The sequence below is a fragment of the Maylandia zebra genome, linkage group LG11 (genome assembly GCF_041146795.1).
Source record: "Maylandia zebra isolate NMK-2024a linkage group LG11, Mzebra_GT3a, whole genome shotgun sequence".
Taxonomy (NCBI): Eukaryota; Metazoa; Chordata; class Actinopteri; order Cichliformes; family Cichlidae; genus Maylandia; species Maylandia zebra.
In genome coordinates, this window is record NC_135177.1 from 33,877,980 (window position 1) to 33,947,964 (window position 69,985).

The 69,985-nt window shown below is 39.9% G+C and overlaps 4 protein-coding genes across 5 annotated transcripts in view; 2 read left to right on the forward strand and 2 right to left on the reverse strand.

Moving 5' to 3' along the window:
• znf385d (zinc finger protein 385D) overlaps positions 1 to 1,612 on the forward strand; it is a 107,626-nt gene extending 106,014 nt beyond the window's left edge. Inside the window, exon 8 of the mRNA XM_004568524.4 lies at positions 501 to 1,612. Within this exon, the coding sequence (XP_004568581.1) occupies positions 501 to 752 (252 nt within the window). The 3' untranslated portion in view covers positions 753 to 1,612. The remainder of the gene's footprint in view (positions 1 to 500) is intronic.
• Positions 1,613 to 28,868: 27,256 nt separating this feature from the next.
• rab5ab (RAB5A, member RAS oncogene family, b) lies at positions 28,869 to 38,322 on the reverse strand. Its single transcript, XM_004568526.4, has 6 exons — positions 38,115 to 38,322; positions 36,073 to 36,289; positions 35,091 to 35,242; positions 33,065 to 33,187; positions 32,727 to 32,820; positions 28,869 to 30,803 (listed from the first exon to the last, which is right to left on the reverse strand). Exons 2-6 carry the CDS (start codon positions 36,236 to 36,238, stop codon positions 30,688 to 30,690), a joined length of 651 nt encoding a protein of 216 aa, XP_004568583.1. The 5' UTR covers positions 36,239 to 36,289; positions 38,115 to 38,322; the 3' UTR covers positions 28,869 to 30,687.
• A 302-nt stretch (positions 38,323 to 38,624) lies between these two features.
• Positions 38,625 to 49,672, forward strand: efhb (EF-hand domain family, member B). Its single transcript, XM_004568525.4, has 13 exons — positions 38,625 to 38,834; positions 38,956 to 39,015; positions 39,264 to 39,407; positions 41,610 to 41,787; positions 42,293 to 42,403; positions 42,520 to 42,649; positions 42,777 to 42,854; positions 42,964 to 43,031; positions 43,136 to 43,290; positions 43,617 to 43,824; positions 43,973 to 44,185; positions 44,505 to 44,686; positions 47,900 to 49,672. Exons 1-13 carry the CDS (start codon positions 38,772 to 38,774, stop codon positions 48,044 to 48,046), a joined length of 1,737 nt encoding a protein of 578 aa, XP_004568582.3. The 5' UTR covers positions 38,625 to 38,771; the 3' UTR covers positions 48,047 to 49,672.
• A 1,899-nt stretch (positions 49,673 to 51,571) lies between these two features.
• Positions 51,572 to 56,524, reverse strand: si:dkey-82o10.4 (m-AAA protease-interacting protein 1, mitochondrial). 2 transcript variants are annotated; one of them, XM_004568527.5, is made up of 5 exons: positions 56,038 to 56,524; positions 55,238 to 55,309; positions 54,913 to 55,039; positions 54,684 to 54,828; positions 51,572 to 52,143 (listed from the first exon to the last, which is right to left on the reverse strand). In XM_004568527.5, the coding sequence occupies exons 1-5, from the start codon at positions 56,416 to 56,418 to the stop codon at positions 52,059 to 52,061; spliced, it is 810 nt and encodes a 269-aa protein (XP_004568584.1). In that variant the 5' UTR covers positions 56,419 to 56,524; the 3' UTR covers positions 51,572 to 52,058. The 2 variants fall into 2 exon arrangements, with proteins under 2 accessions (XP_004568584.1, XP_076746340.1); XM_076890225.1 differs by lacking the exon at positions 51,572 to 52,143 and having other exon boundaries at positions 54,699 to 54,828; positions 54,918 to 55,039.
• Positions 56,525 to 69,985: the final 13,461 nt, after the last annotated feature.

Consider the following 69,985-nt stretch of genomic DNA (forward strand, 5'->3'; position numbering starts at 1 on the left):
CTGTAAACAAAAACAGAAACTTAAGCAGGAAAAAGTAAATTTAATATGTTCAGTGAGCAAATACAAAGAGTTTCTGATGTGGTATGCAGGACCTATTTTAATTATCCAGCAGTTGAATAAAATGTTTGAACGTTGTAAAATGTGGGTCCAAGCAGACCGAGCAGGATTGGTAGTTTGTCTAATTTACAAACAGCAAAACTTGTCTTGATTTTAGCAGTTTAATTTAGATTTATGCTCCTGTCCTGGAAACTATTTGCTCTAACTTTAGATCACATTCAATAACCAAAAGCCATCTTGTTTTTTTAAAATGAAAGAATATTACATTCTTGTATCGCTGTGAAAACGTAACATACTAGGAATTGTATCCTGCCTGGTTTAGAGTATACGTTTACTTTGTGTGACAGCTTTGCAGAGATGTCTTGATTGTACCGTTCCCTTGCTCTCTCTATCCTGTGCACATATAAGGCTGTATTAACTGTTTTTTCCCCTGTCTCCACCAGATAAAATTGATTTTGGGGAAGGAGCGCCAGTGTCACCCTCTGACCACACAGATCATACCCGCTCACCTGGCGGCAGTGGCAGCAGCTGCCGCAGCCATCGGCAACTCTTTCACGCACCGCACAAACAGCGCCACTAATCACACCCCGACCCCTGCGCTCTTTCAGACACAAACCCTGCCTGCTGCACTGCTCCGCCCAGCCCCCGGGCCTGTCAGGACCTCCCATCCACAAGTCCTATTTGCCCCTTATTGACCCGTTCGACCCAGCTGGAGCTACTCTGCCTCTGCTCAAGGAGCTGACCATACGGGTCACCCAGACCAGACCAGGAGTGCTTTCGGCAAACGTACTCCTTCTATGCATCCAGAATACTGAACATCATCGTGTCATTATCGGACCTGTACTGTTTCTCACCTCTCCTCATGTGGATTAACCTCCATTCAGAGCATCGGGTGCTTTCTCATGCTGGATTTATTTCTCTAATCTCACTGGACTTTACATGCTTTCTGTGCCATCCTGCTGCCCATGGCTCATGCCTAGACCCCGGACTTGAACCTACATTGTACCGCAATAATATATAAGACTAACCCCGTGAACTATGCAGTGTCATTATTTCATGAAGCGAGGCGCCGTTTGAGCTAAAATATGGTGGGGATATGCTTTCTGTAAAGATGCAGCGTGGCACTTAGATCACTGCTTTGGTGGAGGATTACTGTCACTCATAATTTAAAAGGTTGTTACAAATTGTAGGAGTGAGCAAAGCCCTCCTCTGTTCCTGTATGCACTTTAAGCCCCTCCTCCGTTGATGTCTACATTAGATGGTTAGACTATGTTAGATGGTTAGTATATGTTGTACTGTGTTTTTTGTATCCGTTCTTGCATAAGTGTGTGTGTGTGTGTGTGTGCGCGCGCGCGCACGCACGTGTGTGTGTGTGAGAGAGAGAGAGAGAGAGAGAGAGAAAGCTTTCCATCCACCATAAGCCATCCCAGTCGATATTCAGCACACATTGTCACTGACCATGTCTCGGGCCAGAGGGACCACAAAGGCTTGTCTGTGTTAACTGTCAATGTGTAAAAGGTGAACAGTTTAAAATAAAAGAGCCCTAATTTGTTAATGCTGGTGGCCATGACCAATTCATTGGATAAAATCACAGTTACAGTCATAGTATTCATATGAGCTTACAACATTGAGTTACATCAGCAAGTTCTGAATAATTCTTAACAATATTTGATCAACCAGTGTACAGCTGTGTAATTTCAATAATATTCATCCAGTTTTCAAACATTTCTAAAGAACACCACTAAAGTGAAAAGAAGATTATTTCCATGTGCAATAATTTATATGTGCTGCTATGGCTCTGTTCTGAGACCTTCCAGGCCTTCCACACGCATACGAGCATAATGGGATTCTCACATGGAAAGTGTCACGAGCATTTAATTCATTTTTAATAAAAAGCAGGCGGGTGAGATGGGTGGTGCTAGAGCCAGCGGGCGTGGTCCTGAAAGAGACTTGCTGTGTCGAGAACACGCCCACCCACGTTGAAGATCAAGAATATTGGATATTCGAGTTGGAGATCATGCTAAACTTCAAGGTGACAAAATGGGGAAAATGTCATTCTGGCTCTGGCAGAACAGCCACTGCCGTATAGTGCACATATTAAAATTTACAGGGACATAAAGAGGTTATTTATGATGGTGTTGGAGAAACCTGAAAAACAGCGAACAGTTTTCAAGGAACAAAGTAGGAAATGCAACTATTTCATGTTGTCAAACTCAACAGCGATGCTAAGTTGGTTCCATCTTGCAGCTGACTGATGCTTGCGAGATAAATGGTGTCAAGCAGTCTGGCTGCAGTGGAATTCTATGTGAAAAGTGTGCGAGGCTTGGAGAGCATAGAAGATCCAAACACATCATGAAGAAGATGAGCAGAATTGCAAAGTGACTTTCAGATGCCGCAGCAACTGTAGGCCCGGTAAAACAGCTTAAATAGTATGCTTTGAATTAAATTTACCAACAAAAAATATTCTACCTGAGCCTTGAGCTGATGTGGGTTGGAAATAAATGTCATCACCTATCTGTTGGGATTTTGGGCTAAGCTTCACTTTGTGGCTTTTTTAAACTAATTCTACGCTTTATTTTAATCTATTCTGAGCAAAAGTCAAGTTCAGAACACACGATCTAGAGACAGCAAAAATGAGTAAATGGAAATCCCAAATCACTGTACCTAAAAAACAAACACCACATATATACTCTGGTGCAATGAAGGATATTCACTCTATTATTGTTTAGTTTTTGCAAGGTTTGGATACACAGAGCGACAGTAGTGCACATGCATACACAGTCAGAATACAAAAATCAAACTGAAAACATAGAATTGAAATTCATCGCAGAGCACCATCCCCACAAAAAACAAATATGTTTCTGAAGAATGTTTGCTCAACTTATTTGTAGCATAGAGTGTTACTGCAGACACATATCTATAATCCTGAGGGTAAATATGCTACCAGCACATTTGCATTCTGCTGAAATATCAGAAATATAATGTTGCTTTTTTCCAGGGTTAGCGAGCACAGTTGATTTATTTTTAAGTGACATGAAACTTATTAATTCAGTGCAAAAATTTGCCCAAACAGGCTGCTATGGTGTGACTGACAGATGATTAATTGGACTAGTAATACAGCAAAGCTCATGATCTTGATAATTAGCTGAATGTAGTTATGTAAAGTCCAGCCAGTCAGGCACAGAGTCATTTCTTGTCATTTAAAATGGAAAACTTTAAAACTTTGAAACTGTAGTCCAGATAAAATGCTAATGAAACATTGGTGAGTTTAGGACGTGTTAAGCAAAGTATCCACAATGCAATTTCTTGGTTAGTCCAGAGGTGCCCAAGGATCTTGGTGATGCTGTTGGCTGCGATCATACTGTGAATGAGGGTAAAAATGATCACTGTCTGGAGTTAAAGGGAGCAATTAATGAAGTAATAACAAATAAATCAAATCAGGCAGTTTAATACATAACGATACAAACTGAGTTCCTTTTGTATGTGCTTCTACCCACACGTCCTTCTAAGTGATCTCATAGAGCTCAGAAAGTAAATTCATCTCATGGTCCCACCTGCAAGCTATACACACATCTGGTTTTTTCCTCTCATGCCTGATCTGTGTCCATTCAGTTGTCAATAAAGTTGTGCTCACTTCAGCATCTAGGTAGAGCACAGGAGCAAAAGCACAAAGTAATTTAACACGCAACTTTTCTCTCCGTAAGTATCGCCAAGCATATATTGCACAGCTCTGCATATGTTTTGCTAAAATGATCTGGTTATTTCACACATACACAGCAAACTGAATGATAATAATTTCATGCTATGTGAGAATAAGCCGTGTTCAGACACATATGTATGTGTTCTATGCACTGTGAAAAATCACACTCAGGGATCAAACCACAAACCGTCCAATTAGCACACAACCTGCTCGACCGTCAGAGCCATCACAGCCTGGTGTCGCTCATACCGGGTTAGTTCAAGGGCGGCAGACGTCAGTTTGAATTTAAACTGATGATGCTCACAAGAAGTACTTGCCAATCGGAAAGTAGCCACGATAGCTCATGCAACATCTGCTTATATATCGTGAAATGTATTTGGCTAAATCCACAAAGAGAACTAAACCTCAGAGCCATCAGCCAATCTATGGGATCAGCACAGGTCAGCTGACTACAGCCTGTTCAGAGTCTGGGTGAATTGGAGCTCACAAGTTTGGTAGTTTTGAGATGACTCATTTTTTTCCTCACTGAAAACTGAACCGCTACCAGGATCTTATGGTTCCTCCACCTGCCAGGATCTTATGGTTCCTCCACCTGCCAGGATCTTATGGTTCCTCCACCTGCCAGAGCCCATTTTGAGCCCATGTCATTTGTAATGGTCTTGAGAACAAACAGCCCAAAACAACACCAAACAGACTGGATGTTTAAAAAAAAAAAAAAAAAAAAGTTGAGTTGTAGCAGCAGGAGCTATGTTCGTATGATGTCATCGTAGTCTAGCATTCAGTAGAAATGATCATTGTACAGCCTACATGTACAAGTTTATTAGACCTATGCCACACAGAGCTCACAGTAAACTAAACAAAATTCTGAAGTCTTACTGTGTGTAGACACCTTAAGGGACTATTGTCAGCCATGAATAATTAGACATTTGGTACTCTCTAACCATTAGTGGCAGCAGGGCAGCAAATGTGGGAATGAGTCAAAATAAACTCGAGTGTGCGTGCTTATGGTAATGAAGGAATATGTCAGCCAGTGCAATGCTGTGGCTTACTGAGCTAAATCTCTCCGTTTGGACAAGACTTTTCCATCTTTATTCTCTAAGACGTTCTTAAAAGCCACAGTAACTGGCCATTAACATTTTTCTGCCAACATTAATCCGGTTCTGTCAAAATAAACAAGACAAATACATTTTACAGCGTGATAAAAACGAATGCATCCTTTAATAAAAACTCATATACGTGGCAGACAAGCATTAACAAGTGAGCGTGCAGAATTCACAGACAGCGTGGCATGCATGCACACACACCATAAATACACCAATGAGGTCTGACATCTCAAAGCCCCGATGGCTTTCTTCCATCCAAGAAACAAAATCACTGGCCAAAGCAGGGCTGAGAGCTTTAACATTTTGGAGAGACTGCAACTCACAACAACACCATAACTCTTGCACTAGGTATTAAAGTCAGTTGTTCAGTGTGTGAACTTTTCCATAGAACCATAAGCTCATTCGTTCACCCCTCGTTTGTAGCACATCTAGCCCCAAACTCCCTGACGCATGAAAACTGGCTCTCTACCCAGACGAGGGAGCTTCTTTTCACCAAAGCTCTGCTCGCCCTCCAAAACCAATACAGCAGGCCGCCCGAGGACCAGGCCGCTGCTCTGTGAGTTGAATCTCTGGCCACCGTCTCGCTTGCATTTAATCTCACTGGAGCGATGATCACAAACATCTGTAAGTGGGATGCTCAGCTTTTCTATCTGCTGTTCAAGAGAGCTATCAGCAGAAAACAGCGCCTGGCTCCTTCTCTGTCAGCAGGGAAAATGCTGCGAACAGCTGGACGTCCAACCAAGCGAGCACTGGAATGTAGATTAGGTCTGAGTGCGACTCAGAAAAGAGAAAATCTGCTCTAGCTGATGACCAGATTGAAACCAAGTGAACCTTATCTAAGGCTTGTTTCAAGACAATGAATTCAATAATGAGCAACAAACAGTGACATGAAATGAATTTTTAATAATTCACTGCACACTCTATAATTAGCATGAAAATGGTAAAACAACATCCTCGGTATTTGTTTTTATCTAAGCTCTCGGCATCTATTTATTTTCATTTCTCATCAGGCTGAGGAAGTGAACCCAGCAACGGGATTGTTTTTATTTGTTGTTCAATGTCAGAAAAGAAAATGAGGACTAAGTAATCAACCAGTTTCTCCAGTTTTCTTACCTTTAAACTTTCTATAAAATATTATCTTTAATAAAACAATACATTACCAATAATTCCATTTTTACCAAACATTACATTTAATGTATCCCAAATGATCTTTTCTACACTAATTATTGCAGGAGACGTGTTTTATTTACTTTTGCACTTAATTTAAACAGACCAAATTATTGAAAATAAAAGAAGCCACAAGATCAATAACCACTTTGTTGGGTACACCTTAGGTACATGCCTTCAGAACTGCCTCAATTCTTCATGGTGTTTTTCAGCAACGAGGTGCTGGAGACATTCCTCAGAGATTTAAATCCATGTTCAAGAAACCCGTTTGATCTGAGCTCTGTGACATGGTGCATTATCCTGCTGAAAGCAACCATCAGAAGATGGGTGCACTGTGGTCATAAAGGGATCTGCATGGTTACCAAGCCATCATGGCATTAAACAACGCTCAGCTAGAAATAAGGAGCCCAAAGTGTGCCATTCTTGGGATGGGTCCATACTTTAATGGTATTTGTCCAAACTCTGAATGTTTCAGTGGAAAAGGTCAAAGTCTTACATTGTCCAACTTTGATGAATCTGTGTGAACTGTAGCATCAGTTTGCTGTTCTTAGCTGACAGGAGCAGCACCTGGTGTGGTCTTTTGTAGCTCATCTGCCTCAAGATTCACCGTGTTGTGCATTCAGAGATGCTGTTCTGCATACCTTGACTATAAAAAGTGGTTCCTTGAGTTTCTATTGCCTTCCTATCAGCTCGACACAGTCTGGCCATTCTCCTCTGACCTCTGGCATCAATAAGGCATTTTTACCCAGAGAACTGCTGCTCACTGGATATTTTCTCCATTTCGGACCTTTCTCTGCAAACCCCAGTAATGGCTGTGTGGGAAAATCCCAGCAGTTCAGCACTTTCTGAAATGCTCAGACCAGCCCATCTGGCACCATCAGTCATGCCACGTTCTAAGTCACTTAAATCACTTTTCTTCCCCATTCTGATTCTCAGTTTGAATTTCATCCTGCATGTTTACATGCACTGCGTTACTAGATTAACAGATATTTAAGTAAATAAGCAGATGAACAAATGTACCTAATAAAGTGGCAGGTGACCCAACTTGTATTTTGAGCCTAAAGCCAGTTTTGAATGTCACAAAGTCTCTCTATTAACCTAGTCTAATCATCAGTGTAACCCATGCTGTACACCTAACCTGCTGTTTGAGTTTAAAATCAGCACCAGCGTTTCATTAATACTCGTCCTGTTAATATGCTTTAAGAGTGGCCCCTATATAGAGTGGGATAGATTGTTAGCAGCTGCACTAACTTATGAGAAAACCAGCTGAGCCACAGATAACACACTGGTTCTAGTCCTGGCCAACATTCAGGAGAACACCTGACTTTAAGGGGAAACAGTTGCCTTGATACTGGAAAGCAGAACAGTTCACGTCACTGTCCCACTTCCAAAAAGAACAAAACGCACAGTCCAAGGCAAGGATCAGCTATGTTCTATAACACGCTGACACCTGCAACAGGGAACAGCAGTTGTTTTCCCAGACCCCATTCGGAGTAGGCCGCCAATCCCACCTTTAGGCGGCAGCATGGGCCCTGGCCTGTGCAGAAAGACAGGGAAATGTAGCAGCAGTGTTTGAAGTGTGAAATATAAGTAGAGTAAAGTATAAGTACAATTAAATGCACGTGCCTTCAATTAATTGCCCCTTTGGGATAAATAAAGTCTTTCTGATTCTGATTCAACCCAACCAATCACAGCCATATTAGTGCCAATGTCCCACAGCAAACACATGGGAGTCAACTGCAGGTGATACCAGTCTGCCATATTACACACAGATTGGTGACTTCAGCACAACAGCACAAACGGTTGCTGCAGGAATTCACATGTGTTGAGTAACTATGCAGAAAATGCATGTATTGTTTAGATTTCTATGCTTCATCCTGATAACAATACAACGCTTTTACTGCAGCAAACAGAACAGGGGGCAGAAAATTGATTTCACTTTAATTTTACTTTATTTTCTGGGTGCTCTTCACTTTGGGACAATGCCAGACTTAAATGAGCTTCTGGAGTAACATATTCAAATGTATCAAGTTTAAAGTCACAGAGCTTTTAACGTGGCAGCTTTAGAACAGCAGCACTGAGCATGCACTCAGGGGGGAAGTATGAATAAATATTGCTTTCTTGCCTTATTTGTGACATGTTATTATTGTTTTGGATTTTTCATAGTGTGACGTGTTCCTCTCAGCTGAAGCACAGGGCGCACTGTGCGTCGCTATGTGTGACCGCAAACAGAGCCTGGAACAGACAGCCTGGGTTAGCAACGACCACAAACTATGATATCCATTACTTCTGATTTTAGGTTGTATTAAGCCAGCTAACACAAGGAAACCCTGCCTGTGAACTTGCCCCTCAGGGCTTGTGCTGCACAGTCTGAGCTTTGTTTGGAGCATTAACAATGAGGACATCTTTTTTCTCTTCTACACACAAAAATGTCAAGAAACAAAAAATGCTACAAAAACAGCAAAGTGAATGGGATTAAATTTAAGCAACACTGCAATAAGTCACCAAATAGAAAGAAACACAAACTGTTATATTCCTCTGAGCTGCTGCTGCTGATTTTTGTGTGTCAGTTCACTACTGGGGAGAAATAAAATGGCAATTTGCTCTGATTATCTGACTGTAATAATATCCATCCATCCATCCATCCATCCATCCATCTTCATCCGCTTTATCCGGGGCCGGGTCGCGGGGGCAGCAGCCTAAGCAGAGAGCCCCAGACCTCCCTCTCCCCTGCCACCTCCTCCAGCTTATCCAGGGGAACACCAAGGCGTTCCCAGACCAGCCGAGAGATATAATCTCTCCAGCGTGTCCTGGGTCTGCCCCGGGGCCTCCTCCCGGTGGGACATGCCAGGAACACCAACCCCAGGAGGCACCCAGGAGGCATCCTTGTCAGATGCCCGAACCACCTCAGCTGTAATAATAGTTTTTAAAAATATGACTGGTATTTAGTTGAGGTAAGTATACTTTTCACTTTTTGTTGATGCAGAAATTAACAGCCATAAGGTGCTGGTAACAGAAACAAGAATGGTTAGAACATTTATAGCTTAAAAACCTGGAAAAACTGAACTGGCACAGAAAAATCTGCTTTGTTTCATTAGTTTTTAATGGGCAAAACCTGTATGTCATTATCATCAGGCCTGATGAAGCTGTAGGCAAAACACACAGCTCATTATGATCCAACAATATAAAAAGGATTCTTTTCCAGCAAGGTTGTCATGGCTCTTGAGTCATAATGATGTGACATTTTCAGCTCCTGTGATTAAAAAAAGAGTGCTATCCTTGATAGATTTGACATTTCCTTATTCACAGTGTCATACAAAGAGAACAATGGAGTTAAAGAATCAGCTCATCGACTTGGTTATCTGCTTATGACTGAATTACAGCAAGTACTGACTGCTCAGCCTATAAAAAATAATAACCACACAGTTATTTATGGCTGTTGCCAAATTTACAAGCCTGCAGTAACTTTTAGAAGTTTGTAGACATCTGGTTTTTAAATACTGGGCAACAGATAACTTGTCCAGTTATCTGTTGCCCAGTATTTTTACACACAAATCTTAGCAGAAAGAGATGTTTTAAAGACAACCTAAATGCGGCACACAAGGAGACAGATAAGCCAGCAGCAGGCACTGAAGTTGATCTCACTACTGTGTTTGTCCCTTTTGGAGAATTTTAATGCAAATATCTGATGAATAACATTTTTACAGTAACTTTGATGTTAATTGTACCAACAGCCAATCATCGTCCAAACTGGTGATGGTCATAGCAACAAAGCTGAGGCTTTAAATCAGGGGTGGGGAACTTCAGGCCTCAAGCCCCGGTGTCCTGCAGGTTTTAGATCTCACTCTGGGTCAACACACCTGAATCAAATGATTAGTTCATTACCAGGCCTCTGGAGAACTACAAGACATGTTGAGGAGGTAATTTAGCCATTTTCATCAGCTGTGTTGGATCAAGGCCACCTCTAAAACCTGCTGGACACCGTCCCTCAAGGCCTGGAGTTTCCCCACCCCTGCTTTAAATGGTCTTTTCACAAACCAGTGGCTGTTGTCATGTTAGCTATGTCCATCCTGTATATACAGAATAGGTTCATATAGCTGGCAAACAAAAATCAAGGACTATTTATACACGAGAAAACGATTAGGGTGGAGCAGAAAACAAAGGAAAGAAAACAACCAAAGACGTGCACATAAAGGGATTCACAAAATAAAATGGAAAATGTCATGGCACAAAAACAGCAGGAATACAGAAGGGGCAAGAAATGCAATAAAACACAAAGTTAATAATAAATATAAGTTAATAATGAGAAAGGAAAGTGTTAAACTGAATCGCATCAGTGGTACTAATCACAGTGAAATTTCAAACTAAACATTCAGTGTTTTTGGAATTGTTAAACTGATGATTTCATCTTCAGCTGCATGTGGTCTTCAGCTCTTATTTCAATTCTCTCTACAGGGAAGTGATTTATAGCCAGGCTACCTGCTTGGCACAGTTGGAGTGCGCTCGCTGGCCAGGTTACGCTGTCAGATTCATCACTTTGTGTTTTCCTGTCACTCCGACACGAAAGAAGTTCATTACTTTTCATTAGTTGTATCGAATTGTTTTTCATTTTTCATTTGCAGCCGGTCGAGAGGAGAACCCCTAAAGGCCACAGCACTCAGGATGTTGTAACACATACTCAACATGAGCTGCACTGACAATCCCTCGAGGACTCCAGGCAGGGCCAGGGAGGTCCGGGCAGCCCATTTCCATGTCCTTGTAAGAGCTTTGATTCAACATTGTGATAAATGCCTCAATTAACATTCAAGTCCATTAAGGCTTTGACATTTTTACTTCATCTGGACATTCACGGTTTACAAAGACACTCGCTCCCGGCCAGCGATCCTCTTGAAACACAGTCCTGCTTGTGAATCTGAAATAACACCTGCATTAAAAGCGCCCTGGTTTTAGTGTCCTGTGTGTTTTTGATGAGTGCTTTTAGGCTCCAGTAACAAAAGATAAAGATTTAACAAGAGGGGAAGTGTGCAGAGGAGTCGCTGAAAGGTTTGCTCTCAGAGCACCTTTGCAGTTTTTTCAAGAGACTCACTAAAGCTCAAAATAGGCTCAGTGCAAACGGTAGGTGACTTAATATACGCACACTCAAACTGTACAAACACAGAAATGCACAACACATGCACATACACACACACATACTAACCATGTACCCATCCATATCCACCCACACACAGTCACACTGGAATGATTTTTAATAGCAGCACCTGCAGTATTCAATGGTAGATTTGCAATAAGAACATCCTATATACATTCATTTTGAGTTGGGTTCACCAACCTTCCATGAAAACAAATTCCCATGGTACCAAGAAGCTAATTTAGGCCACTGCTGTCAAAGTTTTTTTGGCGTAGAACTTGTAAAATGGAGCAGTGTCATGTACAGATCACCACGCCTATAGGATAAGAAAAGTTTATTACACTCGTACATATTTAATCAAATCAGGCACAACCTTTGGTGATATTGGGTTAATACTATCCCAATAGCCTTTCTGGTGTTTGCCATTTACTGCAAAAGGACAATAAACCTGTGATATGCACAAATTCTGCAGTGCAAACACAGCTACAAACTGACTTTATAATATCAATATAAAATGACTCACTGTACTATAGAGAAGCATTAGCTGTTAACTTCCGTTTATGTCTTTGTCGTACAATAATAACATGAGTGGTTAGCCTGAACATAATGACAGAGTTTGTTGCTTCTTTATGTTTACGGTTTTAGGTAATTTTGGAATATTTCGAACTGTTTTCATCCCTGCATTTGAAATGGTGTACATTTAAGTATATGGCTGTGCCAAAGCCTGTGTGCTGTTATGAGTAAAGGGCCTGCATACACTGTACTTGCTGCACCACTTTGCCAATATATTCAATACAAAACATTTTTCATGCCATTAAAAAAAAAGTCCTGGAAATGTCCTTGGAGAGGAGAGCCTCCAAGCTGTCAATGAGCAGCGTAGTTGCTGTTTTTGTGTGGTCAGGGGCTTTCCAACCTCTCCATCACTGACAAAGCCTCAGTTTTACTCTATAAACAGAGAAGTGTTTACATTTGTTTCTAGGGCTGGAAGTTGTATCACTGATTGCTTTAAATAGGCTGCGTTAATGATGCTTGAGTTCATTTGAATGACCCACTGACAGGGTTTGCTCAACTTTGTAAAAGGAAAACTTAATAATTCATGACCAGAAGCAATCAGCTTAAAAACTAATGAGATATTTACGATTTTTTGGCTTCTCGTGACTTCGACCGCTCAAACACAAAGCACAACATAAATGTTTATGTGAAAAATATAAATTTAGAAAGAAGCAGAAGTCAGCTGTGCACAATTGTATTTTTCATCAGTCACAATCAGTCAGATTACAAATGTTTATGATCACAGATTACACATTTTGACCCAAAATTATATTTTTTTTAACCCTATCAACACCATTGTAAAACTATTGTATCAATTTGCTCTCAGGAATGTGTAAATGTTTTGTTTTTGTTTTGTTTAGTATAAATTAAAATGAACTTAAATGTGTTTTGGTCAAAGTAACCAAACTGAAAAACAGACCCGACTTGCAGATTAAATTGAATAACATAAAGGTACTGAAGTGTCTCCCTGTTGGATATTACCTTCCATCTGGCTCTTGAAAAATCTCTGCTGACAACGCAGCTACATGAACACTACGAGTGCAATCAAAAAAGTTTCAAGGCCTAGTCTGACAGCTATGTTATCACAGTGCTCATGAATATAGACAGCATTGCCTGCTCTCGTAACTGTGACTGACACGTGTAACCACGTTCCTCCCTTTGACTCTGGTGGTGTTTGCAGCCCACGAACTGTACATTCATAATAACACAGAATCAACCAATGATGGCCGCATAGCACATATGAGACCTTTTTCACACGGCAGTGTAAAGAAAGCTTTGTGCTCTTCTGTGAATCAATGTTGAAGGTGCCTAAAAGAGCTGCATAGACCCTGCTGAGGGCAGTGAATGAGAAGTCCTCTAACAGCTCCAAATGCTGCTGTTGAATTCTTCCTGACTTTGAATGGAAGTTCTTAGTGATGACTTTACAATGGCATCCAGCTGGAAAAGGAACGAAATAAAACTGAGAAGCATATGATCTTTACAAAATGGAAAATGAATGAGCCAGCTCCCCCAGAGCTAATGCATCCGTGTGAGGAAAAACATAAGATTTTATTTCTAAGCTGCTCTGGTTACTGAGAAAAATCTAAAGACAGGGCACCGATTCCCCCAATCGAACGTTATGACAGGGAAATGTTTTACCCGTTGATGCCTAACTTGAATGACTCCGCTGAGAAATCTCAACTTGGACTCATCGAATTTTAACAGAAAGAACAGGATATAATGTGGAGCTGAAAAATAGTGACCAGGAAAGAGGCTTTAACAAAACTCGAACCTGGGCTGAAATTGAGGGAATTGTAGGATCCAGAGGTTGTTGATCAATTCAGACCCTCAGAATTTATCATTACTGAGGGTGAACCAAAGGCATACAGAAACCCAGTGCAAGAACTTAAAACTGATGGTTGTTTGATTTTTTTTGTGACTATTAAAAAAACATGACTGGACCATCTAAAGAAACTTTATTTATTCATGAAATGTTACCTTGGATTTCATTTCACATGTATGTCAGGTATGGTAACTTTGTAGCTAATGAGAGTAATAATAATAATGGATTGGATTTATATAGCGCTTTTCAAGGCACCCAAAGCGCTTTACAATGCCACTATTCATTCACTCTCACATTCACACACTGGTGGAGGCAAGCTACGGTTGTAGCCACAGCTGCCCTGGGGCAGACTGACAGAAGCGAGGCTGCCATATCGCGCCATCGGCCCCTCTGGCCAACACCAGTAGGCGATAGGGTAAAGTGTCTTGCCCAAGGACACAACGACCAGGACAGAGAGCCCGGGGATTGAACCGGCGACCTTCCAGTTACAGATACGCTTCCCAACCCCCTGAGCCACGGTCACCCCAAAAAGTGGACCTAAGTAGTCCAGATGAGGTCCCTCAGTAGGGAGTGCCACACAATGCAATGTAACAAAGCTGGTGATTGGAACACCCTTACTGATTGGGCTTTGCGATTGGCTTCAATCAGGACAATTATGAAGCTGTGGTGGAGAGGAGGTCATTAAACAAACTGTTATCCCCTGACTGGACAAGCAGATGATCATCTTCTCTAACAGGCAACTTCAGCTCCACTGCTACAACACAGTAATGTAACCCATTATTGTGCTAAAATCAGTAATCACATCACGGTTACAAGGCTAGATTATTACCTGTGTTGCAAAGTTGACTTAATTATCTGCAGGATGGGTGGATAGAAACAAAAATCCGTGCACATACAATCAGCTCACTGGGAGGAGGAGCAATCTACAACTTTCGAAGACTTGAGGCATTAGTTTTGTTTTTACTGGACGTCACCACATTAAAGTAACTACATACAGTATATATATATATATATATATACATACAGTGGAACCCCGACTTACAAAATTAATTCGTTCGTAAGTCAAATTTTTCATAAGTCGAAGCACCTTTTTCCATCGCCTTTTGAGTGAGGCGATGCTGGCTGAAGACGAAGTTCTTGGTGGAGGAGGAGGTGGCAGAGGTGGTGGAGGCTGAAGAAAGCATACGTATGCATACATACATACGCGTACATGTACATAACATTATGGAATTTAATTCTAAACATTAAAACTAAAATTGACATTTACGTTAATGCACGATAGGCTAATTACTAACTGCAACAACAATACGTCTTTCACGTGGAACAGTGAAACGCAAGTACGAAAGCCAAGGGGTTATCACATGATTCAGAAGGCATTCTGGGCATTCTGGGCTCAGCCAATCAGAGCCAGCGGATTTCATTACACAGGCATATTGCCGTTAAGTGCCTTTGTAACTTGAATTTTTCGTTAAATGGGGTCTTCGTAAGCCGGTGTTCCACTGTACAAAGTTAGCAAAGAACCCAGAGTGATGTTAAAGCTCACTGTATGTTGAACCCTGCTAAACAGCCAGAACCTGATCTTCAGCAGGAAACAGTGATCTGGAGTCAGTGTTGTTATCATGGATTGGACACAGGTAGGACTCACACACAGCGCTCTGAATCATAGTGTAGTGTGTTTATTTACAGCGAATAACAAAAGTTTCCAAATGATCAGAGCAGCTGTGACACTCCCAGACTCGCCTGTGGCTCTCCACAGTTTTCAAAAGCTCAAGTAACAGGTACGGATCTCTCTCACAGGGAAGCGGAAACATAAACTCAAGCCAGGTTGCACTAACTGTTGCGAGACAAGGATCCAGTGAGGACTGAAGATCTGCCATTCCCACATTTAGAAGAGGGGTTTATATTGCTAACTAAAAATTAACAATATATTTTAGGCTGTGTAACACTCTAATGCTAAAGTCATGTCACATGTAGTGAATTGATGTCTCCAGGGATTATTTAATGAATGCAATGCATAAATTTTCTAAAAAGTAAGAATATGTAATATTTTGGAGTAACAACACCAGACCAATCCCCAGCTTCATTCGTTAAACGCACAGGTTCACAATTTTACTCTCTATAGGTAAATACACAAGCACTTCTAAAGCACTTTTCTACCCAAGCATATTCTACCTTAATTATCCACACACAGACACACTCTAATGGATGCAGCTTGGATATTTCAGTATCATGCCAGAGGACACATGTGGACTGGAGGAGAAAGTGCTCAAAATTCGGTTATTTTATTAGACTTAGCACCAGCAGTAGGACGCAGTAAGATGGTGTATGTGCACCGTCAGTTTAAAAAAACACTTTGCTCACTAAGCTTGTTAGCGGCAGCTTCGCATCCCAACCTTTCATCTAAATATGGATATTCTGGATCACGGACACAATCACAAGCAGTAGGAAAAATATCAAATGAAACTGTTTTAAAACGAAGGAATTTAGTAAATGAAGTGTTTATAGTTGGAGTTATCTGTGGTACACTGCATTTATGGCGTGAGTACTCAAAGTAAATGATCACAAATGAGTGAAAGTCAAGCCTATCACTTTTAGTCCTTCATGGCTTTCAGTGTTGAACATAAAGAGTTATTATTCGACATGATTCAGTGATTTATTGAATCCACAATTCCATTGCACATGTACAATGACAATAAAATGCTATTTTATTCCATTCAACATGAAGCAGTCATCATTTCTGGGATGCCTGAGCATTCAGTATCAAGTACTGCAGAGGTTATTTGGTAACCATTAACGTGCATTACTGAGTGACCTAAGCCCCTCAGTAATATCCCTGCCTATATGATGTGCACATCAATTATCAAGCAATTAATATTTGGCTCAAACAGATGTCAGTCAAGCGAGACGAATACTTTGACCCTGATGAATAACACAGAGCTATAAACACACGGCGAGTGTGTCTGACCGTCCGACCATGAGCAGTCGTGTATGAACACATTTGCGAGGTGCTATAAATTTCAAGGACAGGGAACTAGTAAAAGGAGAGCTTTCATGACAATGACTGACTCATACATCAGCCTGTAGGATGGGTATAGATACTTACACTGCTCCATTTCACCTCAAGGAACCAAATAAGTACCCAGGTAGAAGACATTAGCAGATTTAATTTGGCCCATATGGAGGGAAAGTATCTGTTAAGGAGCTGGGAATACTTGATGAAAGATCTACTGGTACTATGCAAGGTGGCAGTGGTGGGCGGTGGCGGGGAGATCACAATCTCTTAATACAACCTTCCTGCAGAGTGAAAACAGCTCAGCTTAGAGAGTGATTTTATCTTCTGGTAAGGCTTATGGAGCTTATTTCAGTCAGGTCGGTTGGTGGAGAGATGGACTAAAGCTCTCAGAGTTCAGGCTTTTATTCCTCCTGGACCAACTAGTACTACAGTGAGTGCTCATCTTTCAAATTTGTGGAGTTTTGGATGAAAGTGGACATTAACTTGTAACAGTTATACAGTTTTACAGAGATGCTAGCACCTACTTTACACTAAAACTTTCAGTGTCTCTTAACTTAAAAATTCTGATGAACGAACAAACAAACAGTGCTTTGTTATAATACATCTGTATTAATGATAACTGTGATAATTAAAGAATTTTAATAAACACATGTCAACAATTCTCATCTTCCTAGTTTGTCTGTTTCTCTTTCAGTGGAGACTTTAGTGCACCCTCAGCTTCTCTGCACACTTTCTGGTTGACTAAAGTAAAGCGATTACCACTTTTCTGTTGCTGCAGCAACTTTTCTCACACAGCAGGAGAGACTCATTTCCCACAGCAAACTCACTAAACCTGACTGAGTGACAGAGCTGCAGTTAAGCTTGTTGAAAGAAGCACTGAAGTTGAGTGAACTGTTGAGAACTTAATTGCTAATTTAATAACCCATTTGTGGTCAGCTTGCTGCCTCTACTCTTCGAGCTAAGGTTAGCTGCTCTGTTAAAGAGAGCAACTGTGAGTTGTGTCTGTAATCTAAGGCTTCTGCAGGTTGTAGCTGGTCTGGTTGAATAACCACAGCTCTCCTTAGCTCCAAGGTATGTTGATTTTTTTTTTTATAAGAAAAGTATGTTTTATGTTTTAAAGTATTTAATATGGTTAGCTTTGGTTAGCTAGCCATTTGTTTTTCCTAAGTCCTGTAGATATGTCCTGTATCACTGTAAAAATGGTTGACACCAATAATTACTAAGTTAAAATCTGATATCTTTGGCAGCTTGACTCCATTAAATTTCAAAATAATAGCAGACTGAGTCAGTGTTATTATCATTATTGTGGTGCTGATGTGATCTCCGTCTTGACCAAATCACAGGTTATTGTGCATGGGTGCAATAAGTCATGCCATGTCCATAAAGCGACATAACCTTTGTAACCATATTCCTGCTTCTGTTATGAAGTGATGTGAAGAAGACTCTAGTACATGTTTGTTTAGTTTGAAACATAAAGTTCCTAAAAACACAATAACCATGAGAAACAGAACCACGATCAGAAACACGATGATAGGTCTGACAAAGACAAAAGGGGAGGGCAGGGCTAGTTATACACCAAGGACTAACTGGTGATTGGAAACAGGAGAAGTGACGAGCAGAAATTAGAGGAAAAAACCAAACTTAAGCTTAACTTAAGTTGAAGAGTAATAGAATGATAAGGCATCAAAACAGGAACCCATAACTCAGCTTACCAAAACAGGAAAATCTAAACTTCAACAGCATCTAAAATCCCAGGATCATGACAGTTTCTCTCTCAGTTGCCAACTTTTAAATTAAAGCAGAAACCAAAAAACGTATCTCTCAAAAGTACTTTATAATATATACATTTTCTCCATCTCTCAAACCCTTAACTCTGTCCAAACCCATCTCAGCTTATGACAGCACACATTTTGCAAACTCTATCTCAGGTAGAACAAATCAGTCTCATTATGAAACACTTTTTTTTTTTTTGGCATGGAAATATGTCACCATGTGGCCCGTGTGTAACCAAGGTGGGAGACACTGGAGAGCTGGGTGGGTTAGATAAGCGCTATCCACATAGTGATAAACCACAGGCACTTATGAGCCGGGGCTGCTGTGGTTTGTCGCTGTGGTAACAGTTTCCTCTGCACCCTCTTTAGCCTGCAGGTTGTACGTGGATGAAATATCTCACAGCCTGTAGCCGAGGTTAAAAGTTTGCAGAAGTGCCCCTCCCGGGCCATCACTGGAACACTGCACATCACAACATCACCAGGAACATAACGGAAATATTTTCAGTCAGCACAGTTATCACTGTAATGAGGCTGTCACCGTGGCGACATCCCGGGGTTACCGGTGACAGCCAGGACAGGTGACGCATGCCGTCGGCTATGGAGATCACAGCAGGCAACAGCCGTGACTTTCAGGAGGTCTCACCTTGTGCTCTGCCTCAGCATATGAAATGCGGGCAAGAAAACAACACTTTGATGTTTCCTGTCTGATGACATTTCTGTTAATTGGCAGGAAAAGGTGGAAAAGGTTGCTATTATATTTCATAACATTTTCATATTTCTCTTTTGCTGTTCACTGCAGTGACCGGTTTAATGAAAACATTTTTGCCGTCAGAGCATGAAGCTTTTGCATTTCTAAACATTTTCCCTGGGAAAACTAATATTTCTGGCAACACCAATAGCACCAAAGTGATATTTGATACATAGTTAATAATCAAAGTCAATCAAAGTTGCTGCTAAACCGGTTTCATGTTATGGCTTATATAAACAAACTCACTGACTAATTTAATGGCTGATTTCTCTTGGGCTCAGCACCAAATAGACTTCATATCGTTTTTTGTTCTTTACCTACACATAGTAGACAAAACCGTCCTGCTCCATGAGTGCAGCCAGGACATGCAGTGACTTGTGTTCCTGTGGACTTATGTGCAATTTCCCAATATGAACATACTGTCTTTTCACTTATTGATAAATTCAGAGGTCTTGTGAATAATGAACGTTTCTCTCGTTGCAGGTACTTGCTGACTTTCTAACGCGATTGCTCCGGTAAATTACTCTACTTAAAAACTGCAGACGTAATGTATCCTAAAACAGATTGCCTCTGAAGTGAATATCAATGCAGTAAATGTATTTATTGTCAAACATTCCTTTTGGATGTGTGGACTGAGGATAATGGCAGATAAATACAGTGCATTGCTGCCCCCACATGGTCACCAGCATGAAAGACAGTACTGGATGAAAGTGGTAAAGGATGAATTGCGTGTGTCTAACTGAATGAGAACAAAACGAGTTGATGTATTAATACTGTGTGCTAAATACATTTTGCAGACCTATATAATTCCCCATTGGCCCTGAAGGGAATCTTTGACCTTGAAGCCTTTCACCTAGTTTGGGGGTCCGCCCCGAGTGCTCCGATTACCATGGGGACCACTGTTGCTCACACTCCACATCTTCTCTAGCTCCTCTCTCAGCCCTTGGTACTTCTTGAGCTTCTCATGTTTCTTCTTCCTGATATTTTGTTGTTCTTGGTATCTGTCAGAATAATAAACATGGTTTAAAATAATAAGATATGCATATGCATAGAGATGATTGCAAGTCAACTATACCTAAATATAATCATCTCTGGCAGGGAAGTTAAAAGGGAGCTAAAATTTACTTTTTTTTCAGTATGGTTAAAGAAGAATCATCCAAAGCTACTCTATTAGAGAGGAAAAATAAAAATAGATGGAGCTGAAAATGACCATAACAGGTTCAATCATTTACAGGATCCTTTGTGTGGGATGGACATACCTATGAGAGCTGTGGAGTTTTCTGTTTCCTGGATCTTTGCGGTGATTACCAGATATGGTCCTGAAATTGGCCTCTCTGAAGTGTTTTTTTCCCTTCATGAAATGGCAAAGGTTCAGACTTCAGAGACGTCTAAGGGTGGGCCTTGTGCTCTAAATGTTAGACACCAAATAAAAAGCTTATATAGAAGCCGTTTGGTGTGGGGATCGATCTGTTTTTAAACCAGCAAGATTTTTTTTAATCCCGCATCCATCCTTCTGATACAAGATCGCTTGGCTTTTTTGCCTGTTTTATGTGACACTTCTGTTTAAATTTAACTGGTGAAGTTTAACTGAGGAAAGTTAAACATTAAGATATTGTGGAGCAAGGTTTGCACTGATTATTGATCTTTTTTTTATTAAATGCATTTCTCAGAAAAAATCATTTTGCTGCTTTCCATTTCAAAGTCTAAAAATTTAATTGGTGAACAACGTAAAATTAGATGTGCATTTTTTTGTTTTCTTTAAAGACAAATTTTCTTTGTTGACATAGTTTATTGCACTTGTGAATTAAACGTTTACACTCAAATTGAGTTTGATTTCCAGTACCCATCACTCAATAAATAAGAAGAAGCTGTTTTCCCTTTTACTGAATGGAGCAGTAGTTTCCATTTCTACCTTGGGAGCAGCGCCAAAGAATATGACGGGCCAGATTTCTATCATTCGCAATCAGTTCACATTCTTACAGATAGCACTAAAAACTAGTACGTCTGTTGGGCCAGTGGAGTTACAGAGTCTTTAATACATGTTGTTTAGGTTTGTGGCCAAGATTTTACTTCTTCTTTATTTTCTGCTTTGGAAATCTGCAGATGGTCACATCCTGCATGGTTCACAAAGTGATTTTTGCTGCCGGGTAACTGTGGAAAGGTTGACAGCTAAATTCAGTTTTAAAAACTCTGGCATTAATCGAATCAATTGAGAGATTACGAATGCTATTGATCAGAAACAGTATGCAGCTGGAGTATTTCTGGATCTCATGAAAGCATTCGACACAATCAATCATGACATATTAATTAATAAACTGGAACGGTACGGGATCAGGGGGGTTGTACTGCAATGGGTGAAAAATTATTTAAGTGACAGGAAACAATTTGTGAAGCTGGTTGTCCATTCCTCATCATGCTTGGACATTGCTTGTGGTGTTCCACAAGGCTCTGTACTGGGTCCAAAATTATTTATTATTTATATAAATGATATTTGTAAGGCATCTGATATATTAAAATTTGTATTATTTGCAGATGACACAAATATTTTTTGTTTTGGGGGGAATCTAAAGGAGCTGCTGGATACAATTACTTCAGAAATGTGCAAAATTAAAAAAAATGGTTTAACAGGAACAAACTATCGCTAAATCTAAGTAAAACAAAAAATAATCTTATTTGGGAATTCCCTTAGAAATGCACAAGTGCAGATTCATTTAGATGGTGTGGAAATTGAAAGAGTACTTGAACATAAGTTTCTTGGTGTGATTATAGATGATAAATTAAACTGGAAGTCTCATATAAATCATATACATAACAAAATTTCAAGAAGTGTCTCAATCTTGAGTAAAGTAAAACACATTCTGGACCACAAATCACTCCACATTCTCTATTGTTCCCTGATTGCACCGTATTTGAATTACTGTGCAGAGGTTTGGGGCAATACTTACAAATGTTCGCTATCATCAATCTTTATATTACAAAAAAGGGCCATAAGGATAATCCATAAAACTGGTTACAGAGATCATACAAATCCACTATTCTTAAAATCAAAAATTCTAAAATTCACAGATCTGGTTCATTTTCTCACAGCACAAATTATATATAAAGCAATAAATAACCTGCTTCCTGACAATATTCTAAAAATGTTTTCTAAAAGGGAACGGGGATACAATTTGAGGGGGGAATTAAATTTAAAACATCCTCGTATCCGTACAACATTAAAAGGTTTTTGCATCTCTGTGTGTGGAGTGAAGCTGTGGAACAGACTAAGTAAAGATATGAAGCAATGTCCAAGCATGGCGCAGTTTAAAAAGCGGTTTAAGGATATGGTTTTTACAGGGTACAGGGAAAAGGTAGAGATTTGATAGGGTGTTCTTGTCTAATATTTTCATGTGTGTGCGGGTGCACGGGTATGTTGGTATGGGTATATATATATATATATATATTTGTAGGTTGTGTATCCTTGAGGTGTTAATGGGGTTATTGAAAATGTGTATATGTGCGTATGTGTATATACGTATGTATGGATAGATAGAAACATACATGTATATATATATTTAAAAAAAAAATACATATGACATATAATGTAATTGCAAGGAGGTATTTCTGTAGTCTATTGATACTAGATAGTGGGAAAGGGGTGGGATTAAATAAGCTTGTGCTTCTTCCTGCTCCTTTTTGAACATGAGCATTATTTGGAGTTGTGGTTGCTCATTTTCCTTTTGTTTTGCTTTGTTCATTTGTCTCTTTTAATTTTATTTTGTTGTACTTTTTCAACATGTTCAAAATAAAGATTCAATCAATCAATCAATCAATCAATCAAAAACTTTGGCGTCTTTAGGCAAAAAGAAATGTACCTCACTGAAGCCAGAGAAGTGAGCATTATATCTGTAGATACAAAAACCAGTCCCGACATCACCTTCACGTTTCATCTGCTACAATATTGATAGTGGTTCGTTTAAAAAAGTTGTTTTTGAAGGACTGATTTGCATGAAAATGTAACGATAACAATTGACATTTGAGCTTGTTCTGGATCTGAATGCACAAGTTTTGGAAGACTTCTTTATCAATACATGATACAAAACTTGATATTTTCTATCATATCTTCACAAATATACATGAAATAAAAATAAGTTCTTGAGAAAACATCACAGGCTAATATGGACTGGATCCAGGGAATCAAGTCAGGCATGACGTGGAGTGATTTTTCAGTATTTAGACAGGAATGCAGATTCAAAAAAGAACTTCTATGAGAATCTACGAGTTCCACATTTTGGCTGTCGCCATCTCTGTGTTTACAAACCTGATGTGAGGCGCGAGACATGGCTCTAACTCAGAAGACATCCGATGATCACCATCAATCACAAAGTAGCTGTCCCCTAAACCCTGCTGTTCTTTAGGGGAACGCCATGCTTGAAACTAACGACTGACACGATGTACTCATCATGAAAGTAAGTACTGAGAGTGAGTATAGACTTCTATACAACTAGAATTCTTTTTGTAGTTCATCCTGCTGCCCGTTGGTAACTAAAAAGGAAAGAACGTGTGCTTCTCTTCAAGTAGCCAAAACTCTTTTTGTAAGTCTTTAATCGTGTTGTTTAGAGTGAGCCTCACGTGGCCATTTGAGGTACTGCAGTTTTCTCTGTTGGCTTCATTTTTCAGCCCTGGGGGTTGCTGCTCAGCTTTTGAGTGAAAACTGCTGCTTTTTTAGACTGAAAACTGAAACCAAAACAACCCTTTGGTTCACTGAAGATGTAACACACTAAAGGAAGGCCCTCTGCTATGACTTCCATTCCAAGCGAAGTGACAGTATTAGTTCTGGACCAGTTTTTCAAAACTTCCTCTCCTAAGAAAACCACCAGAGAGATTCTGGCCCACTTAAAAAGGCCTGTTCAAAGGGAGAGCTCAGAGAACCAGTAACAAGTCCGTGTTAATTCGGTCAGAGAGGGAGAAACTTCCTTCCATAGGATGATTCAAGTTATTTCCCTGGACATAAATAAAATTTCCAGAATCATCTGGTGGGCTTGATTGACAGTGGAAGGTCAGGAGTGAGAATCTCCCAGTGGAAAGATTGCAATCACAAACTGTGGTCAATATTCATTTTATGTTTGAACTTTTTATCAAAGGGCTCGGCTTTAACTTTCTGGATGAAGTGTATCGACAGCTTTTCCAGTGAAGCAGAATGTGACATGGTGACTCACATTCTGGCCCAACGTTTGTTTGAAGATTTTCTGGCAAAGCTCGAGGCTTCACTGCGACAAGAGCAGAATGCCACTCATCTTTGTCGGTAATGGTGTTTTTAAACATGACAAGAAACAGAAAACGTCAATAATTTCTAATGATGAGAATAACACTCAAAGATTATTAGAAGGTTAAGCTTTAAAATATATGTGTTGTAAAAAAAAGTAATTTCTTAAATTGTATTTATCTATATCGACAGTTTTGTTCAAGTGAATTTGTGCCAGTGGAAACTGCAATTTCACTACCAAGTCCCTTCAATAGCAGTTATACAGACATTGATCGAATAAACAATCAGACTTCATCAGCAGACGGAGTTCCTCCAGTTGTCATAGATTTATAGACAACCACTTTCCGTTGGCTGATGAGGATGCAAAATTAAAAAATCATTTTTGTTTTCTTTTTCTAAATCAATACTTGAGTTGAAGCATTTCAGTGAGGTAAATAAGGTTTAGTGCCGCGCACTGACTCTAGAAATGAAGAGAAAGCCCAAAAGAAGCAGAAAAAAAGAACATAATTTTGTTTTTTTACGGATGCAGTTTTCAACTTATAACAACTATGAAATGTATTCTTGAATAAAAATATTTCACCGCATAAACGGATTTATTGATAGATGTAGACAATACGCCTGTTGCATGACCAGTCCAGTTTGTTGTCCACCCACAGCCCGTGGTACTCGTACGTGTTGACCACCTCCACCTCCTCTTCCTCTATCTGAACTGGCAGTGGACCTGCTCTGGACCTCCCGAAGTCCACAACCAGTTCCTTGGTCTTTGAGGTGTTGAGTTGCAGGTGGTTGGTGTGACTCCATGTGACAAAGTTCCTCACCAGACTCCTGTACTCCTCTTCTTGATCATCCCAGATACACCCCATGATGGCTGTGTCGTCTGCAAACTTCTGAATATGGCATAATTCAGAGTTGTAGCAGAAGTCAGAGGTGTACAGGGTGAAGAGGGGACAGCACAGTTCCCTGTGGTGCTCCTGTGCTGCTGACCACAGCCTGACGTACTGTGGTCTGTCGGTGAGGTAGTTTGAGATCCAAGCGACCAGGCAGGGGTCCACCTGCATCCTGTTTAGTTTTTCCCGAAGCAGACAGGGCCGGATGGTATTAAAGGCACTTGAAAATTCAAGAAACAGGATCCTGACTGTGCCTTTTCCCTTGTCCAGGTGTGAGTGGGCTCTATGTAGGAGGTACAGGATGGCATCCTCCACTTGTCTGCCTGCATGTCTTTTTTGTATTTGGGATTCTAGTCTATTCTTTAAGTTCTACTTTTCCACGCTGTTGGACTCAATTCTGCTGCCAACACTATGGACAAGTCACTTTCTTGCCCATCTTCTGAAAGCCAATCGAAAGATGAACCACCTCTTACTTATCTTATACATTAGTTGAGTAAATAATTTACTACATGAAGTAAAATACATAACTAGTGTATAATTAGTATGCTAGAAATGACATAAGTAGTGTGAATCATTTGGTTTATCCACATTTTTAACATGAGTTCAGACAGAGCACATCATAACAGCTTGGCACTATTTTGTACTTATGTATTTATCTATTATTCTTTTCTTTTCTTTTAATATCTGTTGATGCAACTGATTGTACAGTAAAATATTTTAAATGACAATTTGCTTAAAATTCCTTCAGACACCTTTGAGGATATGCAAAAATGTGGCTGTGCTTTGTTCTACCTCCTGCAGGAGTATCTTAAAATATACATTGTTTCAAATTTTACTACAATTGGAGAAACAGTGCTTCTGAGAACGTCTGACAGTTCAGTGGACTGACAAGACTTTATAGAAATACTGTGAGCAAACTCTTTCTCCATGATGTTGTAGTGAAAGTTGAAATCTTTAAATGACTGACTTTGTACCAGTAGGGAATGATTTGTAATTTTGTGCAATCAACCTCTTATCACAGCGCTGTCAAGTTGAGGAGCATCATCAAGTTCTCCAAGAGGTTTTTTGCCACTTTAGCCTCCAATTTAATTGGATATTTATCCCTGTATTATACAGCCTTACCACTCTTCTCTCTATCTGCCGCTCCGTGCCTCTGCAGTGTGTGGGCAGAACTCGATGAACAAGCTGTTAATAAGGTTTTAAGAACTGTAATTTGAGTCCTATCCAAACGTGATCAGGCTGAGAGTTCACATGACTCATCTATGTGGACTTTAAGGATAGAGATTGTTGAAGTGTCAGGATGTCATCGAGCAAGATGCTGAGAGAAGGGGCTGAAGATGGGAATATATACTGAAGCACGGGCCTGGAAGTGACAAGAAGTGAGCTCAAGTGAGAAAATTCGGTTGGATGGTGGTGCGAATGGATGGGTGTAGACCAAAACTCAAAGCTCAAGTGTGACAAATTGGAGGTGTGAAATTTAATATGTGTGTACAAAACAAGCTGTTGACCTCAGTAGACTACATTTGAACTCACCGGTCACTTTAGTAGGTGCACCTGTTCAACAGCTTAGTGACGCAGATATCTAATCAGCCAATCACATGGCAGTAATTCAATACCTTTAGGCCTGTAGACTTGCTCAAGTTTAACCTAGGCATCAGATGGGGGTAGAAATGTGATTTAAGGGACTTTTAGAGTGGCATAGTTTCTGGTGCCAGACGGCTCATCTGAGGATTTCAGAAAATGTTGATCTACTGGGATTTTCCCATGCATACCATCTCTAGGGTTTACAGAAAATGGCCCAAAAAAGAGAAAATATTCAGTGTGCGTTAGTTCTCTGGGTGAAAATATCTTGTGGATGTCAGAGGTCAGACATGGACTTCTTCAACTGATAGCAAGTAACCTAAGGTATGTACATTTGGATGGTAGGATCAGAATTTGGTGTAAATATTGGGGATGCTCGTGTTGGGGATATTTTCTTGGCACACTTGGAACCCCTTAGTACCAAAAGAGCATCATTTCACCTACGTGAGTATTGTTGCTGACCATGTCTATGCCTTTATGAACACAGTGGTGGCTCATATCGTCCAAACCTTGGTGCTTGAACATGACAGTGAGTTCACTGTACTCAAATGGTTTCCACATTCAGCAGATCTCAGTCTAATAAGAGTACCGTTAGGATGTGGTGGAACAGGGGTTCATGGATGTGCAGCTGACAAATCTGCAACAACTGTATGATGATCTCATGTCAAGAAGGACCAAAATCTCCGAAGAATGTTTCCAACACTTTGCTGAATCTATGCTATAAAGAATTAAGGCAAACGAAGAACCAGCATGGCATTAGCAAAGTGTAGCTAATGAATGGACTGATGAGTGCATGAGCACTTTTCCTGGTAATATTAACCATATAGTAAAAGCCACATACACATAACCAGTCACTTTAAAGCTTTTTAAAGATGCAGCATTCACACAGCAATGACGCATCAAAATGTATCACTTTATCATTTTGACTTGCAGCCTGAAGAAGCTGCAAGTCATTCTGCCGCTAGATTGAAATTGCAATTAAACTTAACTAAGATCAGTTTAATAATTTGTGATTTTAATGACTGAGACTTTGATGCTGACCTGTACTACAGAATATATAAACCAGGATATCTCAGCATTATTTATTTATTTATTTTACCTTTTCTATGTCAAGTGATTTGTGGGTCACTGCAAAGAAGGAAGATGCACAGCTAAATTCACAGGAATTTTTAACTTATATAGTAATCATTTATATCCACTATACGGAATAATAATTATTGCATATTTAGAATAATTATATGAGTAATATGTACAGTATACAAGTGACTTCATACAAGCAGGAGCTTACTCACTTGATCCTGGGAGGAGATGCAAATTCCTTGGAAGGTGTGTCGGGAAGGCCATCAGGACTCTGACACCTCAAATATGTCACTGCTTGCTGTGCTGACCTTGTGAATGAGGGAACAGCTGAAAGTACTTTTTAGTATATATGGTGTCTATAAGAAAAAATATGAATGTTAGTGTCAGTAATGTTTATATAGGTGTATTTTTACACATGTGCATGTTGTACTACAAAAACCAAACAAAGCTGATGGCATATGCAAACAAGGAGCCAAATGCTTTGGCCACAGAGGTGTGGACTTTAAATGGTTTAGATAATGCAGAACACTGGTCAGGTCTTCTGGCACATCAGACATTTGTGTCTCCATAACATCTAGCATTCAGTATTTTAATTTCACAAAATTACCTGCAAAGTTAATATTCTACCCATCATTTTAATCTTGACAGCTTGTGTTTAGTTTATTTGGCATGCTAGAAAACAATTACCTGGTAATTATACGCAACCTTAACTAACTCTTCTACAATGGGAGGGGTGTAATGTCAGTTCTGTTTGACATCAAGCTAAGATAGGCCAAAGAGGTTATTGTGATTGGTCTGATTTGCCTGTTTATTAGGATTACACAGAACGTTATGAGTTATTAAGTATTTTATATAGATCCAGTCATTTTTGTTGAGATTCCTTATGACTCAATGTGACATGTGGCCAAATTGGACATTTTGCATCATATACTCACGAGGATATGGGCCTGACATGCAGTGTCCGACTGCTCCGCATATCACAACATGTTCAGAGCAAAAAGCTGTACAACAGACCTCTTTATTGGATTTATTAAGTTGTATTCAGACACTCAAAATGATCAGCCCATCACTAGTAATGCTGTTTTTACATCATTAAAATTCATTGAGCTGTAAGAGAGACCACCAGTTAGGTTAATTATGCTACTTCCTTATAGCCATAAGGTTAGCAAGTCCAATACAGTCCATCATATAAAATCGAAGGGCAGTCATCAATAATTAAAACATGATCAACACTGTGCAATGCAATAAAAGTTCCTTTCAAACACGACCATGGACCATTTCTGAGAAAAGTAACAAGACACCAGAGAGGGATTTTGTTAATAACACTACATATACCTAAAAAGACCACCACTGCTTAACATTTGACCAGTTTGTGACAAGGTCTAGAATGTAAATAAAAGAAGAAAAAAAAATGCAGACCTATACTGAACTGTACAATTGTTCGGCATCTCTAGATAAATTTCCTGGTGAGCTTGCGAGCTCTGCAAGCTGTACTAAAGGAAGAAGACAACATTGCGACATTGCACCCTATAACAACATTAGAGTTTTTCGTTTTTTCCCCCCCACAGACTCGTGACATGGGGTGATAGTCCAATTTTCTGTTTGTATGCTGTCTGAATTTTTAAAACCACGCCCCTCCATTCATCTACATTACCCAAACTGATGCAGGTTGACTACTGGCCTGAATGGAAACAGAGCAGGTTAGATAAGCTGAAAGTTTAAACATATCGCTAGTCATACATTCAAGTCTTTGCAAAACAGAATGTTCGGCACTCTTACGGTTTCCTGTTGATTTCTCTCTCTATGTCACTCCAAGTTTTTACTATGACACTGTGATGACAACATAAGAGCCTTCTTTAGGTCAAATTTTAGGTCAAACTCCACATTTTCGGCACCACGAAGGCTTGTTGTTGGGTATGATGTACAGAAATCTGACAAGCGTTGCTCTATGCATGGTTGCACATACTCAGGAGTCACATGTTTATAAAGACAGTTTCTTTTTTCCTTCTTCTTCTTCATGCTAGAATTTATTCAAACACCAAACAGTACCCAAATTTATTTTCCACAGTCTCCCCTAAATGAAGTCCTGGAGGGATGCATCTTCTTGTGTAACAGATGTGAAGAGGGAGGGAAGGGTTGTTGGTTTGCACGATAATCATTTCCTGGCACCACTGAGACACCCAAGTGGCTCACAACAAAGTCTGAGAATCCAGGCACCTCAAGATGGGGACAATTTGTTTTTTTCCAAATAGTGAGCACAGAAAAAAAAAAAAAAAAAAAAACCCAACCAAAAAGAAAAGATTAACACACATACGCGCACACGCGCGCACACACACACACACACACACACACACACACACACACACACGGGCAACAAGAAGCCGACCCTGCCAAGTGGCAACACCTTCTCATCAGAAACTCATACAAAACATAATCACACGCTCACGGGTTTTTCGCTCGCTCATCTTTCTTAACCAGGGTTAGTCTTCCAAGTGAATATGAGATAAAAATGTGTTTTTCTTTTTTTGTCTTTTTTTTTTTCCTTTAGGCGTTGTAGTGATACATGCATCCATTATACTGATATACACTTCTTAAAAAAAGTTTAAAAAAAAAAAGAAAAAAGAGAGAGAACATCAAAAAAAAAAAAAAAAAGTATTAGAAATGCAGCTATACAGAGTCTTTTAGCTATTCCAGGGGAGTGAGGTTGAAGTCAGGTCTGACGTCAGAAAGCCAAGAAGCCCGATGTCCAGATGTTGTTCAGGTGAGAAGGAAGGGAGGAGCCAGAAGGAGGAGAGTGCATTTGTGTGGGGAGCATGAGCAGGAAGAGCTGGGTTAGTTAGCGCAGCATGGGCGGCTGGTGGGCTGAGCAGTCTCTGTCAGGTCCACTCCCCGGTTCCGTCCGGTGCTGGCTCCGGTCACTTGAGGCTCATTCTTGGGTAGTTTCTTTGCTGCAGTGAGAAAGACAGCGGATCAGTAATGCACCTACAGAAATTTTAGACAAGCAAAGACCACAACCTGACAGGTGATTACATCAAAAATTATTTGAAGAGTAACTTCAAATAAGCCCATTATTTTTGATACATTTTAGATAATACCTAATAATTTTTTCCAGTTGTAATTTTAGCTTTCAGAGATATATTCGAGATAAAATGTCTTTCATGTTCGAGTCGGTTTTGCAATAATGCTGTCACGACCTCCCTCTCTGTTTTTGCCCCTCCACAAAAGTCCAAATTTCCTTCCCAAAGCAGCGTGTCAGGGTGAAGAACCATTATGAGAAGTCGCTTTGAGATATTAATTAACTTACTAAGCAAATAATATGAGCCCTAAAATGTATTTTTGAAAACCCCTGAAAAGTATCTAGCACTGATTTCTGGCACAGCCTATATGTCTGTGTGAACAGTCACACCCCAACTGTTGCAACAATGCTAATGTCAGGGCAGGAATGCAGCTAACAGGTCTTACCAGCCATGCAGACATGACTGGTATTGTTTTTACTCTGTGAGTCATTGTCTCATCATGGCCACATGTGAAAACCACCTTTGTGCTAGTTCTTACAATAGGTCTCTAAGTACTTTGGCGGGTGTTAATTTGTCCAGGGATAGATTTTGTCAACACGATGTCATAACTTGCCATGACCTAGTCATGACACTTTAGAGGAGTGTGGCTAGGATCAAAATGAAGGTTTAGTCGGAAGATAGGTGTGGCCCCACACCTCAGTGGCGCTCTCACAGCCAAATGGTTTCCATTTTTTCCCCCTCCCTTTTATAAAGACTGATCCGCTTATAGTCTTCTCAAATACTTTCTGATAATATATTATTTTGCCTATTAAATGTTTAGAATTTCTCACACAGTGTGTGTCCATCATCAGTTAAAACATCTGGATGAAAAAGCAAAAAGCACTTCCACAGAACTGAGAGCAACTAATCAAGACCTTTCGCAATTTAAAAATAACTTGACAGCGCTCTCTGGTGGACAAACTGTGTACTGCCTCAGTGATTACACCTCAAACTGCATTTTACAGTGCCAGCTGGCACACCACATTCTGCAAGACATTCCACTGAGTAGACTAAATAAATACAAAACTCAACTAAATATAGTTAAGCTTTCAGAAGCTGCATCACAGTCCCGACTGCATCTCTCAAACTTCCTTCAGCAACATGAAAGCTTAGCCGCGCGTCAACTCTCTGAGACCAAAACTAGATTCAGATTACAATATCTGTTCAAATGCAACATTACTCGAGGTTGCTGACAAAGTTTCAACAATCGGGGATAAAGATGGACGACTGAGTGAGCACTATACAACATATAATTTCAGAACCTGATGGATTAACTGCTATGGACCTAGTTGCAAACATCCCGCGTTACAAGTATCCACCATTTATCTGTGAATACACGAGTCATTTAGCAGCTGCTAACAAACCACACAGTTCACTTTAAAACCCGCCGGTTCTTGCTAACACTCTGCAGCGGCTTTTTTTCACTGATCCAGCTCATTAATGACAGATGATCACCTGCATATAAATACTGCACACACTCATTTAATATTTGCCAGGTTTATGGATTGAAGCCAACCGACTGCCCAGTAGTGCATTCCGGTAGCCTAATATTACACAACCTGCACTCAAATGCACACTTGGATGAAGGCAGTAAGAGCCTCTTGTGCACTTTATCATACAAATGCACACCCTGAGATGAATCCTACAATATTATATTTACACAACACGACAGGTGCACAGCCACTATCATTTCCTGTTAGTAAGGATACTTCAGAGACATTTCAGTGTGCTTAAATACTACAGCTAGTGACTGGCTCTGAAGGTCACGAGCAGTATTTCACTTCATATTTGAAGTCCTGCGGCGGAGACACTTACCAATGGCCATGAAAATCTCATTCACATTCATAGAGGTCTTCGCTGATGTTTCCATGAAAAGCAAGCTGTTGTCATCTGCGTATGACTGTGCATCCTGTGAAGGTTACACCAAAATTATTAGTTTTTCATAGTTTGAACTGACAAAGCAAGGAAGCAGCAGAGAAAGCCAAGTAGGCATGTTCCAAGCAGAGGATGTTTTTCTCTCGGCAGATTATTAACGACAATTATTCCAAGAATTATTTACTGTTAGCTTCAACAAATCCTGCCACAAAGTCTACTTTATTTGAAGATGACTTTGCGGCTCTGCGCACATCTTGAAGTTAATTAAGAAGACAAACCTGGAAGTCCAGTGCTCTCTTGTTTGCGAGATCAGCCTTGTTCCCAGCCAGGGCTATTACGATATTTGGACTGGCTTGTCTCTGAAGCTCTTTAACCCAATTCTTTGCCCGTACAAATGACTCCTGGAAAACAGATCAGGGAGGGGTAAGTGGAGGGGCTCAATTAGTGAAAATAGCAATAAGGCCTGTGTGATGGACGATAACAGGGAGACTTTCCCATGATGTCCGATTTGTCTATCTTTTAAAAAAAGTTCCAGGGGACACAATCATTATAGTGATGCTTTTGATGAGATATTACAGTAAACATCACAGTGTGCAGAGGCTGTACTACAATGACTTATGCAGCACAATAAACAAATGTTGCATTCAGCCCGATCTCTTTAAAACAGGGATGTCCAACTCCAGGCCTCAAGGGCCAGTGTCCTGCAGGTTTTAGATATCACCCTGGGTCAACACACCTGAATCAAATGATTAGTTCATTACCAGGCCTCTGAAGAACTTCAAGACATGTTGAGGAGGTCATTTAACCATTTAAATCAGCTGTGTTGGATCAAGGACACATCTAAAACCTGCAGGACACCAGCCCTCGAGGCCTGGAGTTCGACACCTGTACTTTAAAAGATTACCACCTTTAGTAATAATAAAGAAATGCCAAAGCGCTTTATAGCTTTCTGTGCTTTGCTTTTATTAAAAGATAAGGGGAACGACTACTGACTTTGTCACTAAAGTAAAACCTACAGGAGAGAATAATGCTGACTTTAAACTCTGCTCTGTTCTATATTCGATTTGACTTGTATTAGCTTTTACACAAGAATGACTCACACCTATCCACATACATACAGTAGATGAAAGGAAAAATAATCTCTCTACATCCACATTTTAGTCATGCAGGCCAGGAAGCAATGCAACTTTCAGGTAATATGATATGTACGATAAAACTAGATTAGCTGCTCTCTTACTGGCAGCTGTTTCATTTATTTATCAGTTTGTTTAAAATGCTATCTATCGTGCTTTTCCCTTTTTCTCTCATTGGATATTGTTATGCTGGATCTCCACAGTACACACAAAAATCGACATCGACATTTGTGAAAGTAATCCCTGTGAGCCCAAATCTCAGACTTCAGGCTACTCTCTTTCAGCCACTCTGTTCTACTCTTGGCCCTGTATGTTGTCAGTATTAATCAGCCTTATGGTCACATCAGGCCCACAGCTCTGACTGAACACAAACTCCACCCACCTGCTGTTAGAACGTTTTGTTTACAAGGACTGAGAATTGTTTGAGATTCATTTTTTAATTTTCTTCCATATTTTTTGTTAGAATTCTTCCATTTTTAAGGTTAACGTTTTCCACCTAATGTCCAACTTTCTGTTTGAATTTGGTATTCTGCTTTTGCTTGGCTGTCACAGCACTTTGTAAACTCTGCATTTACAGGTGCTACACAACTTAAGTTCTTATTGTTAAAGGGTGGAGGAAGCAAGTTAAAAGAGCTCGTCTCAGCTGAGACTAGACAAGAGCTGAGAGGTTACACCCACTAATGTCCAGCAGAAGGTAAACAAGGAGGATCTGGAACTATGAATCACACAAAGCTACTCTGAGTTAAGAATAGGAGCATGAAGCTGGAAATTAGCATAATAGGTTCCCTCTAGGGCTGTTGAAGCAGACAAACATTGGAAACAGGACAAATCGTTAACCTGCACACTGTCTACATATTAAACAGAGAATAATATGTTCTCTTTGTCATGAAAATATGCTGACATATAACGCGTCCCTGACAATGCCCCCGGGAGACATCTAAGGTCTAAGCACTGTCTGCAAAACATTGTCTGTTGAGTGATGAGTCATTTCTTAATGTGTCAGGATACCAAAATAAGGTTCTGTTTTTAGCTTAACCACTGCTTAGAAATATTAAGGTGGAAAGCCCCACTACTTCCTCATCTTCGACAACAAAGTTGTTTGAGCTAGCAAAGGTAAATGAAAACAGGTGTGCCAACAGCTACACAGACACAAGCCTGGAATCTGACCAACCTCATTTGTAATATCATAGACCACGATGGCTGCCTGTGCACCTCTGTAGTACATGGGAGCCAGACTGTGGTAGCGCTCCTGACCGGCCGTGTCCCAGATCTCAAACTTGACTGTTGTGTCGTCCAAACATACCGTCTGAGTCAGGAAGGCAGCTGCAGGGGTACAAAGCAGACGGACCAGTGACAAGTGGGTCTTTAAATACTGAGCTACACAAATGTGTTTCAGTCAAGGTGACATGGCCCAATGTTGGAAACCAAAGGAATGACTTTGGGGATGACATTAAACATCCAGAATCAAAATGGGTGTGATTTGCTCAAAGGCACTTTTAAACCACATGTTAAACCTTAGTTTGAAAACTATGCTCTGTTTTAACTGAAATGAGAACTGTGAATAACACTTAAATGTTGTTTTTACCCAATCAGCTAATGCCAGCAGACCACTGACTGTAAAGGACTTTTTTTTTTATCTTAACACACAGCCTTGGACACAGACTAGTAGTGGTGGAATGGCAGGATGATTGGATTATTTTCAGTAGTGAGTACAGTAAAGGTGTCACCTGGCGCTGAGGGTGAGATTATCAAGATAACCAAAACGCAGTAACCTAATGGACCAAAATATTTGCATAGCTGCCTGTTCTAATAAGGCATTTTTATATTGACAATTCCTCACATTCCCCCTTTTCCCAACTGAATCTCATACTGGCTACATGCTCTTTTGAGGAGTTCCAGTTTCCCCTGGTGATACTTTCTCTGTTTTACTCCAACACACCTTGATGATTCTATAGCCTTACTTCTTAAATGAACTTTAGGCTCTGGGACTATGACTCTTAGTACAGCTAACTGCATGTAGCCGTTATGTTATCTAGCATAACATTTAGTAAATATTCCATTATGTGGTTTACTGGAAGTCTCAGAGATGGCCTGTTCACAGAGCAAAAACAAACACGCCAACACTGACTTATGATGACGTAAGGATTACGTACCTCCAATTGTGCTCTCTTGGAATTCATGAAACTGACCCTTAACGAAACGAAGTACAAGGCTTGACTTTCCCACCGCGGACTCTCCTAAAAGCACGAGTTTGAACTGGCAAATCTTGTTGCCTGCGTTTGGCCCATTGGGTCGCGTGGCTCCGCCTCTACTTGCCATGTCACACTGTCTGGTCTCGTCCCCGGGATGTGAAAAACTGTAGAAAAACACCTGAGCAGGAGAAAGAAAATAAAGCAAGGTGTCATTATAAAAGAAGATCTTATTAACTGATACAAAAATGAAAGATAATAAGAATTTATGTGGTAATTTTGCCTTTGCAAAACATTTAGTCCCTGCAAAAACCAAAGTGCCAGTTCAGGGTTTTTCCTGTATTTAATACACTTTGGGGAGAGGACAAAATCTCTGGAAGCCACCAAAGTAAAATAAAAACAAAAAAAGAAAAAGAAAAAGGGAAATGCATCCCCCTGGTTAAGTAATGTAACATGCTCATTTTATCAATACACAGACCAACTGTCAACCCTAAAAGGCAGATTGTGAACCAGGACAAACCCTGCAATTGATCAGTGTTTTAAATTATTCAGCTTTAGCCTTTGGTTAATGACCCACACCACTATTCCTAAATCTAAAAATACCGCTTTTAGAACTCTTCATAAAAAGCTCCTGGAAACTACTTTTTTAAATGCATAGAGATGCGTATAGAGCTGCGTATCAGGGCAATTGATATTTGATCTGTTAAATTTTATAATGTTGTTTTAACTATATTTCTTTTAAAATAAGAAGTCCAAATCCAAAGGCAAAATGCCACGGCTAATCCCGTAAACATGAATGGAAACTTACTCTAGTTTGGTACAAATTGACACATTACACATAATTTCAAATTACCGGACTCTCATTCAGCTACAAACATTAGTTGGATGTCCGCTATAGTAACAAGCAGCAATACCAGATTTAAAGAGAGAGAGAGAGAGAGAGAGAGAGAGAGAGAGAGAAAACTTTGCCTGACAGCATGTTCAAAGTTTCGGAAACTGATGTCATACATATATTTATACTTGTGCCTCTAACGTTATTACCCTGTACCAGTTCAACAACAATTACAAATGGCAAGTTCAACAACTGTTCTGGCAGTGAAAACCCCAACACTCACACACAAACAACGTGTGTGTATGTGTGTGGCTTCAACTACGTGAGGCAGACAGAAAGAGGACACATGTCCACCAGTCTGGACACATGTGTGGGAAAAAGTATTTGGGTCAATTTAGTGGTTTTGTTGTTTGTCTTTCATGATTTTGTAGTCAAACAAACAACAGCCACAACAACAGATTACCTCTGTAACCTAGACATTAACCATTTCCACCATCAAACTAAACACAGAACATCGCTCCAAAAATAATTGCTGTCAACTTCGAGCGTCGAAATCGCGTTACGACACAGAGATCACCACAAATAACTTGTTGTGTTGTTGCCGAGTGGATCGTTTTAGTTGGTAGCAACTGCTAGCGTTAGCAACATAGCTAACTCATAAGTTCAAAATGCCTAGTCCAAAACCCAATCTGCGTTTGTTATAAAGCATGATTTCGCTTGATTAACGCTGGCGTGAGTGCGGGTAGCAGCATACCAATCAAGCTTATACGCACTAAATATGACACTTACATAAGTTCTGAAAATGCTCAAACTCAGATGATGGAGATTTGGGTGTGTACAGCTAGTGACAGCTAGCTAACGTTAGCTCCGTGACGGTGAATTAGTGAAGTAGCTTATCAAGCAGCGTTTGAAAGAGAACTGCAACTGTTTGTGAGAGTAAAAGTGGATTAATGCTAATGTGTGGGTGATCTAAACGTGATGATACCTTCAGATTTATCAGCAGAACAACGTTAACTAGGCTAAGTTGTACGGCCCTTCCAGTGTCGGCTAGCTAATGTTAGCTAGCCAAATAATAGGTACTGGGCAGGCTAACGTTGTTCAGCTGCGGCCGCATCGGGAGGAGCCCTCCAGATAGCCTACAGCTAGTCAGCTAAAGCTAATATTAGCTACTTACCTATCAAAAACAGGAGCGTAGTTAATGGTAAAGGTATCTCCAGGACAGTATTTGCAGTACTTCAACGTATGTTCACAGTGTGTCGAGTATCCAACCAGCTGCTGAAACGTTAGATTTCATAAGGCTCAGCGATCTCGCTCTCCCACTTCTTTCAACTTCCCTTTTCGCATTGTACGAAGGATGATGACAGATCGTATGACTGGAATTCACAATCCGCCTGCGTATCAGGGTGGCCAACCAATCACACGCCAGGATTCATACCAAATTTATTGAAATATGTCTGTCTCCAAAATAACAAAAGAGAGTATTTACATTTTTTTTTTTTATCTTTAAGCTAGTGAGCTAAAAGCAGGGATTGCGGTTCAAGGTTAATGCCACTGACTCAAAGCAATAAATACATTAGACAATGTGTTTTATTTTGGACAAGTTAGTCATTCACATGGTCTCCCCATTGGTTATCACAATCTTTGATTCGCTTGAAAGGTATTTTAAACCAAACTAGAGTATTAAGTTGAATTGCTGAACTATGTTGCTAGGCAACGGTACTTAAACAGGTGCACAGCTCTGCGTCCGAGCACGACAGAAACCCGTTTGGCCTTAAAAACTTCCCATACCTAGTTAGAGATAAACTTTACAAAGGCTCTATCTAAATTCATTATGACTGACATTAACACGTCTAGCGAAGTGAAATGTACTGACAGAATCCGAAATATACCGAAAGTAAGTCTATTTTAAGATAGCTTATCCTGTGCTATCGTACTGCTATTGTATTGTTTTAGTAAAATAGACCTTTATTTCTCTAATATTAACCATAGTGAACTTTTTTTTTTCTTTAATGCAGGCCGGGAAATTAATACCTCCAGGAGACAGTGTCAAAATCTGCTTACGAGAAGTGGAAAGAGTGAGTTCATTTTTATGTGTTTAGACATGGCATTCAGAGCATCCGGAAGTGGGGATAATTGTTGGAAAGTATAACTTCCAAGTGAAACCCCCCCCCGAAAAATCTCTTGAAGCTCTTTGGACGTCTCTATCTATTATCTCAGTTTAAAACAGTTGTTTTACATCTGTTGGGATTATTAATCAGATTTATTATTATTTTTAGACAAAATGTGTGAAATTGTGGGTTAACTCTTTCCCTGTAAATTTCAGCCCACGACTCCACCGGTGGTGAGGAAATTCCGCAATAGCAACCAGCCCGGACCAGGAACTATCCGAGTCCACACAGGGAAGGCAAATGACCCAGATGTTGGCAGCACTCTTGTTCATGGTGTCATCACCAAAGCACCCCTCACTGTGAGTATGAGCTTCCTGTGATTGTTAAAGGGACAACAGGGAAGGTTTTTAACTAAACTGAAATTTGATAGGTTGATATTTTGTTTAGATCATGACCAATGACTCATGTATTGCTCTGCTTGGTAGTGGATTTAAGGCTCATATAACTTAAATGGAATTGACACAATAAATGAAATGGCATTTATACAGTGCAGAAAATTAAATATAATATAGTATATAAAATTTTCTGGACACACTGTATATTTTTTATTCCATATATATGGAATTTATTTATTTTGTTTTGTTTATACTGCTGTACATCTTTGATGTATGGTAGTACTACAATTTCCTTCACTATTTTACAAAGTATGACTGTGCAATCACAATAAAAAGTTACACTTGAACTAGCACTTAAACTAGCACTTGCTACAAATAATATCCTGTATGTAACTGTGTACAACTGTACTGTTGTTTAAGTTGGACTTTGACTTTGACTTTAGTGACTTAAGTATGGAAGGAAGGAAGTCTCACCACCTTACAGTTGATAAAGTAGTAATAGATTTCATTTCAAGATTTGGAGGATGCTCATATGTGAATTTTTACCTTTTGTACATCAATTTATGATAAAAAAAAAAAAATGTCAAAAACATTGGCAAAAGTTCAAACTATCCTGGATTAAAATACAGTGAGGCTCTCACTTATTCTGTTTTTGTTATCCCTGTTAAGTTTGTGTTCAAATGTGTATGATTTACTTTTGTTTGTACTCTTCATGATTTATGACAAGCTTTAGAGTGCAGATATCAGATATAAGGCTACTTTTGTGCACATTCAAAACACACACATACAGTATACAGGACTGCGCTGTGCACATTGAAGAGAATGGCAACCTCAACATTGAAGTTTACCGGAAGCCCACACACACGGACCAGTACCTCCTCTTTGATTCCCATCACCCTCTGGAACACAAACTTGGGGTAATTAGGACCCTACACCACCGGGCAGAACATGTTCCCTCTAAGCCTGAAGGGAAAAAGAAGGAACACACACATGTAAAGGAAGCACTTAAAACATGCGGTTATCTTAATTGGGCGTTCTCTTTCGAGGATGCCAACGTTCACATTTTGGACAGAGAGGACAGATGGTTTGAAAGAGGAGTGAAAGAAGCCATTTACGTCCCCTGTGAGCGACCATCTTTGAACAGAGGTGGTGGTTTACGACACCAACTCTCTGCCATCTATAATCCAGTTTTGAGATCCCTTCCCAGACGCCTTAACGCCCACTCACATCCTGGGCCATCTGACCTCAGGAAATCACATGATAGGGTGGGGCCAGGTTTCACAATGAGCTCACCCGAAACCCTGGCTGATTGTGACCCACACCCGCTTTCACACCTTGGCTCATGTGATTAGGTAGAGGATCATCAGGGGTCCTTTGTCCCTCTTTGGGGGGAAACTCCCACTGGGTTTAAATCTGGGACTCTCCACCATTTGACCCTTAGAACTGAAGAAGCTTCTCGGATGAGAGGTGAAACGTCTTCAAGTAACTTAAAGAAGTCCAGACCCTTTTCTTTCCAAGCTCCTTTGACTACAATGACCTGGATGACTGAGAACCTTCACAGACACACATACAGTATCTGTGTTTTGGGATGCTCTTTTGGACTTGAGCACATATCAACTGAGATTGATAATGATCAACAAATTATAAGGGATGGAAAATATTAATGTAGGATTACTTAGGAAATGATCAACAACACTTGAAAAAGCACTGGCTCACTACTTACTGGCTTTGTCGTAGAATGAAAAAGCCTAATATTGGACCTTCTCTTCCATTTTCCTTCTTTTCTGACCTGCCTGTGTGCACATGGCATTAGAGGCGAAGCGGTGCAAGAGGATGTATTTGTACGTTTGTATGTTGGAAGTAAAAACGATCTACCCCTGTCAGACGCATTTATTGTACTGCTGTATTATAGTGGTTTCCCTAAGTAAGTCATTTGCTTTTTTCATGATTTTATGTTACCCCTCAAATTGAATTTTCCTAAGAAGCAGACATTGATGATGGTTTTTCTATTTGCTTTCTGGAGTTTTCTCTGTATTCACATCTGTTTTGTGATGTCACCGTGTTTGGAAGCTGGTGCACAATGTTGCTTTGAGTAGAAAATTTAAAGTACACAATGACACATTTAGAATACTGACTGACAATAATCGTTTTACATCATTCCTACAGAGTGAAAGCTTGCTAAATCCATCCCCAAAGACCTTGTTCCAGCAGAAGTTACAAGAACTAAGTGAATCTGTATATGCCTCAAATAAGAAGGCTCCTCTAGGCAGATCATGTGTCCAACGTTCTGAACTCCCCCCATTGTGTAATGAGAAAACTACATTTGGCATAAAAACAGTAAAAGGTATGTATAACATTAAATAAGTCAAAAGCTAATAAAACAACAAGAAAGTTGGTTTAACCTCCTAAGACCGAAACTCATGGCATGCATTTTTAATTTCTCTTTGCTATTTGAGCTATTTGGGACCTGATGAATGTAAAAACAAAGGATTACGTGATTTTCTTTTATTTTTTTACCTGAGTTTTGTTTCTAAGAAAAATGTGATCCACATATGAGGACATTCACTTTAAATTTTGATAGAACAGTGGCAGTATAATGTCCTTGTAAGTGGATATCGGGCTCTTGTAGGGCAAAATTTAGTATTTTGGTCTAGACAACCCAAAATGTGATGTCCACATATGTGGACACCAGGTCCCAGGAGGCTAAGTTTGTAATGGTTGTGTGCTGTCATTGAAACATTTTAAAACTTTTACATTTTTTGTTTTACATTCTAATTTTTCTTATATTTATATATTTTTCTTATATTTCTTTATATATTTTCTGACTATCTCCCGTTCCTTTCATCAAGGTTTGGGTGTGCGTGAGATTATTAACCCTGCAAAAACAGCACAGGAGGTAGAGAGGGAAGCTGAGGTGGCACATGATGCTTACATCCGTAGCCGTAATGCCTATTTTGTTGGTAAGAATGAAGAAAATCATACTATTGATGCTGTCTTTACTCTTTCCACTAACGGTCTATTTCTGGAATTCATTTCATCATTTTCACCACAGTGTGATTATCTTACTTTATTCCAGGTGAACAAATTAATAGAAATTATGACAGGACTCGTTACAGTAAAGACAGCAGGTTTGGGATCCTCACACCTCATTTCAACGATGGCCGTAATCTTGGCAAAACTCTTCATTGGCTGGGTGAATCACAGAAGTAAGCACCGAAATAAAGTGGCCATGCAGCAAATTCTTTTGTTTTTCCTTAACACTGCATATCTGCTCCTTGTCCTTCTAATTTAAAAAGTGAAAGCCAACTCGAATTGTTCATATTTTTTTCTTAGGTTTTACAATCCAGCTGCTTGGAAGAGATCTGGGAACAGAGAGAAGATAGCACAACAAATGGGCAAAACCATCGTCAAGTACTTTTTTTTTTTTTTTTTTTAAACTGTCTGTAATGAAACATATGAGACCTGTAATTATCTCACTAAGATTTTATTTAATTTTCCCATTTCTTTTCATGTTCTTCAGGAGAGAAAAAACGTTGCCTGTTCTGCCTGATCACACGTTTGGAATGGTCTTACCACCGGATGATTTTGGTAAATTTTGTATAAAAATGTTCTCCCGCCTTACATACGGGAATATTTGGTGTGTCCTTAGAAAAAGCTTTTTCAGTTGAAGACAACAAATACTTCCTTTGCAGGCATTGGAGAGCTGATCTACTCCACAGGTCCACGGCAGTACACGAGAGGCCCAGACAGACAGCGCAGCCTGGTGAATGCAGTGAGGCATCACCTCAAGAAGGTCAACTTTGAAAACTTCCCCTCCTTGCTAAAGGCATTCAGACATTATGACAAGGTATGAATAGACTCACAACAGGTTGCCAACTTGTGTTTGATAAGTCAAAGTGCTGGTAGTAAGGAAGTCAAGCTGTTGGTTTTAAGATAAAGCCAGTGATGTGTGACTCTGTGGTAAGATGATTTTCAAAGTAATAGAGCTTTAATTCTCATTTTGCAGACTTGTGTCACACTTCTAAACACATACCGAAGTCTGTATGGGTTCAAAGGGTTGTTATTTATGAAACTAGAAACCAGTACCAAATATTTTGCCCATTGCCTACAGATTCTACATGTTCAAAATGTGTTTATAGGGATTATGAATCTGTTTTTTATGTTAATTACCAGAAAGGAAAGGGGATGATTGACAAAGAGGACCTGCGTGCAGTGTGTCATCAGTTCCAGCTGAACGTCAGTGAGTCGGTCCTGGATGACCTGATGGACTACTGTGACACAGACAAGGACGGGTTTATCAACTTTCTGGAGTTTGCCAACTTTCTCAACTGGAAAGACAAAATGCCCATCAACATTCGAGAGCAGTGCATTATTGCAAATGGTAAGAAGAAGGCAATTTAATCTATCGGTTGATTTTATGCTTCATCACAGAACTAAAACTGCACTGATACCACCGACAATATGGAATGCCAAAAGACGACAGATTTAAGTATTTTTTTTATTTTTTGGTCTGATTAATTTATCTGCAGAGCGTCAAACCAGCTCAGCTCCAGGTGACATAGAAAGAGTGACAGCACAGCTTCATGCCTGTCGGTTGGTTGATCTTGAGGACTTGCAGCCTGTTGAGCCAGGCAGCTCACTGAAAACTCTTAGAAGCCTTAGGCAGACAAGGGCAGCCCCAGACCACTTCAGAACTACCTCCTCCCTCATCGGGGCTGCAGGCGCTGGTCGTTTCCCATCAGGTAAGTCAGGAGACTTTAAGCTGACAAATATGTTTTGCGCTATTAAAGCTGCTTCTCGCTTTGGACAAGATTAAGGAAGGAATATACCAGGAATCCACTGTCATTCACTTCTTCTTAAACACAGATCTTCCTCATGACACAGTTCAAATCACTGTCGTACCAACTCATCAAAACCAGCCATTTTTAATAAAATCAAATACATGAGATATTTTAGATTGTGCATATTTGAAAACATCCTTTTGTATTTTAGAAATGTTTTACGTAGTTTGCTTACTTTTTACTCCCTTCCCTGTACATCATCTGGTCTCTCTTTAAATAGATGGACGTACATACGGGATCCCATCTGTGCGCTCAGATCTTCCAGCTCCTCGCATTAAAAGAGTCAGTGACAAAAACAATTATGGCGATACATCCACAGCTGGAGATCTTCTACATCCATCAGTTCATGCCCTGCAAGGTGTTTATGAGGAACATTTCTTCTGTCCTCGCAGCAAGGAGGAGGTACAGCCTATAGATGAGACTGGGGTGGCACTGTCTATCTTTCAAATCTCACCATCTTTTATTATTTGTATGAAAAAGAACATTATTGTTATTATTATTTGCCAACAGAAACAATTTTACATTTTTTTTCTGACACAGAGGAAAAAAGTTATTACAGCATTGTGCTTTTGAAGTTAGGATAAGTGAGATAAGCGTTTAAAAAGTTATTACACTATAGGTCAGTTGATGCACAACAATGGGGTCTGTTCCATAAAATAAACACCACTGATGTGGGTAATCTCATTTACTGCATCAAAGTCTGGCCCATATAATGTATCTGCCTAAGAAAGGCTTATGTCTGAGTTTTTCTTTTTTCTTTGTTTTTTAAAGATCAATTCAGAATCTTTGCTGGCAGTAAGTCAAACTCATTTCTCATGGATGCTGAACTCTGACCTCTGCCAGGGCTGCCTTTTGTCACTGATTCTGTTCAGTTTTTATGGACAGTTTTTGCTGGAGAGATTTCATGTCTTGGCTGGCTTAGGAATGACTTGGTGTCCCCCCACAATGGTGGAAGAATTACATGCATAAATACGTCTAAATGTGAAATTACTGAAGGCAGGGCTCTAGAGTGCGACCAGCAACCAAATTTTTCAATTTCGTGTGTACATTTGAAAGTACAGGTGGATAGAGAGAGGTGAGTAGCTGGAATAAAGCGATATCAATTCATTAAATCTTGAATCGAGTTTTAAATATAAATGTATTTTGCGGCAGAATCTCAGGTTAAAGCTCACAAAACTATTTGAACAACCACCAAACAGTAAATGAGAGCAGGTAAACGGATTCCACACAAAGATGTAAACACAGAGCTTGGACCCGACGCATCAGAATCAGCTTTCTCTTTCTCGGCTTTCTCACCTGACAGCATGGACATGCCGTCGGGGCTGAAAGCCGACAGCTCGCTGATTCTGAAGCATCGGTCTGCTTTGTGTTTACGTCTTTTTTGTGCTAGATTCTGAGCTGCAGGTTTTGTCTCTCTCCAACCAAATTTACTGAACCAGCAGCAAAACAAGACCCAAACTACGCTTCACATTTAATAAATGTCGTCATGAATTCCCTCTTACCTTTGCTGTTTTGCTTTCACCACGATAAAAATCACGCTGTTGTTTTTAGTTTGTTTGTTTGTTGTTGTTTTTTTGGGGTTTTTTTTACTTAGGCTTTCTCATCAGAGGTCATTTAATTTCTGCTGTTCAATACTGAAGAAATTTAAACTTTTTAAAATTATGCAAAATATGCATAATTACTACTGCAGTATATTTTCAAGGTTATCTGCTAGAATCAGAATCAGAATCAGAATGGGGTTTATTGCCAAATGTTGAGCAGGTTTACAACATTAGGAAATTGCTGCGGTGCTTCAGTGCAAACACAGTGTCATAAATAGCACTTAAATAGACATGGAAAAAAATAAAAGTAGGGATAAGAATTAAAAGTGCTACGTGGGAAGATATGTGCATGAGATATACATGAGATATATACATGAGAATAAGAATTAAGAGTGCTACGTTGAAAGATATAGCCAGATATAGCCAGGCCAGGAAAATCTCCTTCATGTTTTTCTGTGTTTTATCCTCAGTTACTTTGATACAAAGGCATCTGCTGCTGTGATGCTACACCTCTGATAAAGCCTCACATGTATCAGTACTGATAAATGATCAGAATTATAATATTTCTGACTGTCTGGGTAAAAATTAATCTAATCGAATCGGGACCTTGTAATTCGGAATCGAATGGATTATAGAAATCAGTGACGATGCCCAGCCTTAGTGAGTAGCCTAGGCCTGACAGAAGTGGATGTAGGTGTGGGTAATAAAAAAAGATGAAAAGAACTATTGATAACTTTTTTGTTAAGTTAAGGCCTGATCCGCCTGAAATTCATAGCCAGTGCTCTGACACGGAGCCATCAATCTCTGAACGCTGAAAAAGCACAGTGTATCCAGAAAACACATTATATGCTGCGATAAATGCACTGTCCAAGTGTCCCCTCTCCCCACTGCCTTTCAGTGACAGGCAGCAGCAAACAGGTCGTCAAAGGAGGCCAATGTGATGATTAAGTTTAACATTGTCTACAATATTGCCAAAGCATTTTAAGCACAAGCACTTTTTCAGTAACTTATCTTTCTTGTAGAACTGTGCTCCAAATAAAGAACTTTGTGTTGACAAGATTGTTAGTTAATCATTTGCAAATCAATATTGTCTGTATGGACAGAAAATTTCCCCCCCAAAAAGTGCGAAGTATAAAACTGCGGTGTTAAGCGGTGCAGTTGAAAAATTTGGGTGCTCTTAAATTTTGTGCTGGTGCGCCTAAGAAAAGTCGCACCAGCACAACCTTGGCAACAAGTTAGTCTAGAGCCCTGGAAGGTGTAGAAATACAGTATAAAATGCAAATGAAATGGTGAAAGTAATCAGGAGTCCTTCCAGAGAGCTGAAAAATAAAGTCAGAACAGAAGTACCAGAAAGTGCAGTTCCTCTAAGACCACTTAAGGCTGGCTTCAGAAGTGTGTCAGCTCCTCTAGAATCTCATGTTTAAAGTAGAGCAGATATAAACCATTTTGGTGTCCACAGCTAATTTCCCGCTTTATTAGAACATTTTTAAAAATAACTAGTTTAAACTGTAAACGCCAAATGTAGGAATAATTAAGCGCATGGCTGCTCTGAGTGTCACGTAGGTGCCAAGACACTCTTCTAACCTCAATTAATTCAAGTTACTGAACAAGACTGTCCAAGAGGTCTCCACTCATGAGTTTTCAGTTAAATTGAAGCAAGAATTTTTTATGTTAGCACTAATTAACAATCTGTGGATGCAGCTTACTAAGTCAGGTTGGTAGCCTTAGCTAATAGCGTAGCCCCCCCTCACTCTTGTCCATTTACGAGCCATTCTGGTTCCAAACACATAACCAAAGATTCAACAAACAAAATACCAACCCCAATCCGTCAAAGTTACCGTCTATAGTCCAGTCCAGTCTTTTATACATATTATGGTCTTTCTGTTATCAGCCTGCCAGATTTAAAAATATTTTACCATAGAGAGTTGGGGGCTGCCAGACTCCATTTATGAAAGAATAACAGAGCGATGACAGTGATGAGTAAGAAATGGCAGACAACAGTGTGCCTGAGCAGCTTCACTGCTTGACTTCATTGCTTGAATCTTTCTTACTGTTACTGACATATTTCTTACAGATTGCAACGATCTTCAGGAATGCTGGTGTGAATATTTCGGAGGAGACGTTTGAGGAAGCCTGGGAACTCGCGTCAATGAAGCAACCGACCAGGGAGGTTTGTGTGGAGAATTTCCGCAACGTTCTCAGGGAAATAAAAGCAATGTAATACCGAAGGGTTTTTTTTTTTTTAACACTAACAATTTTCCTCATCCATAGAAGTTTGTCCTTCTCACAAAAATTTGTTTTAGTTTGTTAGGAAAGCTTTTTTTAAACCACCATTCTCATAATTCTCACAGCTTATTGTCAGCTAAAGTCTTTTTTAAGAGCAGGAAAGAACGCTGTTTGCATTTCCTCTGTCTTTGCAACAGGGGAACTTGCAGTGCATAGGCTGTTTAAATGATTTCAGAGTCAGCTATGAAAGATCTGCATTGATATGAAAATATTCCAAAGAGACTGAGTTAAATTTGAATCCTTTCTGTGCTGCTACAGTCTTCAACAAAACAAAAACTACTGCTGATGAAAACTGCATCTTCTACACAATCGCGTGTTATATATTTTATGGATAAAGATCTACTTACCTGAATTAAAATTAAAATGTAAAAATATATAAAAAGGACGCAAGAAATGAAACTGTTTTTAAAAATCTTGACCTATTTTTTGGATTAAGGCTTTGTAGGTTGCTGCCTTTTATGTTATTTAATGAATTTGCTGGAAGCCACTTAACAGTTTCTGGCAGAACACCCATTCAAAAAGGAGGTTATGTGAAGAGACATACTGCACTTGCTGTGGTATTTTATTTTTTTCACTATATGGAATTATTTCTTGCGTCATTGAATTGGTCGTATGCAATGTTACGCTGAAGACCTGAGATGTTCTTTGAAGCTCTATTTTCATCACTGGGAACAGCAACAAACAACTTATCTCCTTTATGCATCAGAGCAGATTTTACAGCTATTAAGCACATTTTTTACTTTAGGCACTCTTGAGATTTCCTCAGAGAGCACACACAGGTGTACTTTTTCATACCAAACATCACAGATTTTTGGGTCCCATTCAAAACTTGTTTTGATCTATAGTTTGTTTATCTTGCCTGAATATCGTGTCTGTATCAGTATAACAAAAGTGCACACACACAAATGAATATCAGAGAAATTGTGATGCTGAGTGGCATAAACAGTTTTAATCAAAAATACTTCATTGTTCAATTAATTTGTTTTGATTTTTGTTTTAAAAACACTGATCATGTTTTGGGCTTCGTATGAAGTTGATGTCACCCATCATTAATAGGAACAGCACATTTGCCACGTCAGCATTTCAGTATTATGTCAAAAGTTTGTAGTGATGTTTCTATCCACTGATCAGAGTGTTCAGGTGCTTCAGTATTTCAGTCCCTGGACCCTTCATGTGCTGACGTGACTACTACATTGCAACTTGCTCCTAGTAGTTGCCAACCCTCTCAAATGGCAGCAGTATATGAATAAGTGAATGAAAATCAAGTTTAGTGTTTTTAGGCGTGCTTTGTTTGAGCAAACATTTTCTGTTTATTGGAAACAACATGCCATCCTTTGTTGGCATATAATAAGCTGCTGTGAAGCAGTGTTCAGTTATGATTAAAATGCAGCTGTCAGTAAATACTAAGTATGTTCTCTGAATCTTATCTCTTTTTTTCTGTCTAGAAGTAGTATTAACTTTGATTTCCACACATATTTATCCCGTAATTCTATTAATCAACCTTATAATGAGACTCTGACAGAGACAGCACAATGAATCTGAAGCGTCCTGGAGCTGGGACACATGCAAACATACAAATACACATTAAAGAAAGCATGAGGAATTGTTTGCAATCTGCTTCGCTAACCAGATTAATGAACTAGTTGGCGTCTAGCCTGGACTGATTCACACGTCAGAACATACAAAAAAACAATAAAATAACTAATAAAAACATTAGCTTTTGTATATTCACCACTTGTTTATGTTTTCTTGTTAATTTCCATTAAAGTGAGTGATGCACAGGCATGTTAAATTGTTTAATGTACTCTCACCATATCCATGAGCATATTGACACGTACTAAGCTAACCACACTCATTTAATCCCATTATGACTCGGTGAGATGCTTGACTGGAACTATAAAAAAAAAAAAAAAATCCCCCCCCCCCACGCAAACTTCCGCAGACCCCGCGTATTACCATGCAGGAAAATTAGACTAATCCTCAGCGTGTTTCATTATGCATGAATTAGCGGACGCTAATGACAGAATCCTCTCTGTTTGTCAGATATGTTGTCAACATTAATAATACTGCAGCAAGCTTTAACAGAATTGGATGACACGCAACATTCACGAGCCTGTCAAATGTGATGTCTTCGACAAGTGACACATTGCTGGCAGTGACTGTGGGCACAAACACAAGCTAAGGTGGAGAATTTTATGGCAGAATTAGTCATTCTTGCTTGGAGCAAAACGATACTATTATAACTATTTTCATTTTGTACAAGATTTGTGTTATGCTCTCTTTGGCCCATCAAGAACTGGCTTCAACTTTGTCGCTGGCAGCCATCTACTAGAACATATGTCCCTTTCTGCTTGCTACAGAAAGTGGATTTTCTTCCCTGATGCTTTTTTTTTATCACTAACAGAATTCCGGTATTAGTTGAATACCAGAATACAGATCTAATATTAACAAAGTTTTCTCTTGGCCTTTATAATAGTCACTTGTGGGAAAAACTATTCTGCAGTGCTCCACAAAGTACCAAAGTACTCCACAAATTTGGCACTGCATGTCTGCACAAGTATTCAAAACCTACTTTAGCAACAATTTAACCACTAACAGGTGGGATTTCAATGTGTTGTTCTAGTTGCTGATGAAGCTGCAAGCAGAAATGAATAAAGAAAAAGAAATGCTAAACTGAACTGCAGTGTGAAACCTGAGCTATTAGCTCACATGGATTACTTTTACATACACTGACTTTATTATTTTAAACTTTGGCCACTCTAGCAGTATATATAAGGCAGGAAGTAAGGAGCATAAGCCCTTAGGTTTTCTTTAAGGCTTTTTAATGTGGGGATAAGAAACTGCAGAGGCAACCATTGGTGTAGAGCAGGGGTGTCAAACTCCAGTGCTTGAGGGCCGATGTCATGTCAAACTTGTAAATGTGTCCCTGCTGCAAAACACCTGAAAAAAGGTAGCAGGTCTTTAGCAAGACTCTGTAGAACTTGAATGCATGCTGAGGTGGCAGCTCCTAATGTAAGTGTAAAAATGTACTTTTATTGCACCATGCTCATTCACTCATGAGCTGCTGCAACATGAATCAAATGACTGAATTGCCACCTCAGCATGCAGTTAAGTTCTGTAGAGTCTTGCTAATGACCTACTAATTTTATTCAGGTGTGTTGCAGCAGGGAGACATTTACAAGTTTCATGACATCAGCCCTGGAGGACTGGAGTTTGACACCTCTGGTGTAGAACAAATGGAATCTGTTGGGTCCTGATTTTCATCAGGGAAAGGACAGAAATTGGTGATGCAGTTTATAGATAGAACATACTGGTACTCAGACACCAATCAGATCATTATTACTTCTTAGTTTCTAGAAAAAATACCTGTGTATCTCCATCATAATTTGTAGTTTCTTTTTCAGATTTAATAAAAATAACTTTTGGAACGTGACAAAAGATATCATGGTTACAGCTGTAATACAATGACAAATGACCAAACTCAATTTAATAAAGCATGTACTTGACAGGTCCCAAAAAAATAAGCATGTACATGAAGTTGGTCAATGATCCAGAAAATAACTTCAATCTGTTCATATACTGTTTTTGTCTTTGGAGTGTCTATTAAAGGGATAACATTTTCAATAAGAAAACACAAACGAGATAGTCAACAGACCATAAGAACAGTAATGGTGAAGCATATACAGAATCTCATTTAAAAATGCCTGACGGGGGTTGACAGGTGAATCAGAGAGACTGTACAGTACCACTACTTCTAGTCTGACATGTAAGGCTTTAGGGGCATCAAAGAAAAACCATCAAGTAGTACTCAGTGTCTGCACAGCTCCAGCACTCTGGGTCCCATTTAATGTGATCCAAATGGAAAATGATCAGTACAGTTTCTCACTTTGAAGGTTGCCTTCCATGCGAAAGCAAAAAATGACAAATCTGAGCAAAGCTGAGTCAGATTATTCAGCTAGTTTCCAGTGCCAGTGCCAAACAGTGGTAACAGTCCAGTCAGAAGAGGCTCCCCTCGTTAGCTCTCGGTGGAATCTGCGACGACACGAAGCAAAGATGGTTAAAAACTTCCCACACTGTTAATCATGCACATCCTAGATTAGTAGTACAAGTTTATTGAAAGTGCTGAAAGAAAAGATGGACCGACTAACCCTGACATTCAAACTAAGTTTTGGTTCTTGTCTCACCTTGAAAATAATTGTATATAATTCTGAAAATGGCGCCTGTTTCATGCCAAACTGTCGGTTTCATGTGAGCCTTCAGGATAACATTTGAAGTGTAACAGGATTTCTCAGAGAGGATTTTAAGACCTGGAACAATAGGACAGAGAATCTGGCTAACTAGATAGGTGGGTATTAGGTAGAATAGCCACACACTGTGGTCCAACAACTGGATTACTGGCTGAGAACAGAAAGAGGCTTTGACTGTTAGCACTGTGTGGGTGTGGAATGATTTGTCTTTTTGTTTAACCAGCAAACTTTATTGAAGAATTTAACATACTCAGAGCTGGATTCCAAACTACAGGAAGTTAGCAGACCTTTGCAGTGAAGGAATTGCAGTTATGCCAACGTTTCTTAACACTTTAAGGCAAAAAAAAGAAGCCACAATTCTTTGTTGATATTTGGTGAAATAATAGAAAATAAAGTTACAAGTTACTGCTTATCTTTTACAGTCAGTCAGTGATCAAGCACAGAATAACAAAGGTTTATGATGTGGCATCAGATTTCTGCACAGCCAGGTTGCTTTCAAAGAAAAAAAAAAGATTGATTTGCTTCATTTCAGGTATGTGACGGTAGTGGGTGTTGTTCTAAACACTGACCAACAGACACAACTGTGCCTGAATGCATCATATATCAACAGTGACAGAGGACTAAAAGTTGCTGCCTCTCAGTTTGTTTTTTCACACATCATCCCTGCACACATTGTGTGATAGCAGAACCAGTCACATGACCATTCAAGTACACTGAACATGCATCTGCCATCGTAAACAGGAAGCTGAAACTGTTTGATTTCTTGATGGGGAGGAAGAACCATGATGGTATAAATGAATTCCTTTGCCTAGATGCATGATTTTAAAGAATGGTTACATAAAGTGACTAGAAGCACGAGGAGATGATGACTGTGAAAAGAGCGTAATACGCTGATAAGATTTTCAAACTCCAAGTAGCTTAGCAGCATTTCCAAAAGTCTCAGTTTTAAAGTTCCATAAGCACCGCAGTAGTGTGGCTGTTGGTCATAAACCAACCTGCAAATTCAGAGTCTAAAATGAATCAACACAGAAACTTAATAAACTTCAGGTCCTCACATGGCCACTGTGGCTGGCTCCAAAAGAACATGATATTTGACCCCAGGGATATTAGATTTCTGTCAGTGCGCCCCAGGGCGGCTGTGGCTACAATGTAGCTTGCCATCAACAGTGTGTGAATGGGTGTGTGAATGGGTGTGTGAATGGGTGGATGACTGGATGTGTAAAGCACTTTGGGGTCCTTAGGGACTAGTAAAGCGCTATACAAATACAGGCCATTTTTACCATTTCATATATCTCTGGATGCTGGTAAAGCTCAAATTTAACTGTGTGGGTGATTTGGGGCAGGTTTGATTTTAGTGTAGTGGTTAACACATTCACCTAATGAATGAAAGATCACACACAAATTCCTGGGAGGAAGCACACCTGGACATCCAGCCTAAAAAAATCAGCCAAATCAAACATTTAGATCCATTTGTTATGGCGATCATAAGGGAGCTACAAAAGAAGCTTCTATCTGTCAAATATTATTAACAACTATATTACATAAATATTCCTGCTAACCCAGCTAGTAAGCAAAATTCCACCTTCTCAATGAAATATGGTCACTTCTGGTTTAACCCCCCCCAAATGGTAACAAAAAGGCTTCAAAATATGTCAACCAACCCATGGGTGACATCCCAGTGAATATGTTCATCTGTTATATAGTCTTATTCCACAATTCTAAAAAGTTTTTAAAAACAAAAATGAAAAAGAGTTTTTAAAGCAAACTGAAAGCAGAAATAATTGTTTTACCCTTTTTTTCCTACCAGTACTATTTTTGTTTCTTACTTTCAAGTGACTGAAGTAGCAGTAGAAATATACATGTCACTTTTGCCACTTTCCTTAAGAGGGGCATTAAATACAACACAGACCCTCATCCATGGGATCCTTCTGAACATTTCACTGTTATTCTTTCTGCATTTACTTTAAAAACCTTCAACTCACCACCAGCAGCTCTGCTCCCCTCCCAACAAAAACAGACCTGCTGTATGCTGGAAGGCCTGCAGGTAGCTTTGAGCTTTTGCCAACATAAGATTATCTCTAAGCAAATATTTGTACACTTTAATTTTGCATCAGCATAGCCTATATGGAGAAGTAAAACAAACAAAGATTTGGGCACATTTCAGCAAATTAATGATCAAAAGTTTTCTTTAAGCAAAGAAAGAGCAGACATAGCTTCAGCTCTGCTAACATGCCAGAGCTGAATGAGGAAATATTTGTTTCAAAGCCATGCTTCTGGATGATTGGCTTGTTTGTGATGTTGACAGATGACGAGATGAGTGCTTACTCATAAACAGCAGTTACAATTTTCTTCTGTGGGCCGCCGTCTTCACTGGATCCCACTTTGAAGATTTTTGTACCCTCAGGGTCATCGGGTCCTTCATGTGATGACAGGATCCAAAATCTCATGACGATATAGCAAAACTTCCTACCTGCAAGAAAAAAAGACAGAAATCAGAGTCCGTCCTGCTGTTCATATCACTTCCTCATCCCATGTTCTGATTTCACAAACTGACCATACTGATCAAAGACGACAGAGATGTCCTCTGGAAGCACAAATACAATATCATCCGTTTGGACACCGAGCTGCTTCCTCTGAGCATCAGTGAGAGACCCACACCTCTTCTCAACATATTCCAACATCTGGAAGGAAAAACAAGACGATCATTACTAAAAAAAAGACTGAAAGTGGGAAAAAAAAGTCTTAATTTGACATAAATACTAAATGTTAGATTTTTTTAACACTAACAGTTTGATACAGTCCTGTACTGTCTGTGTGAGACCGTCTCAACAAAGTCAGCTTTTTTTAAATACACCTTTGTTATGTCTTTGATGTGTTACCTCATTGGACACTATCCCCTTTAGCTCATGATATCTGCCGTTGGACATCTTGTTGGAGACATGAACCAAGGCCTGGAATGGATGAGGAACAAAAAGGTGGCTTATTCTCTTTAACCACAGTATTTAATAAAAAGCCGCGATTCCTGATGGTACAAGTGTGTGTTTGCATCTTTAAAACGGGTTTACAACCTGCCATGTTGCCTCAGGCTGGGTAATAACCAGAAAAATAAATAAATACACAATCTTAAAAGTCTCTAGTTGAAACTGTAACTGCTCTGCTGCTTTCAGTCGTGTTATGTGTTCTTCATTAGCACAATGAACCTGCCCAGTTTTCACCTTGGCAGGTTCATTCAGTAGGGGTGGTTGTAGCTCAGATAGAAGAGCAGGTCATCCACTAATCAGAAGGTTGGTGGTTCAATCCCTGGCTGCGTGTGCATTCACTGAAGGTGGAAAGCATTTGTTTATGGGGGGAATGCTTTTTTTTTGGGGGGGGGGACAAGCACATGTGGGACAACACTGCTATTAAAAAAAGTAAAGCTGAAGATAAACAGGCGGATGAAGGTCACGTGATGTGATGCAAACTTTAGCACAGAGCAAAATGTTATTTAGCGAGGTATAGTTTAATGTGGTGTTGTCCCACCTACGTTATCCAATCCATGACCTCTTGATGTATCAGATGTAAACGTGTATTTACTACTAAAGGTAACTCTTTCAAACAATGGTCCATATGAAGCATGAAAAATTTGCTTTTTATTATTGACAGTACTGATGAAAAAGTAAAACGGCCTGTCGGTATTTACCTGCTTCACACCTCTTTCAAACTCCTCAGAGTTGACGTCTAACTCAAAGTACAGATCAAGTGCAAACATGATGACCTTACACCTGATCCATGTGATCGGGTCTGGAATGCCGACCACGGAGATAGCGGGCCGGCGGCCGGAGCTCTCCTTGGGCCCGTCAGCTCCATGCTGCGAGCAGAACAGTCTGTGTTTCACACCGGCGAACACGAGCCTCCGGCCCGGCGCCACGGTGTAAAGACGCACGGAACGCACAACCGGACCGTCCCACTGCCGGTGCGCAGCCGGCTGCTTGCAGCTGTTCTTGCGGGCACAGACCCCCGCTGTACAGGCCACGAGGCCGCCGAACTCCCGGCATGCGGCGAGGCTGCTGATCCGCTGCATCAGAGCGGGAAGGACACAGCGTTAAGGCTCCGTGTCCACCACAGACCGGGGCGACAGCCTCCATCCACACTGCAGCCTCTTCTAACCTTATGCAACTCACCCCATATTGTACCCATAATGCCTATGGTGAAAACGACGTACACATAACAGTGCTGCTTTCAAGAACTGTTGGAAATTTTAACAATCGGAGCAGTTAGGCCCAATGACTGTGTGTGTTTGGCCTTGCCTGTGCTGGGGTTCGTCTTCGCTTTCACAGAACTCTAGCACTCGGTCTGCTGCTGTTTACTTTGAACAATCACTACAGTATTGTTACATTTTTATAAATATGTTTTTATTGCTTTGAAGTCTTAGACTCTTGAACTATGCTATCCTACAAGTTAGTATGCTAAACAGTACATATAATGATCATATTCAACTTCTGCAACATTTTCAATAACGATCTGCTACATTTTATTTCCTGTTTTTTTATATAATATTCATTACCGATTTGAGCACAGACAGATAATGCTCAGTATTTTCTGGCAAAATGTGTGACTACATATTTATACCGTATTTTACACAGTCGGTCCTTCAGATTGAATTCAGATTGTTTTTGAAAGACTAGACTGGATCTGCGTAAGAGTTCTATGCGTGAATGGCACTCATTGGGGGTATTTAAAGGCAGCAAAGTGGTTTTACTGATAGGATCCAGTAGAGGGAGATAAATACTCATTTATCGTGTGCGTGTGTGTGTGTGTGTGTGTGTGTGTGTGTGTGTGTGTGTGTGTGTGTGTGTGTGTGTGTGTGTGTGTCGAATAAGGGAACTAGAAAACAAACTTTACGTGTGTCTCTGCCCGCATGTAGTCTATTATAAAAACAATAAAAGAGAACATGTAAAAGAAAAAAGCAGCAGCAACACACACACACGCACGCACGCACATGCACACACACACACACACACACACACACACACACACACACGCACACACACACACACACACACACACACTGAGTTGTTCACACGGGCCAGCAGTTTTAGCCAGGCTTTTGTTTTCTGAGCAGGTGCCCAAAATGATTGTGCGAAAATGTGAAATTTGATCAGCAGACCAAAACATCATTAAGTCCCCGCTGTTCTCGGTGATTGCAGGTCAGCTCCGCTGTATCGTCGCGCTCTCCCTCCTCTGTGCACACACGCGCTCGCACGCATTCAGCAGACACCTGCGCGCGGCCCCGCCCACCTGAAGTTCTCCCAACTAATTTTATTTATCAATAATTAGCCGCGCAGCACTTGGTTATTTGAAATTGCGCTCAGACACGGAAACCTTTCCGGGATGTATCATAGTAATTATATGTGTCAGTTGAGAATGCTTTTTACATCTGCCAGTGGAGTGGAGCAGAATATTAACGACTCCTCGCTGGGTGGGATTAATTGTTGGAGAATCTGCAGTTTAATACACAAGCGAGGAAGAGTTAGAGTCCGGGTTGCTGTTTATTGCACCATTGGTAAATTAAACATACACAGTCTGAACTGACACAGGGAAGGTCCCCAAGACAGGGCCACGCTGTGCACTAACAATGCAGGGCACGATCAGAGACATTATCAGAGCAAGTTGTGGAATTCAATGAATCCTGGACTTGAAATCTGTGGGAGAAGTAGCAAAGACTGGAGTGGAAGTATTATTTAGATGGGCAAATTTCGCCTTATTTGAGGGCAAATTCAGGGTTCATTAAGTTTGAAAGATTTTCATCAGATTTAGAACAGATTCTATACCTGCACTTGTACACAGCAAAATCTCCAGTGTTAAATTAACACTAGAGAGTGTCTATATGGGTCCACTCCTCTGGGTGTTAAATACAACACTGTTGAGTGTTAAATTAACACTTCTGACAGTGTTATATGTTTAAAAGTAACCTAGTCAGTTTTGAAGATTAACAAAGACTAACACTGAGCAGTGCTGATTTTCTAACACTGGAAAATAACTCAGAATGTTAGAAATATTCCAGTGTTAGAAAATCAGCACTGCTCAGTGTTAGTCTTTGTTAATCTTCAAAACTGACTAAGTTACTTTTAAACATATAACACTGTCAAAAGTGTTAATTTAACACTCAACAGTGTTGTATTTAACACTCAGAGGAGTGGACCCATATAGACACTCTCTAGTGTTAATTTAACACTGGAGATTTTGATGGTAAAAATGTTCTTTTAGATAAATCTGTAAGCTTTGCAGGGTTGTAGAAGGACTTTGGTGTTATTTAGCTGAAAATAACAAATCTGAAGCTGCTCAAATTCTTGTAAAGTTCACATTAGTGAAACTTTTAGGTCCCCAGGTCTCTCCTCATGTTGTTGTATTGCAAGTGTAAGTAATTGTGATGTTGTTTAAAGGTGATCACATACAGCCATATTAAAGTCTTGTGTATCGTTTGGGGTCATTTGAAGAGCTGAACTTGACTTAAAGGTAGTGTACCTTCTTCAGTTGAGGTTGGTTTTGAGATTTTCGGGCGTCAGTATCTTCAAATGGGACTGTAAATGAGTCATAATTACTAAATTAATAAATGAAGGTAATTTCCCTCCAAAATATTTGGCAGATTTATAGCCTTCGAGGCCGAGCAGTATTTCTGCTCTTTCTGAATTCATTCAATCTAATTTCCTGTTAGTCTTATAATGTTGTAGTGTCGGACCCTCAGGGTGTTATTATTGTCACTCAGTATCACAGCGTGTGAGCTGTAACACTGCAGCCTGCGTCTTCGCTGGGTCCGTTCCTCTGTTGTGCCACTGAAAGGCACTGTTGTCCACGGCTGAGCTCCACGCTGGTGTAACGTGCTCTAACAGAGATGAACATATCGTGCTGAACAAACCCTCCAGAGTGCACGAGGCAGGTCACTGAGAGTAAATATGGACACTGGTTCATCAGAGGCAATGAGACAACTCCATCAATAAACAACATGTGGATATAAAATATAAGGGCACGCTGTCTGGGTGGAATCACAACTATAGCACATCTTAGACGTCACAAAATGAATGTAAATGGCACTTTAGCTTTGCTGTTCACGTGGGAGGACGAGGTGAAATGTCTCACTTTAACTCAGTGGTTTCTAACCTGGGGATTAAAACAAATAATGACAAGAAAGCAGAAACATTTCTCAGCTCAAGAAAATGATGACGCTATCCAAATAAGTACCTGTTAACTGCTGCCTATAACGCACAATATATACTGTAATTATTTTTTTGAGCTGGTATTTACAGTGCTTCTATAGCCCTACTGACCACACACAGTGATATACTGTACAAGCCAAATTTATCAGTTTCTTTATATGTTCTTTATTTTTCTGGCATTCACACCCACAGCCATGCATGCCAGTGAACTTTATCTGTATACCGAGTGAAATTTAAATATGCAGTCCCTCAAAATTGTTTCAGTGAAACAAAACGAAACAAAAGTCATAGAAGCTGAAATTACAGTCAAAATGGTAATGACTTATAAGTGTGTCACATTATCGCCTAATATTTGTAAAGCTGAGGTGTTTGGATGTATCCTTTTTTTAATCTTTGCCATTTAAAATGCAATCAGTAAACCAAAAAAGCCAGATACAACCTGTACCATTGTGCCACAAGAAGAGGTTGCGTTGGCTCATATAAAACCGATTCATATATATATTTATATCTACATTTTCTTTTTTTTACAAAAGTGGTATTTTGCAATTTCAAATTTTATTTTATTTTTTACATTTCTTCATAATCCGGTTTTTAGAACTACTTGGTCAACTTTGTGTTGGAAAGGATAGCGTGTTAAATCTGAAAATATGTTGTTTTTGTAAATTTGAATTTAATCTGGGCCACAGGTATTGGATTTTGTGTGAGCTGGCAGGGAGCCACACACAATAGCAGGCACAGGTGTTGACCAGGAAAAAAAAGAGACAGAGTGAAAGAGAAAGAAAGAAAAGGTAGAGGTGGAAAGTGATTTGAATTATCATTGCAGAATACATTTGGCATGGCTGCAGCGGAAAAAGCTTTAAATAGAGTCGTAAAGTTTTTATTTAAAACGGACGCACGGGCATTTCCAAAATTCACATTTCCGCACCTCTTTTGTGTCTTTTTTTCTGCCGGAGTGAACCGTCAATTTCCAAATGCAGAACTCGTTGATCAAGAGAGCAGATATCTTTAACTTAAACGTCGAGTAATGAGAGAAATTAGCACAAATGCTCTTAGTAATAGTTTCTGATTTATTTTTTTTTCACTCACAAATTATTTTTCAACTTGTTTTTGTATCTGCGCATAAATTAAAAAAATCGGCTGAAATTTATTATTCATCTGAGATGTGATTAATATGCAAAATTATGCAAATTAAGATGCAATTAGGCTCCAATTCTCTAGTGGAATTTTCCATTATAATTTAATACAAAGTAACAGAGTAATTGGTGTCACGTGTAATTACGGTTACTCAAGTGCACTTTCAGGCATGCAAATGATTCGCTATATGTTGGTTATCCTATGCAAATGTACCATGTGGTGTTTTAACAAGTTGAGGAAAACACAATGGGCGCGTGGTTACCCAGTGGGGTTGGAACAAGGTAAGTGTATTTAGCTGGAAAACTTTCAGTGCTCAGATTATCACCAGTTAAGACTTCCAGTTACTTCTTCTTTTTTCTTTTTTTGAATTTATGATGAATGCTGGAGAGGCACACACTTTCATCCGCCACCAATCGATTAATGAGGGAAAAGTGGTTTTGGATGTGACGGTTCGAGGGAAAGGAGGTGGTTTCCAACATGAAACTGTTGCTTCAGTTGACATAGTTCACGAGAAGCATAAGACACCACCCGACCCCACCCCTCCACCCCACTTCCTCGCTTCAGTCAGAGCTTTTCTGCATCTTCATTAGAACTGTGCCCTGTTTGATCAATGACATTGCAAATGTCACAAGCAATCACAAAACATTACGACTTGAGGGGCAATTACACCGCAGCTCGGTGTGACAAACTTTGCAGCCGGCGGCCGGGCAGAGGGAAGAAAAGCGATTATGTAATTGATATCTATTTAGATAGAATGAAAGTCCTGTAGAACGCTCGGAGGGAAAAACTGTTCGCAGAGCAATTCCTTCTTGGGAGGCAAATTGATTTTAAATTGTTACATGGCTGGTTACATGTCCTGACATCTTGCTTTGCTCTCTCTGACACACACACACACGCACATAAACACGCTCTCTCTCTGGCATTTAAACACACACAGATACGCTCACTTACATGCACACACTCCTGCAGACACACACCCTCCGCTATCTGTCTTGTTCATGATCAACGCTCTGAACAAAGACATCCTCCCTCCCTCATGCCCCCTCCCTGCCTCACCCATTTCTCTCTCTCTCTCCCTCTCCGCCTCCACTCTGTGTGCCTGCCTGCTTGCACAACTCTCTCAAAGAACATAATCCCTCAACAAAATGGAAACACAAAGGAAACTTGAGCTCAATCCTATAAACGCACGGACACAGCAGACAATGCCTCCTCCCACCCGTTTCCCCCTATCCCCGTCCCCCTGCCTCCCCAACAGCCATAAATGCCCCGTGGCACAGATCAGGCTTTATCAATCCTCCCTCCCTCTCTTCCCCCTCATCCTCCTCCTACATCCATCCCTCCTTCCCTCCCTGATTTCCACCCCACCGCCACCACCTCTACTTTCCTCCCGTCTCCCATACCTCCACACAGGCTGTTCTCGTGCAGCAGCCGAGCTGAAAGTCGCTTTGCGATTTGGCTCGCAAATTTACTCGCTTCTTACGAGTCTTTGATTTGAGCAGTAGTGGTAACGTCGCAGGGGCTGACGTGGAGGTAGACGTTGGAGTTGTTCAAAACTTCAAGGTGCAGCAGCCCGACTACTACGATTTTAACTCAGCGTCTTGATTTTGCAAGAAGTTCCCATCGCCTCGTCTGTTTCTTTGGTTCTGCCATGGCACCAACCAAACATGAATCAGACGACTCTGTCCAACACTTCTACATCTTTTTCCTTAGATTTCTTTTTCGTTGTTGTTGTCGATGATGACATTCAAATCTCTGTAGGTGGTGCTCGGGCGCAGTCATTAGCAAGTTTCTGTATCTCATCCCAAACAAACACTGATGTTGCTGTGTGACAGGTTTCTTTGGCAAGACCTATCACACATATGTTTTCAGAACCACAGCCTTAAAAGTAAAAATTTTCACTACTGTCCAAAAGAAGTTTTCTATATTCATCAATCCTCCTTATCGTCCTTTCTTAAAAGCAGGTCTAAATCAATTTGTCTGGGCTTCAAAACCATTGAAAAGAAAGTAGTTTGCAAGTTACCATGTTTTCTGGTTAAGTTTATAATATTTAGGTTGTGCTGTGGGTTGATATGACTGCTTCAAATTATTAAACTTTTACAGTAATAAACCCTCGGTTACGGTTAAGGAATCATGTTGGTCATCTTTTAAAAACAAAACAACAGCGACTGCCGAACAGCGGTTTCCTTGTTGTTCACGCGACTTCCTTGAACGTAAACATAAGCCCGTATGGGGGATTTCTCTTACAGCTCATCATAACTTCTTGTTTTTACTCAAACAAAAGTTTCTGTTCAGATTTATGACACAGTCAAGATGTTGATTTGTTCTAATTTGCCCGGAAATTGGCTCATATTGTATGAAACGCAATATAAGCCGAAGGTTGCGTGACACGAGATACTAAGGAAACTTTGATTTACAGTCGATGTCTTTACTTTAAGGTGAGAAATATTCACCGTCGGAATTTATTACCCAGGATCCTACAATGAAGTGTCTGTGTGACTTTAGTATGAAATAACAATGTTGTGTGCAGCAAACTGAAGATGTTTTGTGGCTTTCCATTATGTAGGTCAGTGTCAGTTTCCAACTTTGACTAAACTGTTTTGCACCAGTTTGTTATTAAAGTTTAACCAAACCCTGCACCTGAGCTCCCACCGATGCCTCATGTTCCCCTCCTGAAAGCGATTCCTGCTCCGAGCCCCAACCGTGCCCAAGAAAGAGCCCCCTGGAGGTGGAGGTGAGGCGGGTGAGGTTTGAACTGCTCTAATCTGATTGTGGGTGGGAGGAGCAGATGATAGGGAGGAGGGTGGATGTTTGGCACCGGTACTGGGACTCTGTGACTGTGTGGTCTTCGGAGAACCACTTAGCGCCCACGTGCTCTCCTCCATTTCCAGGCTTTGGGAAAGGTGAGGTAGGCCGTCTTCCTCCTTTACCACCCGCTCCGACCTGCTGATTAAATCAACCCTAAGCAGGGCAAAGCGAGATAACAGAGGCAAAGTAGGCCGCCTTTGCTCGCTGTCACAGGAAGAGGAAGTGCCCTAGTGTACCTTCACCTGTGCTCGATGCCTCGCTGGTGCTGCTGCTGCTACAACCCGTTGCACAGCTGGAGACGAGAAGGCAAGCGTGTTAGATCAGAGAGCAGCGAAGCTCACATGTTGCGTTTCCTGCTACCGCGACGGTGTCGAGTGACCGTCTGAGGCCTCAGAACAAAAGACTCACAGAGATTGCGGCTCTTTTCTGGCATAACTGAAATTAGCAACCGCTCTTTGAGAGTGTCAGTATGTGCTCATTAGGCTGAAATGAAAATAAAATGAGGGCTTTGCACATTTAACTGAAAATATTCTCAGTGTTTAGACTAATCCCATGAAAAGTCAGGTGAGATGTTTGAAAATGTGTTCAAACATCTCAATAATTAAACCCTAATCAGTTTGGAAATGTAGCAACTAAAGTAGTGGATAGAAAACACGTTTTGGATTATTATATATATATTCTCCTACGTTTAACATGCCAGTGAGTAAATCCCACAAACATCAGAGATCTGGGATGGCGAGTCCTTCTCTATAAATTCTATAAATGTCTGGTCTCTTTTCATGGATTACTGTCATTTGCCATCCACTATTGTGAGCGCCTGCCAGGCTGGCTTGCCATTTCTGGGCCTGTGTTTCCAACCTTGATATATTTGCCAAATGAATATTTGAAGCTGTAATTAAATTTATCCCACCTCTACACCTTCTGTGAGACGGCCACCTTGCACATTTCTCACACGCCATATTTCAGCTATTTTTTGTGTGGAGAAAAAAACACAGCTCGTTGCCATTTTTTAATGATTTGGAATGAGGATATTTTTACTAGAATAAACCTGATTTCAGGACATTCATAATGGTCGTGCTTACGTATTCAGACATAAATACACTCGGTGCGATGACACCGGCTGCATCTGACTTTGTAAACAAACTTTATAACATGTCAGTAAACATGGGAAAAGAGATTAGGAAAAGACTGAAATTTTAGCATTTTTAAAAAATACAAATCAGGTGCTGCTGATGACAAAATAAGCCTAGATGATGGTGGATAAATAAGAAAGTCTGTTATGCAGCTTTGTCTCGTTTTCACATTTCAAAAGTAAATGCAAAAAGTAGATGTGAGATTAAGACTGGAGGAAAGGTCATGTTTTATTAAAAGCCAACATGCATGAGGACGCAAGGCTCCGCATGCAAGGAACAAACAACGCATTAAATAATTCATGATGAGCATCAACTCAGCACTGTATTTGCTTTTTGGGCTTTTCCTTCAGTTGGTGAGGATGACTTTTTCACCTCAAACACATTCATGAATAAACTAAATAAAAAACATTTGGCAGTTAATTTATAAAAGGCTGCATGATTTTATTTAAATTACAGAAGAATCAGCAAGTTGTTTTTTTTTTTAATTTAAACTTTAAAAAAAAAAATCAAATTTTTTTGGGACCCACTTGTCTCGTCCGTCCTCTTTTTTTGTAACCAAAGTGCTTCGGAGTGATTTGTCCCATCATCTCCCTCCTTCTGAATCCTGTTAGTTACACTTTGAAGGAGTTTCCTCCTGATAATTAAAATCTCCAAGAGTCCCAATAATTACCACTGGTTCGCACTGCACTTTTCAATTGCACTTGTGGTGACATAATTCATTAGTGTTTGTCCAAAGAAGTGATTTAGAGTCTTTAAAGTGCTCCTCCATGCAGAATAACTATTAAAGCAGCCATATGCACATATGCTTGGAGCGTTAAACGGTTTGTTGAAGTCAGTCGGGGTACAAGGGATGATAAACATAAATTATGACTAATACACTGCACCAGTGGCTTTTTGGAAAATAAAAAATTACTGACACAGGGAAACCACTTTGGATCCACTACTGCAGCGCTGTGCCCCCTCCCCCCATCATCTGTGTGTGCTGAAGCGAAGATGTAGGAAGTACAACACAAATGGCTCGGGCATCACCTTGAATATTCAGATGGGTAAGCTAATTGTTTATGCCTGGATAACCCGTTGTCATTACCTGGCTTCACTTCAGAGCTCTCTCAAGGCGATGCAGAGTGCCTTTTGTTTCCATGCGCTTCCATTAAAAAGTTTCAGAGCGCAAAATGAGACTTTATTACTGAAGTTCACGGCATGAATTCAGAGCAATAAATGACTTTTTTTTTCTTTTGCATTAGCAACCCGTGATTACTGTGCGAACAAGTCTTCATTTTTGTTTTGATTCTTGACTTTTTTTTGTGGCAAACACCCTAAATGAGGGGTGTGCCTTAAAAGATTGATTTTACCACCTAACAGCTGGTGCAAATTAGCAAAATTTCTGAGACTTTTACACCAATTTTATCACTTGGTTCTTGTTACTCATACATAGTGTTTGATTTATGGATGACTTTATTTAAAAAAAAACACACACACACACACACATTACTTTTCATAAATATTTTTATCTGTGATTTTCAAATTTTATTTCATTAGCTGCAGCTCTGCAGAGCTCTTTGTTTTGCCAATTTCCGGCTCAAATTAGCCAGTTAATGCATTAATTGATCAACAGAAAATGAGCAAGTGTTTGATGATGTTTTGCCAAATCTTCTTATTCAGTGTAAAAAGGATTTTGGAAGGAGTTAAATACAACCCATGCAAATCATTTAAACTTTAACGGAATATATTAGTTTGAAAGCAAAATATAAAATAATGTGTAAATTCTGCTGCCTACTTTTCAAACACATCCTGTTTCTGACTTTAGATTTCCGAGTAAACCTTTCCAGAATAACTACAAGTTAATCACCAATACTGATTAAATCTGGTGAACAGTTATTGTCGTGGCTTATTCCAGATGAGTGGGAAGTTCTGAGATTATGACTGCAGACTCATTTTAGTCTATCTCAAGTGCACTGGACCAGTAAAACAGTTGCATAATGAGCTACCTGTTTTACTGGAAAGTATTGCACACACACACACACACACACACACACACACACACACACACACACACACACACACACACACACACACACACACAAATTTAATGTACATTCCATTTATAGAATACTCTGAAATTCATTAAATAACATACAGTTTCAACACTACATTGTTACATATGCTTCACAATTCACAGTAAATGTACAAAGTGGCTCTGTTGTTATAGAGGTTAGCTGTGTCAGTTATCATACCCGGTAGTTTTTACTAACCTACATTAACTTGGGTAAAGCAGGCACACAAATGTCACCAGCACTGATTGTGCGCCTCACTTCTTGGCCAGCATGTCTGCTTTTTGATCTCACGTTTCCTGTCTCCCTTATTCTGTCTAATAAAGGCAAAATGGCCAAATAATAATATTAATACTAAAGAAGCTATATCACTGATTTGAATTAAGAGTGGACAATATTGTAATTGTATTATCATTATTGCTAGGGATGGAAAATACAAAGGTGCTGGATGTTGTTAGGGACATTTCCCCACTATACTCTCCTGCAAACACCTGTAAAGTAATTGTTTGTATAATGTTTTGAGAAATTTGGGGTAGATTTCCTGTGATTGCCTTTAGGCTGCTAAAGCACGCTCAAACATAGCACAGAATATACACAAATAAACTAAGATTTTAACACAAATTTTTGAGTAGGTTCAAAACTTTTTTCCCTTATGAATGAAATTTAACCGGATATTTAGGGTTGTGGACTCTTGGCCAAACAAAGCAAGTGTGTGTGAGTTAGACACAACTGACTGCTGCTACAGTTCGAGACAGATTGATTATGAAAAGAAGATTTACTCTCAGCCTTTGTAGATTATGACACTTTTTTGCTTATGCAGAGTTGCTTTCTATCATTTTCAGCACTTGCTTCAAGTGCATCAAAGTGCTGCTTAATATCTTTTTAATCTTTGCTTTTGTTGACCCATGTTAATGGCCTTTCCTCTTACTCAAAGCTTCCAGCTCATTGAGAACACCTCCTGATATATTAAGCTACAGCTTGCATTCATCACTTTGTTTCCCCTTTGTGTTTCTTCTTCTTTTTTTAAGGGAACTGCAGGAATTATTAGGGGCTTAACCGCAAGAGGCCTCTAAGTAGATGTAGGGTGTAAGCCTCTCTCCCAAGTCAAGGCCAACAGCACTCTGAGCCCTCAGTCCCATTCAGTGATAATGTACATGTCAGCAGGGACATGCAATGATCCCTCACTTCTCCATGCTAAATAATCATTTTCCTTTCTTACACTCTTTCTTTCATTCACGTAAATCCACTCCCCTAAAAAGAAATTCCCAGAAAATATTAACACGCTGTCAAACAATAGTCCTCAGAAAGCATGAATCAGCAGATGATTCCCAATTCCATGCACACAACAGGGGATTGTATTTAGTCAATGTGTGTGTATGCGTGTGTGTTTGGGTGGGTGGATGGGAGCCTCTGTTAGCAGACACTCCCATCCAGAAAAATTCCAAACCCCCAGCATCAGTACAGAGCTTATGATCTGTGGGAAAGCCAAGGCGAGTTGCAGAGCGGCAGAGCACCTCGCCCGAGTCTCCAGACGGCCTGATTTGGGAACGCCGTGAAATCCATGGCACCTCTCCTGGCTTCCTGGCTGAACGGTTGCCATATCTTGTGATGGACTGAGGCAGGAGAGAGCGAAGCAGCCAGGGATGAATACGGCTTAATCTTTACCCAGGCCACATGTGTGTGCATGATAACATGGTTGCTTTCTTCCTGTGCTGGGTTATTCTCCGCCAGCTGCCAGGTTAGCTGCCTCGCACAGCCATGTTTCGCTGCGATATTTGCCCGCTGTAAAAAGAACTATTGCACCTAAGGTGGGGGCTAATGCATGTTTTTGGAATTGGTGGTAATTCCTGACACATTTCGAGAGACAGATAGGGTGTCTTATAGCAAATGACAATATATGTAAAGACACCTAGCTTTCTCCCCCCTTTTAGTTCCTAATATTTTATTTGTGAGGAGCCTCCTTGCACCAAGGATAGGGGTTATTTTTATAATTAAATGGAGGCATTGTGATCAAGAGCAACTAGACATGTAGCAAACACCTAAGCGCACATTTTAAGTGTGACTCTCGGCCTGCAACCATACGGAAAATGCTATTTTAGCAACATAACACTCAAATGTGCCTCCAGTGAAAGATTCAAATTTTACAATTTTATTTTGCTAAATTTACACATAATAAAACACCTTAAAATAGCTTTATCCCCATTCTTCACCAGTCAAATCCTTGAGTGTACAGATGATTTGTATGTGTGTGTGTGTGCCGTGAGATGCAAGCAAGTGCTCGTTACGACATAGATTTTCTTCATCATCCACAAAAGCTTACTAGAGTCAATTTCCCTCCTTTCTCTCCATCTTGCATAAACTTTGTCCTCCGACACTCATCTGCCCGGCTGCACACAGCCCATTTATTATGACTGCATTACCATAAATGATTTTATAACATCTGCTTGTCAATAATTATCGTACAAATTCCCGTGCCCTCTGACCTGTGCTCTGAATGAACCCCAGGTGTAAGGCACTGTCTGGCTAATGAGTAGCTCTCCGTTAGCACATTGTCCTCACATCAGCGCACACAGCCACTTCAATTAGAGCCTGGCGCACTCCTTAATATTAGCTGAAAATTGAGGAATCGTGCACTGATTGAAAATACTGTATTCAAAGAGAGAGTGGCTGTAAGCAAATGGTGAAGCATATTTGATCTAATATCAAGAAGGATACGATAATCACTTATTCTCATATTAATATGTGCTGTAGTCTTTTAATTCTCCTTGAAAACCTGCTTTTCTGTGTGGATATTAAGTGGCAATAATGTGAACAAAGACACTTTCAGATCCTCAAAATTATTTGGACAAGTTGAGGCCTGTTCACTTAATGTGTTTAACTTATATTTTCCACTGTAGTGTTAAATACACGGCTCAAAGAGATGTCAGTGGAAATGAGGGCCTATCAGGTCAGAGAGAAAGTAAACACTGTAGGAGTGGCAAAATCAACAAATCAGCAATGAAAAGAATGGATGCAATGGCCAGCTCAGCAACACCCAAAGGGTCTGAAAAACCACAGAAGACAACAAAAGTGCACGATGACAGAATTATTTCCATGGCAAAGAAAAACAGCTTCACAACATTTAACCGAGTCTTTAACGCTTTCGAGGGGGTAGGCGTATCATCGTCAAGGTCTAAAATCAACAGCCGCCTTTGTGAATGGAAACAACAAGGTGTAAACCGCTGGTTTCACTTAACAACAAGAAGGCCAGATTCAGAACTGCGCATAAGAGCCTGCACAGTTCTGAAAAAAGAAATATTTGGACAGATGAA

Coding starts and splice junctions, on each gene's coding strand:
- rab5ab (XM_004568526.4), bottom strand. CDS start 36,238: ATGGCAAGTAGAGGCGGAGCCACGCGACCCAATGGGCCAAACGCAGGC. Junction 32,821..33,064: donor AGAGAGCACTGGACTTCCAG/GTTTGTCTTCTT, acceptor TAACCTTCACAG/GATGCACAGTCATACGCAGA. Junction 30,804..32,726: donor TGAGATTTTCATGGCCATTG/GTAAGTGTCTCC, acceptor TTCTCACTGCAG/CAAAGAAACTACCCAAGAAT.
- efhb (XM_004568525.4), top strand. CDS start 38,772: ATGACTGACATTAACACGTCTAGCGAAGTGAAATGTACTGACAGAATC. Junction 41,788..42,292: donor TGGCATAAAAACAGTAAAAG/GTATGTATAACA, acceptor CCTTTCATCAAG/GTTTGGGTGTGCGTGAGATT. Junction 42,855..42,963: donor ATGGGCAAAACCATCGTCAA/GTACTTTTTTTT, acceptor CATGTTCTTCAG/GAGAGAAAAAACGTTGCCTG.
- si:dkey-82o10.4 (XM_004568527.5), bottom strand. CDS start 56,418: ATGCAGCGGATCAGCAGCCTCGCCGCATGCCGGGAGTTCGGCGGCCTC. Junction 55,310..56,037: donor TTGAAAGAGGTGTGAAGCAG/GTAAATACCGAC, acceptor CATCCATTCCAG/GCCTTGGTTCATGTCTCCAA. Junction 52,144..54,683: donor ATTGTAACTGCTGTTTATGA/GTAAGCACTCAT, acceptor GTGTCGTCGCAG/ATTCCACCGAGAGCTAACGA.